A 72,089-nucleotide genomic window follows, 5' to 3' on the forward strand; every position below is an offset into this window, starting at 1 on the left:
TTCGATTCAAATGTGTTTGTTAGATAACATGCATATAGGGTACATTTCGATTCAAATATGTTTGTTAGATAATATGCCTATAGGATCTGCTTTAGTTTAAATAAGTTCTGCTTGCTTTACCTTTTTTACATAATTATAAGCCATGCCTATAGGGTCGGAAATCAGCTTAATTGTAGAAATCATGCCTATAGGATCTAAAATCAGTTTATAGAAATCATGCCTATAGGATCTAAAAAAATCAATTTTAGTTAGATCTAAAATCAGTTTAACTTTGACTCGTGCCTGTAAGTTCTGAATCAGATTAACTAACATATTCGTTCCTTTACACCACGTTAAATAATATTACTAAAAAGCATGCTTATAGGATCCAAATTACCCGTTTAAAATTGTTTACTGATTTACTGCATTCCTGATTAATGATTAGATACCATGCTCATAAGATATCACTATTATACGCCTAAGCAAGCCTATAGGGCGACTAAAATTCTACAAACTGTAAAACTATATTCTCTTGTCTGTGACTGATCATATTCAACAGGTTTCAAATCAGTAGGCAAGTTGAATAGGTCTTTGACATTTTGGTCCAAACTTAATATTGCATATTCTCTGCTCACCTAGATATCTTGTTCTAAAGTTTCCTCTTGAATATCTGAAAACTGTTGTTTGAGACGTGCACTTACTTGTTCTATTTGTGGAGGTAAAATGTGAGCCTTTAATTGTTCCCTCTTTAATGTAGTCCTAATTGTTTTGGTTGATGCCTAGATTTTCTCTTTTAAGTACCTTAGGATGTTCTAGAACTACCTAACTCAGAGGTCCTAAATACCTCCAGGGCCATAAGGAAGGGACGGGTAGTGCACACATAGGATATCTTTCAAAGTTGCTAGAACGCTTTAGGCTATGACCAAGGGGAGGGAATTGGGCAGTAAGGATATGATGAATATGCGCTAATGTCACGTGTAGCCCCTCATTGAGGAGTGATTATCAGACATTGTGTGGATATGATCCTGTAGGCTAATCAACCTAGGACCCCTCTTTCCCAACTCCCGTTGTTTAAATGAATTTACTTTTCTTTACATATGTGCAAATTGTTCAAACCTTTTCCCTTGTTTTCATTACTTGAATCATACATGTACTTAGAATGTCAAAACATGCCTTTATTTGCAAGTATGTGTTAAAACTGTTTATTTGTTAAATTGACTAATTTACATAGTTTAAGTTCGACTGGGACCTACCGTTGTGAACCGCGAGGAGTGCCTAACACCTTCCCCTCAAGGTTATTTCGAGCCCTTACCCTAATATCTGGTAATGCAAACTAGTTACATGAGTTAATCGCTCTAGGTGCCCTAACACACCATAATCTGTTAGGTGGCGACTCTCCAAATACCCAAATTCCTAAAAGAAAACGAGTCATTTACCCATGAACGTCGAAATTCGGACTCCCGCGAGGTAAAAGGGGGTGCGACACGCCTCACTACCTAATTGTGGTGTGAGTTTGGGCGAGATAAGCAGGTACCTGAATCTTTGCTGAGATATTATAAAGTGTTATGTCATATGATCTTCTAGATCACTTGCCTCCTTATTATGATCATTTTGATCATTTGCTCATCTTATTTATCAAGAATTTTATTTGAAATCGATTTATCTATACGCTTTAAGCGTACCATAGATGTTTTACTTCTAGGACTTATTCTAATAGGAACATTTGTAGTGAGAATATAGTTACTTTCTTTGGGTCAGCAAATTCGTTTGGAATGCTTTGCAATATATTGCAAATAAATTATCTTTTTATGAACTTCAAGTTCATACTATCTTATTCGAGGAACTAGATGTACAAATGATAATTCATTTCACGTAACCTTTTGTCAATTGTTTATTCTGTCTCCCCCTCATGTTAGAAAAACTAACTTGCTTCCTCAATTTTGGAAATTTACCTTTGTGCGTTATGGTTTTAATCAAAATATACACCTCACATCAATAATAATAAGATGGAACTATTTGGTTCTTGACCCTGGACCACTTGTAAGGAAAAAATATAATATACTTTCGTATATAACCTATATCAAACTGATATAGATAACTTTGTTCTCATAAGTAATAGTTTAGCTATTAAGTGGAGGCACTCAATAAATTATTTTGCTAAATCAACTGTGGTGTAAACTAACTTATCAAGATGAACTATCTTTAGAAGAAAATCTAAAAATGATGCTCTAAATTAAATTATTGAGCAAGTTACCACGCAAACACCGGGTTGTTGGTTAATAATAATCACACATGTAATCATCTCACATGGCAGGTGAATGACCCCATATTCACTTTTGATATTTCCAGCATTGATGAGATTCAATCCCAATTTTAGTTGGTCTATTAATTAATGAAAACAAGTAACATAAGTGTTACATCTCGTACCTTAGCATCAGGATGTGCCTTAGTAAATCCACATGAGTTTGAAGGGGTTATGTCTGTTAGGAAGTTATAGAGGGTTTAAAACATTATTATTATGAGACTTGTAAGTTTACAACCTTGATACTGTTAGATATTATGTTAGTGTGGTATTTTCTTTTAAGTAAAGTATTTTAGTAAAAGTTTTATAAGCATAATTTTCGATAGTTACCATTATTACTATTTTCGAATATGATAAATTATATACATAATATAAGAAAGTTTATGGAATTTTCGTTATTGTAAAGATAGAAATTATTTTCTCACAAGAAAAGAAGGTTATCTTTTTTTTTTACCATTTTAAGAATTAAGCGTACGGGAATTTTTAGTCTTCATATGAGATTAGAAAAATTATAAGTTGAGAAAATATATGTATTTTTACATGGATGTTTTAATAAAATAATAGTGTAAGTATTTATTTTATGTGGTACCATATGACCATGACAGTAGGATGTATAAAGTGCATTAAAAATAAGTATATTTTTAAGTAATTTAAAATAATTCTTAATTATACGGGTAATTGATTAATTATCAGGTAATAAGACATTACCTAATTACCAAATAAATAGATAAAAATTAAACTTTTTCCACCCATGCCACATGGAAGCAAGCCACTAAACTAAACAAAATGACTCATAGTCCCTTTTAATGAGGTGTCCATCTTTGGGTTTCTGGACCGAGTAAAATGGAAGGCCTTTTATGTTCTTTGTTGCTAATTACATAAATATAAAGAGGCTGACACCAAATTTTGGTTCTAAAGCGTCCATCTGCCATGCTTTTATTTGATGCAGTTGCATTGTACCTTAGATTCACTTGGTTCCTAACTTTAGCTCTAGTCTGATTCACAGATAAGACTAGTTCAAGGTTATATTATCGATAGCGTGGCGAGAAATGCGTTTTACCTTCTAGCCATTATTTGTGAACCAAATTATTTTTGAGAGCTAGGAAAAGAATACTTAGTTTATGTTGAGGATCCAAAGGATGTAGAATTTCAAGAGACAATTTCAACGAAAATCATTTGCACATTAGCAACTTAAAATTTTGCGGCTCTAAAGGAGTACGGTGTAATCTTTTTCAAGAATATCATACGGATATTTCCCTACTCCAGGTATGTTAAGGCTATCCTCCTTTCTTTTTGCATGATCCATACGTTACAAACGAAACGAGAAAATGCACAGCTTCCATAAATGACTCTATTCATAAAAGTATTAGAGATGCATATGTTCTTGAATTCCCTTGTGTCCTATTATTTTATCATATGTTCATGGGTCTCAGAAAATACGTAAGTTCATAAAGTTTATTTCATGATATTAAACAGAGGCATAATGGTCTTATGACACTCCAAAAAATTTTGTTGGCGTACTTCTCATGCATTGCATTCATTTACATATGCATTTACCCATGACTCAGACGACGTTATATACGCGTATGTATGTATGTATGTATATATATATATATATGTGTGTGTGTGTGTGTGTGTGTGTATATGTATGTATATACATGTATGTATGTATGTATGTATGTATGTATGTATGTATATGAGATATGGGAAAAGGTTACGGCGTTATATATCGCATCACCACCTGATCAGCTGGTATACGTTGATGATTTGCCCACAGTGGCCGATATGATGTGATGGGATACCCTCAGAGGCTTGATAATGTTATGTACGTACAGACTTATGCATTACATGACATTTATATGCATGACATTGTAAATATTTTATGATTTACAGAGCTATCCAAACTTACAGGTTGAGTCATTTACTCCATATTTCTTCCATGTTCTTTATATACTAATTTATATGCCTTACATACTCGGTACATTATTCGTACTGATGTTCTTTTGTTGAGGACGCTGCATTCATGCCTGCAGGTATAGATAATCAGTTTGACGAGCCCTCATAGTAGACGAGATTGGCATTCAGCGAAGGATTGGTAAGACTCCACCTCATTCGGAGTGCAGCTGAGTCTATGAGTCATTGTGTCAGAATTTTGCTACAGACTTATGGGTAGGCCGGTACCCTGTCCCATTTTATGTCAAATAATCTTAAAGGCTTTGTAGACAAAGGTTCATTTTGTACAGTATGTCAGAGGCCTTGCCGGCCCATATGTATTCATGTTTTAAGAACGATAGTATATTAATACAGTGTTGCTCACTTATAGTTATGCATTATGAGTTGTGGTCATGTTGGCCCATGATAGTTACAAAAGGAATGAGTTCAGCTAACTAGACCTATGTATGTTCTAGTTTTGGTCGAACGATCATGAGTTACAGAGTGATTCGCTCAGGCCAGCACAGCACCGGGTGCCAGCCATGCCTCCCAAGGTTTGGGATGTGAAAAACTAGTATCAAAGCGGGTCGTGTCCTAGGGAGTCTAAAAAGTCGTGCCTAGTAGAGTCTCACTTATGGGTGTGTTGCGCGCCACATTTATAATTGAGAGGTTATAGGGCATTTAGGAAATGTTACCCTTCTTTTGTTTCCAAATCGTGCCATAGAGCTAAGTCGTAAGAAGTCAGTATAAAGCTTCCACCGAATTTTTTATGCACCAGAGGTGCGATCTATCATAATAGAGCTTTAAGGCATAATGTGAAAGGGAGGTTATGAATGAAATAGAAGATATGATGCGAGATTGAAAAGTAAGTAAGGTAAAGGTGAATAAGATACGAGATACTCAAGTACAAAAGGTTGTGAATAGTTGCGACTTCAGATATAGTTTGGGGTTTAGTTTAAGTTACAAAGGAGACCCTAGTAAAAATTTTGTAAATCTGTAATAGTTAACATTCGAGGACGAATGTTTCTAAAGGGGAAAAGGATGTTACATCACGTACCTTAGCATTAGGATGTGCCTTAGTAAATCCACATGAGTTCGAAGGGGTTATGTCTATTAGGAGGTTATAGAGGGTTTAAGACATTATTATTATGAGACGCTGTAAGTTTACCACCTTGATACCGTTAGATATTATGTTAGTGTGGTATTTTCTTTTAAGTAAAGTATTTTAGTAAAAGTTTTATAAGCATAATTTTGGATAGTTACTATTATTACTATTTTCGAATATGATAAATTATACACATAATATAAGAAAGTTGATAAAATTTTCTTTATTGTAAAGATAGAAATTATTTTCTCACAAGAAAAGAAGGTTATCTTCTTTTCTTTTTTTACCATTTTAAGAATTAAGTGTACGGGAATTTTTACTCTTCATATGAGATTAGGAAAATTATAAGTTGAGAAAATATATGTGTTTTTATGTCATAACCCAAAATCCACTAAGGGTCGTGATGGCGCCGGACACACTGTCAGGCAAGCCAATACCAAGAAGTTAATTAAATTCCCATTTTAGTATTTGTTGAAATCGTTTTCTTTATACATTAAACAATAAATAATAAAAATCACAGAAATAAACATGAAGTCTTTAACAAACTTAATATTGAATAATCCCATAATCATCCCAGAACCAGGTGTCACAAGTGCACGAGCTATCTCTAGGAAACCATGTAATACAATAACCGTCCGGAATACAAATTGGACAGAAAGTAAATACAGTAATCTGAAAGAGACTATGCTGGCCGCGGGTTGCCTCGAGAAGTGCAGCTCACCTAAGTCCCTGTATCAACCATGCTGTTATGCCCACTAAGCCACTAGAGATACATGTGCATGTGCAACAAAAATGCACAACAAGTGTAGCAGGATTACAAAAACATGTACTCAGTAAATATCCCATATAATCTCGAAGAAATAGAGACGAGAGGTCAACTTCGACACTTACTAGTGGTCCAATAATAATATACCAATAATAAGGTAAGTCAAAAATTTCCATAAATGTGGTTGTAATTCAATAACACGAAGCAAGTAATCAATTCTTTTATTAATAGGAAATTTCCAAGTTCATTTTCATCATTTATGCATGTATCTCAAGCCAGGGAGTTAATATCATTATTTATAAATTTGCAAACCAAATAATACAAACATGTGCAAATCATGTTGAGGTCGTACCACTCGATCCAACAAATATTTAAACTGTGCACTACCAAAGAGTCATATGATATGAACCATAGATGCATCTATTCAATCTACTAAGGCGTTCGGCCCATTCCAGAATAGATAAACACATTCAAGCAGTCATTCAAGAATTCATCAAGGAGCAATTATTCAAGAAAAGGCAATTTTCCTTTTTAAAAATCAAGAAAGGATGTCCAGTCATTTAGAAATTCATTTATACGTTTGATATGTTTTAAGCATTTTAAAATGTCAACAAGATAGCAAATATTACAAGTAAAGCATGCTTTTGGGCCCTAGACTATCCGGACTTAAGCATAATAGTAGCTACGCACGGACTCTCGTCACCTCGTCCTTACGTAGCCCCCACAGATAGAAACACATAACCAATTAATTCACCTATGGGGACAATTCCCTCTTACAAGGTTAGAAAGGAGACCCACCTCACTCTGAAGCCTATATCCCAACTCAAGAATGCACTTAAGACTCCAAATCGGAGCCAAACGATCCAAAACTATTCAAACGAGGTAAGAACTAGTTAATACATGCTCAAAAGTCCATATTATAATTATTAAACCAATTTCCTAACTCTAAATGCAAGGTTCCTAAAATTCATCCCCAGGACCACGTGCCCGGATTCCGAATGTTTTTGAAGAAAGTTGTTACCCATAACCTAAGGATCACAAATATATGATTTCTACTAAATTCCATAACAAATTCCGTGGTTAAATCCCATTTTTGTCAAAACCCTAGGTTCTTACCTAAACCCTTAATTTTTCTTAATTTTTACATGTTAATCTACCCATAATCTATGTATTTAAACTCACGTTGTGTTGAAATTACTTACCTCAAAGTGCTAGGTGGAAACCCTCTTCCAAAAGCTCCAAAAATCGTCTAAGACCAAGTGGGAAATGAAGGAAATGGGCTAAGTCTCGAGATAAAAAGCCTTGGGTTCCAGCTGCAGATGTCGTATTTGAGACATCCAGCTCGCAAATGCGATGGTTGCATTTGCGACAAATGCATCGCAAATGCGAAGCCAAGCCATCCCTACCCAGGTCGCATTTGCGACCAGATTCTTCACAAATGCGAAGGTGACAGCCTCGCAAAAGCGACCCTTAGTTCGCAAATGTGAACTTTTCCCATAGCAGCCTAGGCTCGCAAATGCGAGCTCCATCTCGCAAATGCGATGGTCGCACTTGCGACCAAAACATCGCTAATGCGGTCATACCAGTACCAGCAATCCCACTTCTTAGCAAATCAATCCGAAGCTATCCTGAATCTCACCCGAACCCTGGGGCTCCAAATCAAACACTCGCACAAGTCTAAAAACATAACACGGACTTGCTCGAGGCCTCAAATCACATAAAACAACGCTAAAACCACAAATCACACCCCAACTTAAACTTGATGATCTTGAGAAATTCCAATTTCTACTTTCGATGTTTAAACCTATCAAATCACGTCCGATTGACCTCAAATTTTGCACACAAGTCATATTCGACATTACGGACCTATTCCAACTTTCGGAATCCAACCCCGATATCAAAAAGTCCACTTTCGGTCAAACTCCTCAAAACCTTCAAATTTCCAACTTTAGCCAAAGGACTCCAAAATGACCCACGGACTTCTGAATTCACTTCCGATCGCGCTCCTACCATAGGGAGCTATTCCTAGACTCGAAATTCCAAACGGACATCGATAAAACTGAAATATGCTTCAACCCAAACTTATGAATTCTTCCAAAAATGCTAACTTCCACAATAGGTGCCGAAACATTCTCGGGTCTTCCATCACCTGATCCAGACATACGCCTGTAACGACCCAATCAGTCGTTTTGAGCTCCGGTGCGTCATTCAGCAGTTTGAGGCCATGAGCAGCTTCATCTCAGGTATATTGACTTATATGTATGGTCAGAATTAAAATTCAGGAAGTTTGGAGTCAAATCTAAATGGAAATTCTCATTTTGAAAGCTTAAAATTGAATAAATGAACTAGGATTAAAATTTTGAGTAAACGACCTCGGAATTGGGATCCGAAGGTTCTAGCAGGTTCGTATGATGATTTCAGACTTGGGCGTATGCCCGGATCAGGTTTTGGATAACCCGGGAGCGTTTTGGCGCCTATTGTGAAAGATAGCATTTTAGAAGAAATTGCATCAGTTTGGCTTAAAATGCATTTCAGTGTTATTGATGTCCGTTTGGAATTTCGAGACTGGGAGTAGCTCTGTATGGTGATTCTAGATTTGGGAGCGCGATCGGAAGTGAATTCGGAGGTCCGTACGTCATTTTGGAGCCGTTTGGCTAAATATAGAAATTTGAAGGTTTTTGAGAAAATTCGATTGGAAGTGGAAATTTTGATATCGGGGTCGGAATGTGATTCCTAAAGTTGGGGCAAGTCCGTAATGTCGAATGTGACTTGTGTGCAAAATTTGAAGTCATTCCTGAATGATTTTGGTAAGGTTTGAGACACTTAGTCTCTTTTAAGGAAGCTTAAGTTGGAAAAGTCAACCGGATATTGACTTATGTGTTAGATCACTCGAACTGCAAATTTGATGGTTCGGATAGCTTTGTTAGGTGATTTGGGACATAGGAGTGTGTCCGAAATATTTTTGTGATGACCGGTGTAGAATTAAGCTTGAATCGGCAAAGTTAGTATTTTGGCGAATTCCGGTTGATAGGTAAGATTTTGATCCGAGCCTCGGAATGGAATTCTGAGAGTTGTTGTAGCTTTGTTATGTCATTTTTGACTTGTATGAAAAATTTGAGATCATTCAGACTAGTTTTGACGTGTTTCGACATCGGATGTGAAAATTAGAAGTTTCAAAGTTCATAGGCTTGAATCCGAGGTGAATTTAGTATTTTTGCGTTGTTTTTGGTGATTCGAAGAAACAACTAAGTTTGTGTCATATTATGGTACTTGTTAGTATACTTTGTTGGGATCCCATGACGCTCGGACAAATTTTAGAAGAGTTTTTGGAAGATTTTTGCCGTTTTGAGCATAAATGTAATGATCTAAAAGTTCATTTTTAGTTCTAGAGATCCAAATTTGATTCTGAGACTTCTAGAATTTTGATAATGAATTATAGGACTGATCTAGAAAGTTTGGTCTAATTTCATCAAGTCGCGATTTGGTTTTTGACGCGAAACATGAGTAATTATTTAACGAGCGAAATGGATATCGCACTGGGCAAATGAGCTCCGAATTGAGTTTCGATTGAAGGGTTGTGTTCGTATTATTATTTGTGACTCATAGGAACAAGAATCGTCTAATTCCTAGTTCGTATGAAGGAGTTAGAGCCTTTTTAGTAAAATTAAAGAGTGTTGGTGCATCAGGTGTGGTGTGACACTTTTAGCGACCAGATTAGCACTTTAGCGACCAGATTTGGGTCTTTAGTAACCAGATTTGCTTATTAAAAGCTGCTGCATTTCTGCTCGTTTTTTACCTATTTTCTTGCGAAATAACACGGTTTGGGGCGATTTTTGAGTAAGAAATCATGAGAAATCTTGAGGTAAGTCACTTGTGATTATTTCTACTCCATAATATTGAATTATCATCGAATAATCCAACTAGATTACATGTTTTAGAGGTGTAAATTGAGGATTTTGGACCTACGGATTTGAAAATAAGATTTGAAGATTTGAGGGGTCATTTGAACTCCGATTTTGGTAAATTTTATATGTACGGACTGGTGGCGAGACGAGGAATCCGGTGATGTGATTTTCGTAATTTTTCAAGAAGTGAGCTCGGGGCTCGGGTTTTGCCAACTTCGTGATTTTTAGCGTTTTTCGTGTATTTTCGATTGGGTATTATTCCCTTAGCATATTGTGATGTATTCGCTCTGATTTTGGTTAGATTCGACGCGCGTGGAGGCCGATTTGAGGGGCAAAGGCGTCACAAGCTATAGATTTCACCGGTTTGAGGTGAGTAATGATTTTAAATGATGCACTGAGGGTTTGAAACCCCGGATTGCACAACATACTGCTATGTTGAAATGAGACACGCGTTGTATGACGAGCGCGGGGTCATTTACTATTGGGGATTGTGACTTGGTCCATCCCAGTTGATATTTTTACCGCGTAATTAATAAAGATTTATTGTTTTTCACTATGATTGGGGCTTATTGCCATATTTGAGCTTCGTGCTAATTATCTGAAATCTTTTGTGAATTTACATCACTATTTTCCTCACGAATTGAAATATTATTTGAACTCAGTCCAATTGAATTATATTATTTTGTGAACTCAGCTACATTTATACTCAACTCGAGATTTAATGATATTTATAATGCTGTTGAGCTGAGCACTATTGTTTTACTGATGCCCAATAGGCTTATGATTATATTCTGGACTGATTGAGGCCGAGGGCCAAATGTAAGGATATGTTGAGTGATGTGAGGAGGCTTTCAGGCCTCGAGTGTTATGTGAGGAGGCTTTCAGGCCTCGAGTGTGATGTGTGAAGGCTTTCAGGCCTATTGATATTGCGCTTGGGCTGTAGGAGCCCCTCCGGAGTCTGTACACACCCCCAGTGAGCGCAGGGTACCCAGGTGAGTTGGGAGTGGGCCCGAGAGGCCGTTGCTTGTGTGTGGTGAGTTGGGAGTGAGCCCGAGGGGCTGATGTTGTGTGCTGGTGAGTTGGGAGTGAGCCCGAGGGGCTGATACTATACCGAGATTTACATATTGAGCCCGAGGGGCAAGCTTTTGATTTATCCTTACTGTGGAAATTATTTGTCTTTACTGTTTTAAAAGAAGAATTATCTGATACTCACTGTTTTACTGTATAACTGATTTTACTGTTTGGGATAGCGCTATATTGTGCCGTTATGAGATTTCATGTTTTCAGTCGTTATTTATTTTTATTACTCACTGGGTTGGAGTACTCACATTACTCCCTGCACCATGTGTGCAGATACAGGCAGAGCTGAGTTCGCTCCTGAGCGTTGATTCTTTCCAGGCCAGGCGGTGACAAAGAGTAACGAGGTAGTTGTTGACGTCCGCAGCCCCATTTTCTCCCTTATCTTTGTTATTTATGATAATTCCGGACTTTGTAAAATATTATTAAACTCTGTAGTAGCTCATGACTTATGACACCCCGATTTCGGGCTGAGTTGGGATGGTATTCCTTGTTCTATCACGTTTATTTCACATTTAAGATTATATTGCCAATGATTTAGACTTATTCATGCTAAGTAATTATAAAGAGATGTACTGTTTTGTTGATTGACTGGCCTTGTCCTCACGAGAGGCGCCAACACGACCGGGTTGGGATTTTGGGTCGTGACAAGTTGGTATCAGAGCCTAGGTTACTAGGTCTCGCGAGTCATGAGCTGGTTTAGTAGAGTCTCGCGGATCGGTACGGAGACGTATGTACTTATCCTCGAGAGGCTGCAGAACATTTAGGAAAAACTTCATATTCTTGAATTCTTAATCGTGCCTCCTTGATTCAGCTTGAAAAAGTAACTTTTACAGTTCCTTCCACATATTCGTATGCGCGAACGAATGCTCAGTATTAGATGTGCCTTGATGGCTTGTAATTCCCCGATCGATGGGCGAGGTGTAATCTCTGTGAGTTTGATGTTAGGCCAGTCGGGAGGACTTGAGGCCGGATCATTGCCTATGGCTTGAGCACCGGGGTGCTGATTATGTGAGCAAGTGTTTTGAACTTATATGTTCGGTATTGTCCCTATTATTGGGAATGATGGATGGATAGCTATGTGATGAGTATGTTACAACTGCGAGATGTATCTATATGACTTGGAAGCGACGATGGAGACCTGTTGGATGATAGGTGGACTATTAAGTGTTTGATTTTTCATTGTGATGCTTTGTCAAGTTGTGGATGTGTTGTTAGGATGATTTTGGTGATTCTCTGGCAGGTGGATAGGCCCAATTACAAAGGAAACTCTGTCGAAATTTTTGAAAAATTTGGGACTTAGTAAAAAAAATTTGTCGCCTAAAGAGTGGGCTTAACTGTTGTGTGAGTGAATGCAAAAATTGCAAAAGAGTTAACCATGGTATTACGGCAGCAATAGTGTATATGTGTTGTGATCTATGGCTTCGAGCCAAGTTGGGGAGTTTGCTATTGATTAGATAATTGTGCGGTCATGTGCTATGTTGGTTCCGGTTCGAGGCATGCTGGCGAATCAGCTCTGGTTATGGAAATTGGTCCGAAGATGGCACGAGTGAGGGAAAACTTGGACAAAGGCTACATGGTGCTTTATAGATGTTATGTCTTAAGTTGTCGTTGGTAAAGAATGCTCGGTGCATGGAGCAGGAAGATGTTTGGTTGTACTGGAATGAGGTCATACCATGCGGTGTCAGAGTGCTAATGAGGCACGTGTGGTTATGTTCCTTGGATCAGGTGAATTGCATTTTGAATAAGAGTAAATGACTTGAGAGAATGGTTCTAATTTGTTCGAAAGTCGTGTAATAGTGGCTTTGAGCTAAGTGGGAGAGTCCCACCGCTTACGATTGGGTTGCATAGTTAATTACCTGCGTGAATTCTGGTTATTAGCGTATTGATGGGTTATTGCGGCTACGGAAAAGGACCATGAGTGGTAATTTGAGTAAATGAATTATTGAACGCATGTTATGGTTAGCCTTATTGGCTCATGTACAGACTTGAGGGAAGATTCATGATTTATGCCTCGTATAGGTGCAGGCTTCGAGGGAAGTGATCCCGCTGGGTGCTTCATAGAGAGGGTATTCATATGTTATAAAATTCAGTGGAGTGGTTGCATTCGGGGCCAAGTCGGAGCGGGTGGCTCTCAGTAACGGTCCTCATGAATTCAAAGGGCAAAGTGTGGTGCCTAATGATGTCGACATTATAGATACAGATAAGAATCAAGCTTTGTAGCAGCTTATGAGAAGGTGCCCAAAATGTTCTATAATATTTTGACTTGCGGTGTAGCATTTGGGAGATATGAAATGGTTCGTGGGATTTGAGACAGCATGGTCTCGTGATTCAAGGTCACTCCGGAGGAGTGCAGATGGAGTATGTTATGTGTTGAATGGAGAAGTATTATTTCCAAGGCAATTAAGGGTAAATTGGAAGGAGGTAGGTTGATTAGCCATAGTTGAATTGGCATATTGGTGTCAGTGATCAGTTCCTTCAGCGTGAGCAAGTTATGCAAGTGATTTGTGGCGGTACGTGTGAGGCTTGTCGGCCACCGTAATTGATTTTGATCAGAAGCATTCTTCTGTTATGGCTTGTTATGTGGAGGCAAATCCCGGAAGGGTTATGGTGGCTTGGACCACTACTTAGATATTGGCATATTCGACGGTTATGAGAATTCGCCTGTATGTTGCTATAGTTCTCCCGAAGTAAGTTAAATGGAAAGTCTTATGTGATGAAATATTAGCCTATAGGCGGTTCCAGAGTTGTGATGGAAATCATGTCTATCGTATATCGACACGTGAGGTGCAGTGAGTGGTATGGAATTTGAAGTAAGGACCAAGGTAGCAGTTTGGTCAATGACTGTGATGTCACAAGCTCGAATGAGCAGGAAAGGAGTTCCAGTGTTTTGAGTAAGATGGGTATTGATGTCAGTATCACCTGAAACCGGTGTTCTGTGAGAAAGGCTTTGCATCCTGGTTAGGGATTAGCGTTAGTGCAGCCGGTGGTTTGAATGTGCGAACCCATTAATTATTTCGGAAGATGGTGGGAGCTTGTCCCACAGGAAGATTGTATAAGTGTGACATGTAGTCACTTGATTAATTAGAAATTTAAACCAAGTATGAGGATTTTGGAAATATCATCCATTTGAGAATTTATGCCTGGAGGGCACTCTGCTTATTGGGTTATAGACCTGTGAAATATTATTGGCCTAACTTGGCACGTTCAGGATCGACTTGAGGTCGGGGGATAGATTTAAATGTGGAAGTGAGCCTTACGTCAGGCCAGTTGTGTTTATTTCAGCAATGCGCTCTTTATGGAAGGATAGTCGCGGTCTTATTTCGTGGTCAGATAATTCATGTAAATATATATTGCGATGTATGAGTTGTGAGACGGCTTGGTAAATTCCTTATGTGTTGAGGTTCCGCTCAGCGGTGATGTTATATGAGCAGGATGGCTCTTGAGACTTAGATCATGTATCGCACCTCAGTTGTTCTTGAGTTGTAGCCAATAACGCTATATGTTTCCTTGGGAATGGTATTATGCACCTTAGTGTGTTTATGACCGATATTTGGTATTTGGATGTGGTGAGCTATTCAGCTCGAGGTGTATCTCCTTATGTGAGTTCTATATGTGGATCGGGTGGCACGCCGCCATGGGTATGTTGTTTGGATCGGGTAGCGCGCCGCAACAGTGTGATGTTCAGTTCAGTGCCCATATTTGCTTTTATGTGTTCTGTTTCCCTGTTTTCTGAAGAAGTCCATGTTAGTGTGCGAGTTGAGTAGTTCCTCCCAGAGTTCGCCTTCCTTTTGTATCGCGTTCGAATTGGTAGCCCACTAGCACATTGTGGCGTCTTGTGGGATTTTTTATTATGTCCGAGGTGACTTATTGCCTGAGTAGTTCGTACTGGGTGAGACGAGGTTACTAGATTTGGGGTCAGTGCAAACTGATTATATGAAGTATATTATAGAGCAAAGATCATTCTTTGGTTTGAGACAAGGTAATAGAACTTGTCAGGAGTATAGATCCAATGAATTGTTGATTCAACAGTTGATTATGAATTTCGGCACATCTCTTCATTCGTATTGGTGTTGTAAAAACTAGAGCAAGACCTATGTAGGTCATGAGATGCAATGGGAGCATCAGATTTGTGGAATTTCGACTATTATGTTTAAAGAATGTTATTGTGGTCCTATGAGTAAAGTGATGCAAAGTGTGAATTCAGCAAAGTTATGCAGCCATGTTTGGGTACAGCGTGTGGAGATTGATATGGTGGTCGTATGATGGAAACAGGCTTGGCAGGAAATTCAGGATGTTGGAATTGGACCTAATGGCTTATTTGCTTGAATAAGGGAGTATATCTACAGAGTTATCGAGCTAATGTGCTCAACTGAGTGGTGGTAGCACGGGAAGGTGCATGAGGTGTTAAACAAGTGATTTCAGACTACTTCAGTGTAGTTCTCAGCACGTTCGAGGACGAACGTATGTTTAAGTGGGGGAGATTGTAACGACCCGATCGGTCGTTTTGAGCTCTGACCCGTCATTCAGCAGTTTGAGGCCATGAGCATCTTCATCTCAGGTATATTGACTTGTGTGTATGGTCAGAATTAAAATTCAGGAAGTTTGGAGTAAAATCTAAATGGAAATTCTCATTTTGAAAGCTTAAAATTGAAGAAATGAACTAGGATTGGAATTTTGAGTAAACGACCTCGGAATTGGGATCCGAAGGTTCCAACAGGTTCGTATGATGATTTCGGACTTGGGAGTATGCCCGTATCGGGTTTTGGATAACCCGGGAGCGTTTTGGCGCCTATTGTGGAAGATAACATTTTAGAAGAAATTGCATCAGTTTGGCTTAAAATGCATTTCAGTGTTATTGATGTCCATTTGGAATACCGAGACTGGCAGTAGCTCCGTATGGTGATTATGGATTTGGGAGCGCGATCGGAAGTGAATTCGGAGGTCCGTAGGTCATTTTGGAGTCGTTTGGCTAAATATAGAAATTTGAAGGTTTTTGAGAAAATTCGACTGGAAGTGGAAATTTTGATATCGGGGTCGGAATGCGATCCAAAAGTTGGGGCAAGTCCGTAATGTCGAATGTTACTTGTGTGCAAAATTTGAAGTCATTCCTGAATGATTTTGGTAAGGTTTGAGACACTTAGTCTCTTTTAAGGAAGCTTAAGTTGGAAAAGTCAACCAGATATTTACTTATGTGTTAGAGCGCTCGAAATGCGAATTTTATGGTTCGAATAGCTTTGTTTGGTGATTTGAGACTTAGGAGTGTGTCCGGAATATTTTTGTGATGACCGGTGTAGAATTAAGCTTGAATCGGCAAAGTTAGTATTTTGGCGAATTGCGGTTGATAGGTAAGATTTTGATCCGAGGCTTAGAATAGAATTCCGAGAGTTTCTGTAGCTTCGTTATGTCATTTTGGACTTGTCTGCAAAATTTGAGATCATTCGGACTAGTTTTGACGTGTTTCGGCATCGGATGTGAAAATTAGAAGTTTCAAAGTTCATAGGCTTGAATCCGAGGTGAATTTTGTATTTTTGCGTTGTTTTTGGTGATTCGAAGAAGCAACTAAGTTTGTGTCATATTATGGGACTTGTTAGTATACTTTGTTGGGATCCCATGAGGCTCGGACAAATTTTGGAAGAGTTTTTGGAAGATTTTTGCCGTTTTGAGCATAAATGTAATGATCTAAAGGTTCATTTTTAGTTCTAGAGATCCAAATTTGATTCTGAGACTTCCAGAATTTTGATAATGAATTATAGGACTGATTTGGAAATTTTGGTCTAATTTAATCAAGTCACGATTGGGTTTTTGACGCAAACATGAGTAATTGTTTAACGAGCGAAATGGATATCGCACTGGGCAAATGAGCTCCGAATTGAGTTTTGATTGAAGGGTTGTGTTCGTATTATTATTTGTGACTCATAGGAACAAGAATCGTCTAATTCCGAGTTCGTATGAAGGAGTTAGAGCCTTTTTAGTGAAATTAAAGAGTGCTGGTGCATCAGGTCTGGTGTGGCACTTTTAGCGACCAGATTAGCACCTTTAGTGACCAGATTTGGGTCTTTAGCGACTAGATTTGCTTATTAAAAGCTGCTGCATTTCTGCTCGTTTTTTTACCTATTTTCTTGCGAAATAACACGGTTTGGGGCAATTTTTGAGCAAGAAATCATGAGAAATCTTGAGGTAAGTCACTTGTGATTATTTCTACTCCATAATATTGAATTATCATCGAATAATCTGACTAGATTACATGTTTTTGAGGTGTAAATTGGGGATTTTGGACCTAGGGATTTGAAAATAAGATTTGAAGATTTGAGGGGTCATTTGAACTCCGATTTTGGTAAATTTTATATCTACGGACTGGTGGCGAGACGAGGAATCCGGTGATGTGACTTTCGTAATTTTTCGAGAAGTGAGCTCGGGGCTCGGGTTTTGCCAACTTCGTGATTTTTAGCATTTTTCGAGTATTTTCGATTGAGTATTGTTCCCTTATCATATTGTGATGTATTCGCTCTGATTTTGGTTAGATTCGACGCGCGTGGAGGCCGATTTGAGGGGCAAAGGCGTCACAAGCTATAGATTTCACCGGTTTGAGGTGAGTAATGATTTTAAATGATGCACTGAGGGTTTGAAACCCCGGATTGCACAACATACTGCTATGTTGAAATGAGACACGCGTTGTATGACGAGCGCGGGGTCATTTACTATTGGGGATTGTGACTTGGTCCATCCCAGTTGATATTTTTACTGCGTAATTGATAAAGATTTATTGTTTTTCACTATGATTGGGGTTTATTGCCATATTTGGGCTTCGTGCCAATTATCTGAAATCTTTTGTGAATTTACATCACTATTTTCCTCACGAATTGAAATATTATTTGAACTCAGTCCAATTGAATTATATTATTTTGTGAACTCAGCTACATTTATACTCAACTCGAGATTTAATGATATTTATAATGCTGTTGAGCTGAGCACTATTGTTTTACTGATGCCCAAGAGGCTTATGATTATTTTCTGGATTGATTGAGGCTGAGGGTCATACGTGAGGATATGTTGAGTGATGTGAGGAGGCTTTCAGGCCTCAAGTGTTATGTGAGGAGGCTTTCAGGCCTCGAGTGTGATGTGTGAAGCCTTTCAGGCCTATTGATATTGTGCTTGGGTTGTAGGAGCCACTCCGGAGTCTGTACACACCCTCAGTGAGCGCAGGGTACCCAGGTGAGTTGGGAGTGGGACCGAGATGTCGTTGCTTGTGTGTGGTGAGTTGGGAGTGAGCCCGAGGGGCTGATGTTGTGTGTGGTGAGTTGGGAGTGAGCCCGAGGGGCTGATGTTGTGTGCTGGTGAGTTGGGAGTGAGCCCGAGGGGCTGATACTATACTGAGATTTACATATTGAGCCCGAGGGGCAAGCTTTTGATTTATCCTTACTGTGGAAATTATTTGTCTTTACTGTTTTAAAAGAAGAATTATCTGATACTCACTATTTTACTGTATAACTGATTTTACTGCTTGGGATAGCGCTATATTGTGCCGTTATGAGATTTCATGTTTTCAGTCGTTATTTATTTTTATTACTCACTAGGTCGGAGTACTCACATTACTCCATGCACCATGTGTGCAGATACAGGCAGAGCTGAGTTCGCTCCTGAGCGCTGATTCTTTCCGGGCCAGGCGGTGACTAGGAGTAACGAGGTAGTTGTTGACGTCCGCAGCCCCATTTTCTCCCTTATCTTTGTTATTTATGATAATTCCAGACTTTGTAAAATATTAGTAAACTCTGTAGTAGCTCATGACTTGTGACACCCCGATTTCGGGCTGAGTTGGGATGGTTTTCCTTGTTCTATCACGTTTATTTCGCATTTAAGATTATATTGCCCATGATTTAGACTTATTCCTGCTAAGTAATTATAAAGAGATGTACTGTTTTGTTGATTGGCTGGCCTTGTCCTCACGAGAGGCGCCATCACAATCGGGTTGGGATTTTGGGTCATGACAATGTCTCCCCCTCGATCCCGTCCATCAGAGTTTTAGTTACCATGGCCAGCCTAGTATGGATCATATCCCCTTAGATTGGGAATACCAGCATGCCCAAGAAAAACATAATAAACACGAAGACCCTACGATGAATCCAACCTGAAGAAATGATTGAGAACTCATCATAAAAAATATAAGAGTTGTTGTGACTGTATCTTTCATAAAGGAACTCAAAAGGTATGTAGGAGTTCTTTAGGCATTTCAAGTTGTCATTCTTCTTCAGCCCCATCATTTTCAGAAATTCCCTAGCAGTGCGATTTTCAGGTGCTAACAGATTAGGGCTATCCCAAGGCAACCAACAAATCCTCTTATTTCTTCTAGGAGGGGAGTCATTTCTATGTTCTCAAAATGGAAAACAGCCCGTTCCTTGTCCCAAAACATAGTTGCAACCTCGATCAGCATTTTGTTGGGCTGAAGGTCCAACAGAGAAGGCAAGTTTCCTAAGACTCATTTCATATGGTTTTGGTCACATGAAGGAAGATCCCTCCACCAATCTAGCAAAAGTGAGGGTATGCTACCGACCATACCAAATCTGGGGACTTTGTGCCTTATTTTCTGCAAACAAAGAGAGTTAGGCCCTTTTCCTCTCCAGGTTCATCTATTTATACAGTAATGATTAGCATATTGGCACTTATTTCTCCAAATTAATGCACATAATCGTGGTTATGTCTGTTGGGATTATGGAAAACCCGATGGACTTTTGGACAAGGCTTGTCTTAAAGGGTTATTATGTGGACAACATATTAACGCGGCTAGGTTTGACCATGATGCATGTGCAATTAACCAGAATAAGGTTGCTATAAAGGTCTAGACTGAGACCCTCAAGCGCACAACTCGAGGGAGAAAGGCATGGAACTGCCGAACGCACCCCTGATCGACTAGTTTTACTGCAAATACGCATTTCCGCATTTAAATGGTGATATATAGGAAGAGCGCAAACACTTATCAAGCGTTGCTATAGGATTAATTACGCACAAGTGGAGTATGATGTTGAGGGAAAGGTGTTAGGCACCCCTCGCGGTCCACAACGGTGGGTCCCGACCAAACATAAACTATGTGAATTAATCATTTTAACAAATAAACAGTTTTAACACATACTTGCAAATAAAGGCATGTTTTGACGTTCTAGGTACATGTATGATTCAAGTAATGAAAACAAGAAATATTTTTGAACAATTTGCACATATGTAAAGAAAAGTAAATTCATTTAAACAACAGGAGTTGGGAAAGAGGGGTCTTAGGTTGGTTAGCCTACATGATCATACCCACACAATGTCTGGTAATCACTCCTCAATGAGGGGCTACACGTGACATTAGCGCGTAGTCATCATATCCTTACTACCCAATTCCCTCCCCTTGGTTATAGCCTAAAGCGTTCTAGCAACCTTGAAAGATATCATATGCGTGCACTACCCGTCCCTTCCTTGTGGCCCTGGAGGTATTTAGGACCTCTAATTTAGGTAGTTCTAGACCATCCTAAGGTAATTAAAGGAGAAAATCTAGGCGTCAACCAAAACAATTAGGATTGAATTAAAGAGGGAACAATTAAAGGCTCACATTTTACCTCCACAAATAGAACAAGTAAGTGCACGTCTCAAACAACAGTTTTCAGATATTTAAGAGGAACTCTAGAACAGGATATCTAGGTGAGTAGAGAATATGCAATATTAAGTTTGGACCAAAGTGTCAAAGACCTATTCAGCTTGCCTACTAATTTTAAACCTTTTGAATATGAGCAGTCACAGATAACAGAACATAGTTTTACAGTTTGCAGGATTTTAGTCGCCCTATTGGCTTGCCTAGTCGTATAATAGTGATATCCTATGAGCATGGTATCTAATCATTAATCAGGAATGCAGTAAATCAGTAAACAATTTTAAACAGGTAATTTGGATCCTATAGGCATGCTTTCTAGTAATATTATTTAACGCAGTGTAAATGATCGAGTAGGTGAGTTAATCTGATTCAGAACTTACAGGCGTGAGTCAAAGTTAAACTGATTTTTAGATCTAACTAAAACTAATTTTTTTAGATCCTATAGACATGATTTCTACAATTAAGCTGATTTCAGATCCTATAGGCATGGCTACTAATTATGTAAAAAAAGTAAAGCAATCAGAACTTATTTAAACCAAAGCAGATCTTATAGGCATACTATCTAACAAACATATTTGAATCGAAATGGACCCTATAGGCATGTTATCTAACAAATACATTTGAATAGAAATGGACCCTATAGGCATGTTATCTACCCAACTTTACCCACAGTATACAACTACTCTCCCTTTTCAGTAGTCACCCTAATATTTGTTTACAATTAATTATTACAGACCAATGATTGAATAAAAATTACATAAATAGAATAGAAATTAAGCTATAGGGAGCCTGAAGTAAGCCCAAAGTGATTTCCAAGCCTCTAGTAGTCTCAAATGCCTAAAGTTCCATGGCCAATTTCATGTCTATGTGTGTTAGAGTTCCCTAAGGACCTCAAGGATCCCGGACAGTGCTCACACCTAGACCTTTCCCAAATAATAACTGATTTATGTGCAGTGTGGAAGTGTCAGCCCTGATATGCCAGAGTTCAGAGAAATCTCAAGGGTCTCTAAGTAGTACACATACCAGAGGGGCAAGGCTTAATGAATCTAGGAGTAAGTGAAATTGCATAATAGTTTGAAAAATTTAATAGACAGTATAAAGAAAGGTCTTAGGAGTGAAAAGAATTTCTGAAAACCAGTACTGATTTAGTGATAAAATAGTTTGAGGAATGTACGATAAACAATCTTCAGTCAGAACACAAGTCATAGAACAAACAGGCTTCAGGAAGTACTTTGGCAAACAACTTTCATACAAGGAAAGAGGGGTTGAGAATACAGAGAATACTCCTTAATGGAGCACATAAACAACAGGATGCATAGAGTTCTTAAGGGGTTCTACAGAACTAGTAGGTTAGATAGAATGCAGGTCATGCACCAAATATCACAGTAGAAACATGTTGAGGACATCTAAACAACACAGCTAGAGTCACTCTAGGGAGATTAACTAACTTAGCAGGAGTGAGGCAGAACTGGCAAGGACTTAAATGGGCATGCTAGGCAAGTATTAACAAGTGAAGACATGCTAATTACACAAAAGCAGAGTTTAGACATGCTAGATAAACATGCTAGTTACATATGTAGACATGTTAAACAAGATAGCAAACAAGCAAGTAAAGTGGAATCATGCTAATCATAGATTTGAATAGGAAGTATTTGGCATGATGGGTAAGCAGTAAACAGAAGCAAGAAGGGACTCATGCCATATGAACTAAGGTAGTAAATAAACACATAGGTTTAGATTCTTAAAATTAATCAGAAGCATACCTAGTTAATGAAAGAAAACACAAGACGTGAGAAAGGTATTGTGCAATTTCCAGCCTTGGCTTGTAGTCGGCTAGAATAACAGAGATCACAAGTAGCAGAGAGAGTAGAGAGAGCCTTTTTAGAGTGTAAAAGTGGTAGTTTTTGAACTATTGTTCGTGTTTTGAAGTGAGAGTAGGTAAGGGCATATATAGTAATCAATATATACAGAATCAATTATGTAGCAATTAGGAAAATTTACAGAATCAGTCACACACATGAAATCAGTAAAGTTTTCCCCTTAATCAAGGGATAATCAATCATCGGTAAAAGCAGGATAGATATTTAAGGAAAGAAATCAAGTAGGACTTAGGTACAGAGTAGGTAATTAGGGGTGAATGAACAGGAGTTCAATTAAGGAAATAATTAGTAAGAATCAGCAAGTAACATCATTGATTCAAATAAGGCAAGAGAAAATTAATTAAGGCAAGAAGTTCAATCAAACTGAGTGAAGAAGTAAGAATCAAAGGTTTTGTTAAGGAAAAGAGTTCAAATCAAATCAAAAATAAGAACTTCAGAATAATCAAGGGTTTAATTAAGAAGAAAAACACGTAAAGAGTCAGCAAGTATCGCAGAAAAAATAAGGCAAGAAAGGGATAGTCAGGATTCGACACATAAATTTTAACGAAACAAATCGATAAATCAAGAAACAATACTGATCTAAGGAGAAAAATATAAGTTTACCATGAACAACCAAAATGAATATAGACATATAAAATCAGTAGAAAAGTCGAACCAAGAACCTTAGTAGAGGCATATCAGGATAAAAATCACAAGACATCTAATTAGGATAAAGAAAATTCACAGGAACCAAAACATAAGACAAAGTCGGTACACAAGTAATTCAGAAGCCAAACAAAATGTTGAAAAAATTAGGGGTTTTAACAGAAACTAGTTAGGGTTAAAGTAACATATACGAAATATGTTAAAACGCATAAGAAATAGAAGATTAAACGTTAAAATCATCAAACGTTTTGGATAAAGAAATTTTTGGGAAACCCTAGTTTAGAAAAAATGGAAAATCATTCGTAAAAATTAGACGGTTCTTATAAAACTCATGTGAAATAGGTCCAAACCATCTCAAATCTGTACAGATCTAAGAAGTTAGAAGGAAGAAATTAGGGTTTCGAGAAGAACAACACATAGATAAAGAAGTAGGCTTTAAAAATCCAAAGATCTAAGGCGACATAGGAAGATCTTACTCGAAATCGAACCGGAACAGCTTGAAATGGGCGAGAAATGGCCATAGATGCGAGTGGACTGACCCTGGTCCCTCGAGGACCTTAGGGATGGCAATACCAACATAAGGGAGGTCATTAGAGGCCTGATGGTGGTGGGAAAATACCATGAATGACAGCAGATGAACGGCGATGAGGGTGAGCTAGGGTTAGGACTTGAGAGCTTTTGAGAGAAGAGAGGATCAGATGTAGGCGTGAGAGGAGGGGAAATGAGAGGCTTGGGGGGTCATTAGGTTTAATTTTGGTAAGGGTGAATCTGGACCGTTGATCAAAATGATCAACGGCTAGGATTTGGCCGGGTATTAGGCCTGGGGTTTCTGGGCTGGTTTATAAGGGATTAAAATTGGTTTGGCAATTAGGCTAAATTTGAAAATAGGGGTCATTTGTTAAATACCTTATTTAATGGAAGAACAATTTTAAAAATAACTAATATGCTGTAAAAAATAATTTTTGCGCCTGGAAATATTTTAAAAATAATTACTTAATATTTTAAAAATATAAAAGGCTATTTTGCGGTCAAATAATGTAATAATGCATGCATAGGATATAGTTGCAAAGTAATTACAATTGCATTAAAATACAAATGTGATTATTTATGCAATAAATGAAACGTGGTACAAATGCAAATAATAGAATTAAGCCACAAAAATTATTATAAAACTATTTGTGATGAAATTTAGTGATTATTTTATAAAAATAAATGCTGGAAGAAATTAGTTAAAATATTTAAAAATGCAGAAATTGTATGAAAAATATAGATTGATGCCCAGGCATAGTTTTGAAATCTTATGGAAAAAATTGGGTATCAACAAGGCGGTCGAAGTAATAATAAATCCCAACACATGTCGGGGTTGATTCCTCAGGGAGTTAGATATGAGATTAGGTATATAACTAGAGCAAATGTATGATGTGCCTTAGATTGCACATCCACATATTCATTGGTTGCTTCTATTTCTACTTTTAGCTAATGATTGCAACTAATAAACTAGAAGACAATGTTTTTGATTTGGTTGTTTTTGAAATGATAAAGGAATCTAGGGTCATGACGTCCACCTAGGTGGCTACCTAACGGATTGTAAACTATAGGGCAAGTTTACTTAATCGGGATCATGGTATAGCAATCACACGCTATTGCTCACTCTATACCTCTCGGTAGTTTGAGTGATTTTGCCCAATTTCGCTTTCTCAATCCCAAATGGGTATTACACAAATCAAGTGATGTATGCTCAAGTCGAGTCTTACTATCTCTAGGTTTGACCCTTTAATTAGGGCTATCAATTTCTTGAGTTTACCCTAATTCCTTGTTAGCCAAGTTTTCCTAAACCTATTCTCTCTTTATCAAGCAAAGACTAGGTCAAATAGGCATGAATCAATGTTTGCAACCATTAATTCTAGAATTTAAGCATAAACAAGGCTAAATATCACTAACCCAATCACAAACAAGCCTTAAAATTAAATACCCATTAAGTACCCACACTAGGGTTGAGCCACAACCCTAGCTAAAGATTTAGCTACTCATGAAAAATGAAGAAATACAAGAAGAAATTAAGATAGATTGCATAATAATTGATTAAACAAAGAAAATCTAATGTTAAGAAGTCAATCTAGTACAAAATTACTCAAAGAAGTAAAGAAAACGGCTCAGGTGTACCTCCACAAAGCTAAACTTAACCTAAAAATGACAAAAAGTTCTATTTATACTAAGCTGAAAATATCTGACAAAAATGCCCCTAAGAAGGTTGTGCGGCCGCATAATTCTGGTGTGGTCCGCATAATGGGCCTCTATGACCGCACAATTATCGTGCGATCCGCATTCTTGGGAATTTGGGCTTGGAACTTCAGGCTTATGCGGTCCGCATAAAAGGGGTGCGGCTGCACTTAGGATTATGCGGCCACACAAAAGTGATGCGGTCCACACTCCTTTACTTTCCAACTCTCTGAATCTTCAATCCTGCGGACCGCATAATAATAGATGCGGTCCGCACTGCTAGTTCTTTTGCCCTGTTTTGGTTCTTGTTCACTTTAGACTCCTTTATGAGTTAATTTTTGACTTCTTTGGCTCGTTTCCTAATATTCCTGCAAGTAAGCATATTTGTTAGTTTCTGGGAATATCTTTAAGCATTTTTGAGCAAAAACGCAACTAAAAGAGAGCAAATAAGAGCTCAAAATCCCTACTTATCACCTGCATATATGAATGGAGAGATCTATATGATAATGTCTTTATGAAAAAAGGAGGTTGGAACCGATATAAAATATTCGTCGACTACATTTATGATAATGCTGAATATATATATAAGGATAAGTCTGGAGAAATAATTCAAGTAGAATTGATTTCATATGAAAGACATGTAGTTTTGCATATTTTGTTCGAACACTTGAAAATATAAAGTCAACGTTATGTGCAATCACTTTCATATATCTTATATGTCTGGCATGACATAAAAACTTGATATTCATTTAAAGTCCATTTATATGGCATATGTATCTTGCTATAACTATAAGCATGATAATGTGATAACGAGAATACCTCTATGAAGATATTGAAAAGGCCGCTCCACGACATTATATATCTATCAAGAATGATGATTTCAAGGTGCAACCTATTCATTCAAGTTAATATAGCTGATTTATTTATCAAATCCCTACCAACGATGTTTTGAAGATGGTGCACAAGATTGGAATGCGAAGGCTCAAGGATGTGAATTGATGCTCTCATCAAGGGAGTTAATACGTGTTGTACTCTTTTTTCCTTATAAGGTTTTGTCCCACTAGGTTTTCATTGCAAGGTTTTTAACGAGGCAACCAAAAGGCGTATTGTTAGATGTGTACTTTTTTTCCTTCATTAGAATTTTTTTCCACTAGGTTTTATTTTAGTTAAGATTTTAACGAGACATATTATCTGTTGAATAGACATTCAAGGGGGAGTGTTATAAATAAAATTGTATTTAAGATGCATATCTATATTTTAGAGATATTTTAGGGTTTATTACTTTGTGGCTAAGTCATTTTCCCCTATAAATAGAGGTGTTCTATTCTAGTATAAATAATTCCAAATCAATAAGAATTCTCTCTTCCTACTTTTCTCTGCAATACTACTGTTCTTCTTTTATTGTTTTATAACGAAAACAAATAACGAAAACAAATAAGTCATCATTATTTCAGACCCATGCAAAAAAATTAGATTCACCAAAATCTTTGGGAGATCACCATTGCTAAAAGCCATGCAAAATTATTAGCAAATATAGTGGATGATTTGATTGAGATAATGGCTCTTTGCTTCCATATCTCTTGTGATCTGACATATGTTGTTTTAATTATTTAATACGATATAAGCTAGATTTAAAGATTTGAGAATCTTTATGTTATACAAATCTAAGTTTTCTTAATCTCATTTAAGCCCATTGCACATAATAATTAGTTGATTAAAGGGACATCAATCTAATAATGCCCAACATATATATGACATTGTTCTGTCCCACAATTATTGTATTAATCCATTAGTTGCAAGGTGGGTCTTGCATCAGAAAAAGATGGGTACATTAATCAAGTTGTGCTAAAAAGATTAAAATACTTTATGAGATGGACGGAGTAATATAAAATATAGCAAAAAGGGCTATTTTACTATCAGCATTCAAAATGCCTATACGAATTTAATTTATTAGTTCGTAATGTAATCGAGAAAAAAATATAAAAAGGGCTCTTGGATATGAAACACAATCAGTTATAGAAGATTGCTTTCCTTTATTCAAGATTACAAATTAATATTTGTACATAGAATTAGACAATGGATTTAACCAAATAGGATTTCATATGTACTAGAGATAAGATGCATTCTCTTTTTATTAGTGACACTTGTGAATGTATAACACCAGAAAAGACAAAAGGTATAGTGCTATTTATATATCATTAAAAGAAGCAATTCCAATTTTGCAAGCCTCACTCACTTTTGCTATGATTTCAACCTATGTACTCGGATTCTTTGAAAATATCATTAGGTACATGTCGGGTCCTATCAAAAGTAGTGTATTTTTTGGAGGATCCGACACGAATGCGACATTATTTGGGAAGGTCCGCACAACGTAAATTTCAACATTAACAAAATCTTTCTCTTCCAACCATGACAAAAAAACAGAAACCCTTATCTAGCCATGGCAAAAATCAAGTGAAATATGTACTTCTTGTGATAACACAGCACCAACAGATGGAAAGTTTGTTTCTATCATCTCTTCCACAAAAACCTTAAGAAGAATCTGAATTTGTTTTTCACAGAAATAATTCTGCAAAAGAGAAAAATACAAAGGGTGAGACTATTGGATGGAAATATAGTTTAATTTCTCCATAACAACATCCTTTATAATATCACTTTATTATAAAGGTCAAATTTTCTTTGGAATCAATTTTTTCATATTATAATATAATAGTACATGTTTTTTATAACAGCACTTCACTCATATGATCGATCGTTTCAAAGGTAATCATACCTCATCTTTTTAAGAACCGGCTAAGAGGCCAATCAAATCTCTAGTACAATGACTGCAACACCAAAATGAACATAATTAACATATAAAAATTTGTTGGCCACAGAAAAACAAAATGCTTTCAAGTGAAAAATGGTATATTCATCAAGATTTAACTTCTATGTAGTGACAAATAACAGCCCATAAAAGTGAAATCAGTGACGTAAAACTAAGGTAAGTTGCCTGCTATAGCAGTTTAAAATACACAATAACGTAAAATTTCTTTATACATTAAGTCAAAATCCATTCATTAATGCACATGTGAAGTTTTTGAAAACTTACAATCAGAATCTGATTTGTCCCATTTATTTCCATTCTTCACAGTCTCAGATGTTTCATCTTCACTATCACTCTCAAGCTCACATCTATTGTCTAAGTATCTCTTTCTTGTGGTACTCCTTGGACTTGTTGCTTGAGGATATATCTTTTTGTGTAATATGGCCCTCAAAATCTGAAAATAAAGGATTACTTAAACAAGCTGGAAAAAAATTGCAAAATACATCTATAAAACACTAGTAGATGCACATAAAAAATACAGTTCGGTGTACTAAGTATGCACGGGGTCCGGAGAAGGGTCGGACCACAAGGGTTTATTGTATGCAGGCATTTCTGCAAGAGTCTATTTCCACGGCTTGAACCCGTGAGCCGTGACCTCTTGGTCACATGACAGTAACTTTACCAGTTACGCCAAAGCTCCCTTCTAGATGCACATAACTTAAAAAATAAAAATTAATATAGAAAGCTATCATTTTTTTGAAACAAAGTAAAAGAGAGAGAGAGCGACATATAAAATAAAAGAGAGGGAGTATATTATTTGCATAGAAATGCAAGAGTGTGCAAACCTTTTCCATTCTTGATTTCTCAAACTTTGACTGTGGAAGTACTGGATCTCTCAAATGATAAGGGGGAGGGAGTGTGAATCCATCACTGCAGAGAAATGTCTTCTTGAGAAGATAAGACACAGATTTTCTGCTAATACCATTGTTTGTGTTTTCCAGTTGAGCAGATTCTTGTCCTCTACCACAAACAAGACTGTTACTCCGCTTGAAATTGCTCTCTTTATTTTCTGAATTTTCAGCTTCTAATTTCTGGAGACAGTCAAAGAATTTGTCAAGATCTTTATTTGATCCCTTGGCTGAAGGGGGAATTAGATGTTTTAGTTCTTTGTTAAGCTGCCCAACTTCTTCAGCTGTAAGTTTTTCATCTGGTTGATCCAAACTACCAGTAATTTTTGGAATACTGTTTTTGCCAAATGTCCCAATAGCAAGCAGTTCATTAGGCCAGTCACTGAATTCTTCTTTGCATGGTTGATGCACCTTTTGATCTATTAATTTTAAGGAGAAATCATATGAGTACAAAGCGGTAGCCGGATGTACGAAATATTCTGTGTTTACGTGGAGTTCGGAGAAGGGTAGCCAGCCTACCATGACACAAAGTTTAGTGGCTGATTTTACAGCTCGAACCAGTAAACCGTAGGTCACATAGAGCAGCCTACCCTGACACAAAGTTCAGTGCCTACCAGTGAACTACATAGGTCACACAGAGCAGCCTATCCTGACATAACGTTCAGTGGCTGATTCCACAGCTCGAACCAATGAACCGTAGATCACACAGAGCAGCCTACCGTAACACAAAGTTCACGTGGCCAATTCACCGCTCGAACCAGTGAAATGTAGGTCACATAGAGACAACTTTATTATTGCTCTGCGGCTCTGCTTCTGAACAAAGCAAATAAAATATAAAATCAAGAAAACTTACGAGCGACTGCTACTGGGTTCGGCTTCGAGGTGCTTTGCTTTCCATTAATCTTGTTTTGAATCCAATTAAAGATCTATTATCAGCATATAAAGCAAAAAGTTACCATCTAAAGAATGAAATGATCATTCTTCAAATATATGCAAAAATGAGAAGCCTGTCCAACTTACCTTCATCTTGAAGAAAAGATAGACTTGAGATTTGAGAACCCTTTAATCTAACTACAGAGGTAGAAATATGATCAAGGTGGGCTTGAGAATTGTGTTTAAGCACAAGTCTGTTAAGCCAAAGGAAGTTGAGCTTCTGGCCTTTTTAAATAGAGGTGGAGTTATCAGCATTCCAAATTATATATATATAATTCGAGCAAAAAAGTTATAAGTTTAATTGAACACCGTATATTTCTACAGCTATTAAGCTAAGCAGTGCTAGTATTGGTTCAAGTTCCCATGCAGCCGCATATTTTAGTGTCCTTTACATGTGTCATTTTCCATTTCGACCATCGTCCAATTTGAAATCTCTCAGGCACTATTGTTAATGTAAATACTGCTTATAAAAGAGCTTTAAGATTATCAAGTTGGAGGGGTCTGCGGCCGGAGGATTCAGAATTTTAAGAGAATGAGTACTCAGGGGTGAATTTAAAATTTATATTTAATTAATTTAATTTTAGTTTTTTATTATGACCCATAATATTTTTAAAACTATTGGTTTAAAATTATATTTTTCTAAAATTTTTAATAATTTTCATATATATATCTATATTCCGTATCGAAAATAAGATCGTTTAGAGTAGGATTTGAACTGTCAATTTTACTTGTAGAGGTGCACCCAATAATAATTGCATCGTTGAACATGGGTTCACACACATATATTTAAGTAATTTTGAAGAAATATAACATTGCTATTCATGGTTTAGGGAGAGGAGTATGGGTTCACGTGAACCCATATTCCTTAACTTGGATACGTCTCTGGGTCTGCCCAAATAAAAAAAAGGATAGCTCGATACACAAAGCATCTTGTATTCATGTAAGTTCGGAGAAGAACCGTACCCCAAAAGGATCTATCCGAATAGCATATTATAATTAGTTCTACCCATTCTGTCTATTGCCAAAAAATATTTTTATAAAAGAATATGTCACGGTTCAGTCCCTAATGCTACTCTGCAATTTAGTTGGCTCCTCTATCCCAAAACGTAGTGTCACAATATTTGGACATGTAAATCTCAAGTCTCAAAATGGTACTAGATGTCCGAATATTTTGCATCCTATTCATGTAGTACACAAGCATTCACCATAGCAAGTAAATCAGTTCAAAGAAATTAAATATAAGAATAGCTTCAGGAACTAAATTTGATAGGGTAGTTGGCTTTAGGTTGTAGTTATAATGTCTAAGACGAAAAAAATTGGATTTAATTTAAGTGTGTTGCTTCAAGATAAATCCATACTTTTCTCTATACTAGCCTGTGGCGGAGCCACCTTTATTTAAGTGGTGTTACGCGACACCTCTTTGTCGAAAAATTACAGTATGCAGCTTTGTTAGATCTAAGTTAATTTCAGTAATGCAAAATAACAAATTATTCCTTATGTGCATGAACGATTTCTGAGAAATAGAATGGAGGCATAAATGAATCAAAACGAAAAAGAAGAAAGGAGCGAAAAATCAATCAAGGGAGCTGGCAAAACCAATCAACAAGGATATTATAGGAAGAATCTCAATCAAAGGAGGTCAAGGGCACGAAATCATCCGCTAAATATTCTTCCACATAAAGACGTCAATCGAAGCATCAATCAAGGAATTTGACAACGGGAATATTCTCTCATTAAAGGAAGAAATAAATCAAGCCCATGAGTCAAGGCAAATCAACAGAAGAATTAATCTTGGAAAGAATTCATCTACGATTCCTTCTGAGAATAACTCCCATAAGTTTGCAATCTCTCAAAAAGACGTACAAGACGTGAAGACCTCACGAAGTATAAATACCTACTACACCAGCCTTGAAAAGACATACTTTGATCAAACCAATTTCAATCTTATTGTTCTACTTCAAACAAACACCGTAGTCTGCTTTAGATTTCTTGTGAAACAAAGAAGAGAAGAGAGAGAGAGAGAGAAAAGAACACTGATGAGGCATTTATCAATAATAGAGAGAAGCACAAAGTGGCAAAAGTTGTTGGTGTATAACAACATCAACCCATCTGTATTAAGCTACTTCGTAGTTGAAAAAGATCACTCTTACAACCCAAGGGGATTGGACGTAGGATTCACTCTGAATCCGAACTAGTATAAAATATTCTGCGTCATTTACTTTCTGCAATTTAGTTTCTATATTCTGATTTTGAAAAGTCCAGTCGACTAAAACGCAAATTAGTCGACTACCTCGAAAAAGAAAAGAAAAATTACAACCCCCCCCCCCCCTTGCACTTTCAAGCTGATAATTTTTTTTCGGAAAAGGGTTAAAAATGCCCCTAAACTATTATAAAAGGTTTAAAAATACCCTTCATCCACCTATTGGGCTAAAAATACCCCTCCATCTACCTTTTTGGTTCACTTATGCCCTTTGACTTTTAGGTCAATGCTGAATTAAAAATAATTATTATTTAAATTCCACGTGGAAACTTCTTATTGGTTGAAATTAAAACAAATAACGTATTAGAAGATTAACCCATATCTAACAATTTTTTCGGATTAACCCGCCCCAAATATTGACCCGACCCGAATAAAAAGTTCAACTAAAAAAAAGACGTGTCACTTAACTCTGAGTTATCTATACCCTTATTGTCATACCTTGGAACAAAAATACTCCTATTTTGGATGGAGTGTCACGTGACAGCACCAGATTAAAATGACTCATTTCTTTTTTTTTTTTACTCGACCCGTTTTTAAAAAAAAACCACAACCCGTCTCTTATTTTCATTTTTCAGTTTTTTTTTTAAATTTCGTTTTTAAAAAACGAAAATATTTTTTTCAGTTTTTACAAAAAAAAAATCAGTTTATACAAATTTATTTTTCCAGTTTTTACAAAAAAAAAATGCTTTGAAAAAACCGCAAAGAAAAATAGTTTTCAAAAAACGAAAATATTTTGTTAAAAACAATTTTTTCCCCTATTTTTACAAAAAAAAAAATTGTTTTTACAAAAAAAATTCCAGTTTTTACAAAAAAAAAAATGCTTTAAAAAGCAGAAAAAAATGATTTTTTTTTGTAAAAACTAATTTTTTTTTGTAAAAATTGAAAAAAAATAAAAGAAGACTTTACTAAATTAATGGACTACTGGTGCCTTAGTTTAAAAAAAAACAAAAATATTTTGCAAAATATTTTTTTTAAGTTCTACAAAAGAATAATAATTATTTTTAATTTAGCATTGACCTAACTGTCAAAGGGCATAAGTGAATCCAAAAAGTGGATTGAGGGGTATTTTTAGCCCAATAAGTAAATGAAGTGTATTTTTAAACCTTTTTCAATAGTTTAGGGATATTTTTAATCATTTTTCGTTTCCTTTTATATATATATAATATATGTTGAATCATCCTGACTTTTTCATGTGTTCATTTATTTATATTATAATACCCTTACTGAAAATTTTACCTCCGCCAATGAACTACAAGTGTAGTTAGTATAAGACAGGATTGTGTCGTGTCTACAAGTAGATTTCACGTGTGTCAAATTCAGCATTTTTCTGTTTGTCCCAAGATGGATAATAATCTATAGAATTCTAGAAAGGAAAAAGTGATTCATGGGCAAAAATAAAGTAGACATGCCTGTACAGTGTTTGGAAATTGAAAGCACATAAAACCAACATAAAAGTAGTATGGGGAGAAATTAGGTTTAGTTGAAAAATGCAGGCCATGTCCTCGTGGGGATGTCCCTCACTAACCGAACACCCTGGTTTTTTCCAGAATTTTTTCATCACCTAAACAATTTGACTTGACATGCAGAGACACGATAGGGATGACACATACTCTAATATTATCAATAGTTCCTAAAATATTTTTTCGAAACCTCATTCGTTCAAAAAGATTATCTTAATTTGACTTGTCACAAATTTAAATAAAATTGGGATGACTTTTAAAATATGTAATCTTAAATAAACTATAGCATTTGTATAACCGTAAAACTTTTGAATTTGTGGTTTAAAACATGTCATAGCATTTGTGCGGCTATAAATGCTTCCTATGAAAGAAATATTGAAAAATGTCAATCTTTTTTAAATAAATTGATAAGAAAATAGTATCAATCTTTTTGAAATAGAAGGAGCACAAGCAAATGATGCTACTAGTGCTAGAGTAGTTTAGAATTGAGATGAACAAAATATTGATTGCTCAAACTTTTGATTGGAATGTCACCTTGCAACAACAACAACGACGATCAAGTGAAATCCCACAAGTGGGATCGGGGGAGGATAGTGTGTACGCAGACCTTATCCCTATTCTGAAGGAGTAGAGAGGCTATTTCCGAAAGACCCTCGGCTCAAGAAGACGGAAAAGACGAGAAGAGAAGGGGAGGGACAATATATTAGTACCATCAAACAAAAACCAAAGAAATAATAACAGCATCATAAGAACTAGAAAATAGTTTAAATGCAATAACAAAACTAGAAAAAAGCCCCAATGCTATGAAAAAACGGAAGGATGGTGTGAACCAGAGATGGAGTCAAGATTTAAAGTTTATGGGTTCGCGATTCTAGTTCTTTTAAGTTATTAGGTTCTAAAAAAAATTGTACATATTCCATGAATTTCACAAGACAAATACATAGTCTATACATAAGCTAATGGGTTCGGTCGAACCCGTAAATAGAGGGCTAGCTCCGCCCCTAGTGTGAACACAACATTGACCACTAGCAGACTAAGGCCAAATCGAACTAGCCTCACCTCCGGACTCAACTACGTCCTAACCTACAACCCTAATGCACGACCTCCACACCTTCCTATCAAGGGCCATGTCCTCAGAAATCTGCAGCAACGCCATTTTCTGTCTGATCATCTCTCCCTAATACTTCTTAGGTCGCTCTTTACCTCTTCTCGTACCCGCCAAGGCCAAACTCTCGTACCTCCTCACCAGAGCATCATGGCTCCTCCTCCACACGTACCCGAACCATCTGAGCCTCGCTTCCCACATCTTATCATCCATAAGAGCCACACCCACCTTCTCCTAAATAACTTCATTCCTAATCTTATCCATCCTAGTATGCCCGTACATCCACCTCAACATACTCATTTCTGCAACTTTCATCTTCTAGATATGAGAGTTCTTAACCGGCCAACACTCTGCCCCATACAACATGTCTGTCTAACCATACCTCTATAGAACTTACCTTTGAGTAACGGTGGCACTTTCTTGTCACATAGGACTCCTGATGCTACCCTCCATTTTATCCACCCCACCCCTATATGGTGTGTGACATCCTCGTCGATCTCTCCGTCCCCCTGGATAATCGACCCCAGGTACTTAAAACTACTTCTCTTAGAGATGACCTGTGATCCAAGCGTCACGTCCATACCCACTTCCCCCCACTCGACGCTAAACTTGCACTCCAGATACTCTGTCTTAGTCCTGCTCTACTTGAAATCCTTAGACTCAAGGTATGTCTTCAAACCTCTAGCATGTCGTTAACACCGCCTCACGTCTCATCAATTAGAACTATGTCGTCAGCGAATAACATACACCATGACACCTTCCCTTGAATATAGTGTCTCAGTGCGTCCATCACCAATGCAAATAAGAACAGGCTGAGTGCGAGTGCAGATCCCTAGTGTAACCCCATAACAATCGAAAAATGCTTCGAGTCGCCCCCCACTGTCCTCACCCGAGTCTTATCCCCATTATACATGTCTTTGATCGCCTTAATGTAGGCAACCGGTACACCTTTAGCCTCCAGGCATCTCCAAAGTACCTCTTTAGGGACCTTGTCATATGCTTTCTCCAGGTCAATAAACACCATGTGTAAATCCTTATTCCTATCCCTATACTGCTCCACCAACCTCCTAATAATGTAGATCGTTCCGTAGTCAAACGATCGGGCATCAATAAAAAGTCATCATAACATTAGTTGTTACAAACTTTTATGGTATGACTGAGTAACTTGATACCCTTATAGTTGTTACAACACTAGATGTCACCTTTGTTCTTGTACAACGGTACCTCCGTACTCCACCTTCACTCATCTGGCATCCTCTTCGTCCTCAAAATAACATTAAACAGCCTAGTCAGCCACTCCAGGCCTGCTCTATCCATGCACCTAATTCAACCGGAATTTTATCTGGCCCAGTCATTCTGCCCCTACTCATCTTACGCATAGCCCCCACGACCTCCTCGACCTTAATGCGCCTATAATACCAAAGTCTCGGAGACTATCTGAATTCCTTAGATCACCTAGCACAATATCCTTGTCCCCCTCTTTATTCAGAAGTCCATGAAAATAGGTCTGTCATCTCTGCTTAATGTGAGCCTCCCCCATCAGCTCTCTACCGTCTTGTCTTTGATGTACCTCACTTGGTCCAGGTCCCTAGCCTTCCTCTCTCTCGCCTTAGCCAGCCGAAATAACTTCGTATCCTTGCCTTTTTCCTCAAATTCTTCGTACAGACGACCAAACGCAACAGTTTTAGCCTCCGTAACCGCCAACTTCGCCTCTTTCCTGGTTACCTTATATCTCTCTCTGTTCGCTCTCCTCTCATCCTTGTTTATGCTCCCTACTAACTTCAGGTACGCTGCCGTCTTCGTTTCCACTTTGTCTTGAACCACTCCATTCCACCACCAGTCGCCTTTGTGCCTGCCTGAGACACCCTTCGAGACCTCTAACATCTCTCTCGCTGCCTCCCTTACACAATTTGCCGTCATTGATCACATAGCACTCGCGTCCCCACTATTCCTCTAGGCTCCCATAATCGATAACCTCGCCTCCAGCTCCTAAGCTTTATCCTTTGTTAAGGCTCCCACCTGATCCTTGGTCTACCACGAGCAGACCTCTTCTTCCTCCTTATTATGATACCGATGTCCATAACCAAAAGCATATGCTGCATCGCGAGGGTCTCACCTGGGATAACCTTGCAATCCTCGCACAACCCCCTATCACACATCCTGAGGAGGAAATAATCAATCTGAGTCTTCACCGCCATACTTTGGAAAGTCACCAGATGCTCCTCCCTCTTCAAAAGGTCACATTGCAAATGTTCGAGAAATACACCGCTCATGTGCATCCCTGATTCTTTTTCATGAGCTTAACACGTAAAAATTCTTTTTGATAATAGGTGACAGTGAGACTTATAAAGTTTAGTACTTGTATCTGCTCTTATACCAATACCATATTAATATGTGTGATCATTTCATCTAAAAATTTAAGTTGTTAGAAAAAATACACTATTATTTACTTAAACACACTTCAATACAAATCTTATTAAGATCTCTATATGGTTTTACTGCTTCATACCAGAGGTTATCTGCAGAACTAGTCTATAAGACTATAACATAAAGTTTTGGAGAACATCATATAGATTATCAAGAAGTTCATCAGATGACAAATAGCTCTCTAGACAAGCCTTTTCCGGATCAAGGAAACTGACATCGATAGCTCTTCATATGTATAATCCTGCACATATTTCCAAACACCATTTCTTGACTTTTACCTCTTCTACCATTCCTATATATTACTATCGTACCGTTGTTGGGCTAAACCAGTCCATAAATACTCTTAATGTTATGATATTATACTTATATATATTTTTTGTAGTTTCTTAATTTAATTAGCTCTTAATATAAAACTTTGTTCACAATCGACATCCTTAATTACCCTTCCATCTTTTATCTTCCACTTCCTTTCCCTTCATCAATTCTAGCATAATTTTGTCAAAAATCTCACAAAGGATTGCCAATTTTTACTAGGGACTCCCAAGAAAGTCGCCCTAACACGTGAAGTTGTCCATACCACATGGGTCATTGCCATTTTTACAGACTTATCCAGGGACTTTCCAACTTTTCGTGCTATTTGAAACTCAACCCTACGTGTCAAAAAACACATTTGATGAATTTTGATCGTAACATTGTCCAAACAACACGTGTGAAATGTCAGAGGAGTCATTTGTTACAGATCAAGAGACGCTCTTTTCTATGTTTAGGTTCCATGGCATTAATACAAATAAAATCATTGGCATATATTACCATTCATCACTTTTTATAATCTCAGTTTAAAATGTGACAACTTGCTTACTTTTCCTCTTATTCCTTTCATGCAAATGTTTCTCGCTTAACTTAATCCGTATCCTTACTCCAATGAACAGCTCATTCTACTATAAGATTTCAGATTAAATCATTATATAATTTAATACTATTGATAGTGTAATGATTTTTTATAATATATATATATATATATATATATATATATATATATATATATATATATATATATATATATATATATATATATATATATATATATATATATATATATATATATATATATATATATATATATATATGTGTGTGTGTGTGTGTGTGTGTGTGTGTGTGTGTGTGTGTGTGTGTGTGTGTGTGTGTGTGTGTGTGTGTGTGTGTGTGTGTGTGTGTTAATATTGTGTAAATATATTTTGCACCGTTAGTATATGGAACTGAATTAATTGGAGATTAGATTAAAAGATCATCACCTAAACTAGAGACTAATGACGTTGCATAAATATGCTTAAAGCTCCAATCATTCTGCGGCAAATGTTACTTATGGCTTGTTCAATTTGTGGTCCTATGTCTGCATTTAATTAACAAAGTTAAAATAAGTCTTAGTTTTCTAGCTATTTACGTAACAAACCATGTATAGTTTGTGGTCCATGAACATTCTCGTGCAATGCTGAAATAACACATATATAATCCTCAAATCAAATGTGGTTAAATTAGCATATTTAGAAGTAATCAAACAAGAATAATAGATTTTTCAAGTCATATATATCACATAATTACAAGTATCGAAGAGTTTGAAGTTAGTAATTACCATCTACATACAAAAAAATTAAAAATATTTTTTTTAAAATATAAATTATGCACAAATTAATGATCAGTAAAGATAGTTTGCTTCAGATAGTTTGCTTCAGAATGGCATATCGAGTTTTCCGAAGATAATCTCTATATCCACACATCCTAGATCTTACTGAAACTTTGTTGACTTAGTCAATAGTCAGAGAAATAGGGTCGAGGAATTTATTAATTTTTACCCTATTTACTTAAAGGATAATTACAATTAACAATTCATAAAAAAGGTTTTTAGCCTGGAACTACAACGGATGAAATACACTTGATAGAGTAAAATTTAGTTTTAACATCATGTATATAAGTTAAGAGTTCAAGTTTATAATTTGACAATATAAAATATATTTGTATTATTATCTAGTTATTTTTGTTGTTGTTACTATTTATTGCTACTTCTTTCTTTTCATTTTTTCTTGAGTCGGGTGTCTTTCGAAAATAGTTTATCTACCTTCAAGATAAGGGTAAAGTTTGTGTACATACTATCCTTTCCGGACCCCAGTTGTAGGATTATACTAGATTTGTTGTTGTTGTTGTTGTTGTTGTTGTACTATCTAGTGGTGCTATCGGAAATAACCTTCTCTATCTTCATAAGGTACCTCAGACCCGATTTGTGAGATTACACAGGGTCTTCTGTTATTGTTGTTGTTGTTAAGTCGCACATAATATAATCATGGGTAAATTTACCTAATAAAAATGGTGACTAACCTACTATTACTGACTAAACTACTTTGATCGTGTAAATCTTTATACAGTCAATCCATAAGTTAAACAGACGGATTATCTACTATATCACTATCTGTATATATAAGACTATACCCACGTTAGTGAATTTTTTGGTGATTTTAGTCAAATGGCAAAGAAGTAGGGTCTCCAGTATGGTGAACAAACTTTAAACATGAGAGAATGTTCATAACGTAATTTTAGCATAGGAAGCTGCGTAGGGTTTCTTCACTGTACGACAGCTATTAGTCTAGGAATTAGAAGGGATTCATCACTCTATATGGAAACCCTACACAGGACTTTCCCAAAAAGGAAAGTTTCACAACTCAGTCATACATCGGTGAGTAGACGCTTTCAATAGTGAGACAATTTAGGATTTCAAGAAGAGTTGTCTTCCAATCAATATTAATGTTAGACCTCAGTAATCCATTGGTTGTAATTTAATTGCTCGGTATTATAATATAGTCCTTGGAATGAAAACCAAGTAAGAAAGCTTGCCTACCTTTATTTAAGGATTTTGTTGGTATGTATCTTCATAGAAATAAATTAGCTAAATGGCTGCTATTTATGATTTACAAATTTTTTAATTTAATTTTTTCGGACACAAATATCTTGAAATTAAGATTTTAAGTTTAAATTTTCATAACAAAATAACTACGGATTAATTCCTAAATAGTGGCCCTAAAAATGGTTGTTTGTGTACTTGAAATTATTGGATTTTATAATGTGCTCATTTCCAAATGACTCAAATGCGGAAGGAGTCATTTAAATGCATAGTTATTCTTAACCTAAACCCACAACCACTAATTTGAAGTTTGTCCTTTTCTTAAAATTAGACAAGTGGTATAAAGTTCGATAATGGTCACTGGTCTGAACTTTGAAGTTTAAGGGGCAGTCCGGTGCACTTAGCTTTCACTATATACGGAGTCCGGAGAAGGGACTCCAGAGTTCAGACCACTAATCTGATAGTAAAAAGCAACTTTTATACAAATAGCCGGTCGGATTTACTGTTTACTTTTCCTAGCCGATATAAATATAATATACATTGATTATATATGATTATATACATATTACACATCAATAATACATATTTATACCTCCGCCGGCTATTTTTAGTTTAACCGATTTGATGTTGGACTTTGTAGGTTAATTCTTCTTTTAACAAAGTAGTGACCAACTTTTCAATATGAGGCCACAAAAGTGACCACCTAATGCAAATAACACATCATTAACAGCTAAAAGGCGTAAAAATAGCATGGGCTAGCCAGTTTTTAGATTGGTCATTCAAAAATAGCCAGCATTTGCAAAGTCATTGAAAAATGGCCACTATTTTATTGCAACACGGAAAATATACTGAAAATTGGTACACCTGTGTATGAACTTCCAGCATATTATGTTGGAGCTCCAACACGCGGAAAGTTTCAGCATAATATACTAGAGATTGGAGCACCTGTGTATAAACTTCCAGCATATTATGCTGGACCAGTATATTATACTGGAACTATAGTATATTATGCTGGAAGTCCAGTATATTATGCTAAAGCTCCAGTATAATATATTGGAGTTCCAGTATATTATACTGGAGTATTTTTCAAATTTTGAACATTATTTTTGTTTCGATTTATCTTTATATAAAAAGTAGCTAAATTTTTATTACTCTTGAAACTGTGGCTATTTTTGAATGACCACTTATAAATCTGGCTATTTTTGAATTTCTCCCCTAAAAGGCCCATGAAGAAAACTGCTAAAAGGCCCAAGATCGTCAAGAGAGAAATTGCTGCTGCCCAATTCAAATGAGGAAATATAAGATCTCTAGGCCCAATATATTAATGGGATATTTATACAAATAGTCGGTCATATTTATTGCTTACTTTTTCTAGTCATATATATATATACATAAATTATGCATATATTATACTTTTACGAGCTATTTTTAATTTAATTGGTTGGACGAACGACTATTTTGGTTAATTCTTCTATATTGTTCTCTATTTATTAGCCCCAGTGGCCCATTTGGCTTTTCCTAGACGAGTCACCTCCCACATTGTAAAACTAACTGCAACGTGTCCAACGTTGAAGTAAACAAACAAAAAATGGTTATGTAGCCGCTCCTTGTAAAGTTGATGTACATATCCTTAAAAAAACAAACACAGTCTAATACTGTACTATGTAGTTTAATTTCTGGCTGCCATAATTTAGAAGAAATGTTGGATTCTTAATTTGGATATCTATACTGAAATTTACAAGACGGATCTCTTGCTAAAGCAGAAACTCTCATTTTACAGGCATGATTATGAATCTTGGGATCTTTCTCTTTTTCTTTTTTTATATGTAGTGTCTATAAGTGTGTTGTGTTTATTTCTGGCGTTTGTTATAAGAATTTGTTGATCAGTTGCATGCAAAGAAGTAGTACGTAGTAAGTAGTTATTAATTGCATGTTTCTCCATTTTCATATCTGGTTTCTTCTTCGGATGTAAGTTATATATACTGATAATCTAATAATTGTTTTTATACCATCAACTGTACTTTCACATGTTATAACAGGTTATTTACTATTTATTCTAGGTTATCAATTAGAACGGGAGCCTTGGCATAATTCGTAAAGTTACCTCCATGTGATCTAGAGGTCACGGGTTCGAGCCGTGAAAATAGCCTCTGCAGATGCAGGGTAAGGCTGCGTACAATAGACCCTTGTGTCCGGCCCTTCCCTAGACCCGCGCATAGCGGGAGCTTAGTTCTTTACCTTATTATTGCAAAGCTTCAATTAGGCTTTCCAAGTATAGAACTTTATATTGGTCTTCCCATTTATATGGGGGTAAACTGAAAGCTGGTCTGACATCTGAATTTTGAAATTTATAGTTATATATAATTAGTAGTACCAGTTTAGTCTTCTGTTAACGTTGTAAATGTGGATTAATTCATGGCGAAAAGTAGGAATATCACCCTTTAGGATATATGTAATGTATTTCAAGATGCACTTGTCAAAAGTTCATTGCTCACAAGGGCGAAGCTAGGGACGAAGCTACATGTCATAAAGGGTGGTCAATTGACCTCCCTTTGTTGAAAACTTACATTGTGTATATAGGTAAAATATTAGGTTTTAGAGGTATATAACATATACTGAACATCTTTTGTCGGGGAATTTTTTTCACTTCTTTCAAGTTTGAACACTCTTGAGGAAATTACATAGTTCGAAAGGGTTCAAATGAATCCCTTTATCAGAATTTATAATTGCAATCAGGATAAAAACAGTTCTTTTTTGTATGTATGTAAATTGTTGAATTCTGTCGACATAAGGAAAGCTTCTAGTGTGGTGGTATAGTTGGCTAAAAAAGTTGCTTTAGGTTGCAAGTCTGAATCTCATTAAGGCATTTTTGCATTTCCTTTTGTCTCCCCTGGTTAGAATTTTGCCTCCACCTCATTGTCCCTACAAGATGTTCACATGGACTATTGAGCTTGTTTACGATCAGCTGTGTCTCGCATTTCTTCAACCTCTGCCTCCTGCTTCGGGTAAAATTAATAGAGTGTCATGTAAGGACAGAGAAAGGGCTGGAAAACAGGGGAAAAGAAGTGAAAGTAATAGGGTCTTATGTAGAGGCGGACGGACTCAGGATTCGGCGGTAGCGGGGGCACCATGACGTTCAATAAAAATTTATCACTGCCCTTAAAGATTGGTACGGGGTCTATGCTAATATCTGACTATTTTTTAAGGCATATTACAAGTATACATGGAGCTTTTGGTTGAAGTTTCCGCGCGCCGGTGACCCTCTATGTATAGTGTGCATCCGCCTCTGGTCTCGTACGTTTAATGAACTTGTGGGATTACAGTGGGTTTGTTTTTGTTGTTATTGTTGAAAGGCAAACCTTTGACTGGATTCTAGCATTCTACTTTCTAGTAGCTAATATTTGATCATCAACTAATAACAAGATTACCAGACTTTCCTGAAGTGATTTTTTCCCTCTGAGCATATCCTTGATTAGGCTTTAACAATTTCAAGCTAATTGCGGTGTTGTTTTCAGGTTTGGTTCGTAGTTGTTAAAAGTTTTAGAGAGCATTGACAATTGAGATCATGTGGCATGGCATCATTTTACATCTCTCTCTACGTGAACATGTATAGAGATCTCCACGAACCTGCTCTCGTAATTGCTGGATGCTTTGTCTTGGTAGCATTAATCCTATCCCTGTTGTCAATTTTTCAGCATCTCAGATACTATACCAATCCAGCGGTGAGTACTAAATTTAGGAGTATACATGGAGAATTAATTCTTATTTCCTAGAATCGGCAGATCTAAATTCTTTGCTTATCAGGAACAAAAATGGATCGTGGGGGTACTTTTCATGGTTCCTGTCTATGCAACTGAATCAGTAAGAAAATAATCAATGAAATGCACTCTGATTTCCGAATTTCTAATTGAGATACGTATCAAGGAAATGCACACTATGTTTCTATGCTATATACATGTTTAAACTGATTGATTAAAGCAATTGAGTAAAGTAATGTTCCTTTCATTATTCAAACTTAAAGTTGTCGGAAAGTTTCTAATCAGTAACTTCAAATTCCCATGAAAATTAAACGAATTGGTTTCTTCATCTTTTCCAGATTTTATCCTTGTGGAACCAAAAATTGTCCCTTGCCTGCGACATATTGAGGAACTGTTACGAAGCATTTGCACTCTATTCTTTTGGAAGTTACTTGATCGCTTGCCTTGGTAAGCATGATCTCTATTTTCACAGGTGTTGCTAAAACACTACAATTAGCTCAAGAACTTCTACCTGTCTTTTGAATGACAGTGAACCAAGATCTGATATGTTTGATATTTTTCTATGGTGATCGTCACTTGCTAGTTGCTACCTTCGACGACAAAGAGTATCTCTTACTAGCATGTTAATGGACTATGTTTAATTTTGTGGGGTCTACTTGTTATACATGCATGTCTACAAAATCCTTAAAAAAATTTAGAATATAGCTTGATTTACTGGAAAATGGATGTGTGGCAGGGGGTGAGCAGGAGGTCGTTGAACTGCTCGAAGATGAAAGGAGGAAACAAATCAGTCAGTCATTGCTAGGAGGAGAGGGGAAAGCTGTGACACAAAAAAGAACGTTGTATAACTTCATTTTCCACCCATGTGTCATGGGGAAGAACTTGTTTACCATAGAAAAATTTGGTCTTGTACAATATGTATGTCAAAAGAGAACAAAGTTTCCATAAGTACGTTGATGTACTCATTATCTTCACACTAATACTGTTGTATTCCACAGATGATTTTGAAGACAACCTGTGCGTTCCTAGCTCTCATTTTGGAGATCTTTGGTGTATATGGCGATGGAGAGTTCAAGTGGCACTATGGGTACATCATTTCTCCATTTAGCTTATTGTATAAAATTGTAATGTATGAGAAAAAATTAGACATATTAAGCACAACATATAGCTGTGTAATTAAATACCATTAGCGTCATTACTACATTATTGTAGCAGCGATTTTTTCTGGTAGCTATATTTTGAGCTGTTTTTCGACTCAGATTCGTCACTCGTCTGCTTATTGCTTCTTGCAGATACCCTTATATCACTGTGGTACTAAACTTCAGCCAAATGTGGGCACTGTTTTGTCTCGTCCAATTTTATAATGCGACTCACCATAAACTCCAGTCAATAAAACCTCTAGCAAAATTTATTAGTTTCAAGGCCATTGTTTTCGCAACATGGTGGCAAGGGGTGGGGATCGCCTTGTTATGTTATTTAAGGGTGCTTCCGAAGGAAGGGAAGTTCCAGACCGGGTTGCAAGATTTTCTCATCTGCATAGAGGCAAGTATTCTCTGTTTTTTATTCCATCGAATTGTTTTTTAGTTCTATCTAACAAATGTTACGTATCGCCCTAAGACCTTCCTGAGATATGGATAAGGCATCTCATTTCCTTCTTGCTATTTAACTAACTCTCATTTCTACTCTTTCAAAAAAAAAAAAAAAAACACTCTCATTTCTACAGATGGCTATTGCTGCTATTGCGCATGTTTTTGTCTTCTCCGCGAAACCTTATCATTTCGTTCCAACATCCGTGTATGAAGAGATTACTGCCCAAAAAGCAGAAACAACTTTAAAATCAGAAGATAGAGAGAAACCAGCTGTTGTTGAAAAGATAGAAGCTAAGGTTGAGCTTCCTGGGACAAGCGTCACCGAAAGCGTTCAGGACATTGTCGTTGAAGGAGGTCAAAAAGTAAGACCTTTTCGGCACTTACATTATGTTGTATTTGAACGACGCTTGATCATTTATTCTTGAAGTAGTATATCTAATTGCAACATTTGCTGAACCAATAAAACAGGTTGTGAAGGATGTAGTTTTGACCATAAACCAGGCGATGGAACCGGTAGAGAAAGGTATGACAAAGATCCAAGAAACTTTCCACCAAATATCAGTCAGTGACGAGAAAGAAGAAAAACAAGAGACAGAAATTAAGATTGAGGAACACGAACAGAATTTAACAGGAGATGACAGATCTTATTCTCAGGTGCTTATATCGCGAGATGAAAGGCGTAAAACTTGAACTGGTATAGTGTATATCTTGAGACAAAGGGAGTTGAAAGACAAATGATTGTCATTGAGGTATTCAAATCATGTTCTTAGCAGGTAGGGGTGGCAAAATGGTTCAAAGAAAACAGTTAACCACTCATATTATCCATTAAAAAATGGGTTGGATAATGAACTATTTAAAAACGGATCAAATATGGATAAGAACCATATTATCCATTTTGAAAATGGATAACCAATAGATAACCAATGGGTCTAACTTTTACATTTGTAAAGTCTCAAATTGGGGGTTCCTCAAGTTAGGGAGACTAGAAATTCTCCCAAAAGTGATCATATGTAAGAAGTCATGGATAATATGGTTATCCATATTATTCGCCGGTTAACCCGTTTTTTATCCGTATTAAATATGGGTCGGGTCGGATAATTTATCCCGTTTTTTCATTTTTCAACCCGAACCATATCCGACCCGACTCACCCGTTTGCCACTCCTATTAGTAGGATATGATAATCTTCTTGCTTATCAGGACTTCTTTTAGTTGATTGATTTTTTTTTCTTCTTGTTATTGGTAATACATGGATTTCCTTCCTTTAGGGGACCCTTTATATAGACTGCACCTGTTTGTCCCTGAGATGCAATTCCTTTTAAGTTGTACGACTTCTATAATGAGTCGCCTGTAATTACTTTCCGGTGATTTTCTTCTGTAAAAACATTTTATATCATCGGCGGAAAAAAGTAAAACTTCATCTGCTGTCAAATACTAACACAGAAACACTGCATAGAGTTCGAGGGTAACTGCGTTATTGAACCCTCTAAGCACTCAAGCTTGCTTAAGAGGGTGTTTGGATTGGCTTAAAAGCTGATCAAACCAACGTAAAAGCACGTGGGAAGAACCACCTCCGAGGGTGTATTTCGATTAAACATGTGCAGAAAATATTTTATGTGGTGTCCCGGTATCTTGTTTTATTTTTGCTGATCATGTCTAATTCAATCGTATTTCTTCTCAGATGAACAAACTTGTTCGTATTCAACATCATTACAGTATAGCAATTGGCAAAACTTCTGTCCAATTGCTTAGATAAATAAATATATAACTATTCACAAAGATCTGTAAAACACTAAATGACTATACTGACAGAATGCTCATGAACATGTAAACTAAATACAATCGTATAAATCTGTCATATTTGACAAAATATACAACGAGATTGCTGGGGAAACTCTCATCCATCATTTACAGAGCAGCATAATTCACAGCAAGCGAAGCAACCTAAGCATGCCAAGGAACCCAGAAACTGCGTCAGCACAATTGCACACTGATCGTTCATCTTTGAACACGTTCGAATACAGCACATGCAACAGCATATGTCACACATCTTTCCGCAGCAGTTAGATGCTGCCTTTGCTAAAATCTCTGCCGTTTCGGGTTTTGTCTCAGAGGCTCCAGGAGGAATATTTTCAACTGTAGCGCTGTAGTTACCAAAACCAACAGCAAGATTCTCTAGCAGTATTTTCTTCTCCAATTTAGGTTCTTCAATATTCTTAGCAGCAGTGGAGACCTGCTTCATTCAACTTTGGTTAAAGAAAGAATACGACAGGGTGCTAATCTTGCAAATCACATACACTATTCCAAATTCTTATATCTATTATGGCAAACTCATTGTTACACAGTATATGGCACAACTCAGGTCGTTTCTGTAATTCGGTGTTGGTGTGACTACAATTAAATCCCTGCCAAACACATATTAAATGTGCCAAATAAAATAAGATTATAGCCATTTGAACTAGTTTTTCGACTCCATGCAGCCTCTGCCAACAGAGTAACTGGAATTCACTGGCCAAAAATATAGAGATGATCATGTTTTATCGTTATGTATTTCCAGATACTCAAAGTTAGAATTGAGTACACGGAACTGAGCTTTAGATCTAGTATATTTTTTTATTGGAACTGTTAGATCTAGTATAAACACTAAATTCCTTCTGATCAGTAAGTTCCCTACCTTCCGCTTGGAGGTTGACTCAGTGACTACTTTGCCTCTATCGGTCTCCATCAATATCATGCGTGTATATTCAGAAATTACTGCATGTTGTATACTCGTTTGTGCTATCTGCCAAGATAGGAGAAGAAGGATTAGTCTGTAGGAACTCCAAAAAGACTAAGCCAAGACTACACAGGCAAAAATATCAGATCAAAACAATCGAACTACGCGTTCCAGTTAATAGTAGGAGGTAGCAACCTTCTGTTCAAGGTCCTTATTTTCAGTCAACCAGGCCTGAGCAGTAATCAGTTCAACCTGTTGCCTCGCCAACACCTGCACATTCAACATACAAAGCAATTGAATCAATGTATCCTCTTAAATCCAGTATAGAGGAGTTCAGTAGGCAGCGGAAAAGCCAGAAAAAATTCTCAGCAGCCAAATTAAGGAAATTCTCGACCTCCACACCCTTGATAGGAAGGTGTGGAGGTCGAGAATTAGGATAGACGGTTAGTACCTAGTAGGTAGTTGAGTGTATTCCTTTTTTATGCCAGTAGTATTAATAGTATTTCTAGTACTTCCATATTCTCGTCAAAGGTTCATGAATGCTCAAGTGACATTTAGATAATTTTTTTCTTTGTATATGCTCTTCTCATGGGAGAAAATATGTAGATTCACGAGGTAAAAGTCTTACTGTTTGTGCTTCATATATATCTAAAGACGTGTTAGTTGTTACCTTATCAAGAGGTATGTCCTTTGACTGTACAGCTTTCAGATCCACAGAGAAGTTACTCAAGTCTGCAAGGACTCCTTTAGCTTTAAGCATCTCGGGGAATACTCCACGGTATCTGCCTGACAACACCAATGGACCCTCAGATGAAAGGTCTGGAGTTGAAGTGGGAAGCACCTATTGAAAAATTTAAGTGGAGTTTCCTTAGGAAGCATGTGTTCATATAGGAGGATCAGCAAACTTCAACTACGTACCATTAAGCATGTAGATAATACTAAAGTTTTCTCCGTATTACATGTAGTATGGTATCCATTTCTTCAAAAGTTATTTGTAGGCCTTTTGTAACTGATTAGATTTGTTATTAGGTAAATATTTAAAATTATCATAATTGTGATCCATCCAAGAACTATTACTAAAAAACATAATATATGCTCATACGCGCACCTCAAATTCTTCAAGACCGTCAAGGTTCTCAAAGGAAATATTCGCAAGAATGACGGATGATGCCCTGGAGAAGAGCTGCTCCATACGAACTTCAATAGAATCTGTGCAAGACCACCAAACATAAGGGAGAAGGCAATTAGTTTCAGGTCACAACTGCATACAATTTGTCACAAGAAAGCAGGAAATCTATGCTAGATCGTCTCAAGTTATAAGTATGAACAATAACATTATATCAGGTCCCAGGAAGGAAAAAAAGGAAGCTAAAACTGCACAGAGTTGTCATCATGGTCGCACAAATAGGAACTGGCACAATCATTCTCTAGGAAAATCACTTTGAGTGGACTGAGATAAAAAGTGTATGTCATCCTTGTGGTCATGATAGGTTACCGCATTATCTCCACCCTAGCGTCTTAGTTCGACTTGTCACAATTGCCCATATAAGATCGTTTGACATTAAGCGGAGCATATAAAGGGACCACTGCTAAGATTTTATACCTTTAGACAATGGAAAAAATGATCTAGAAGTTGTAAAAGCGGCTCCTATTCAGCATGTACAAATCAAAAAGTAATTTATCTTGAAGAAAATCACACGAATTATATTCATTGAATAAAAAAATAATAAGTATGATGCTATCTTTCAATCATGCTATCTTTCAATCATGTTGCAAGAGCTTTCATTTGGGAAAAAGATTTAACAAGAAAAATGCTGCAGAATAATCAACTTACCAACATCATAAGCAGCGGCATAGTGGCCATGACTCATCATTGCAAGCATGCGCAAAAAACAGTGGTTACAGAACAACCCTGAAATTATTCATGTTAAGATTGGTTATTAAAGAGCATAAATCTACTGCACCAAGGACAGATGAATCAATTCAGATGCCTGGTACATAGGTGAAAACTGAAAAGATGTAAACTCCCTAAGACTCATGATTTAGGTGTCTAATGTGATGCATTTTGCAGTAACCATATCCTTAAAGCATTCACAACCTACAAAACCAAGTTTTTACCAAGCTTGGTCGCATCTAAAAAATGTGACGAAATTAAAAATATTATTTTCGTGATTATTATTTTCGTGATTATATATCCCTTAAAGCATTCACAACCTACAAAACAAAGTTTTTACCAAGCTTGGTCGCATCTAAAAAATGTGACGAAATCAAAAATATTATTTTCGTGATTAGCAAGATTTTTGTGCATATATTTGGGCTAAGATAGAAAACAGAGAACGTCATGCATCTCCTCTATGCTTCTTCCATTTACATACCTATGCCTAATGTATAAAGCCGCGGGCATATCATTTGGTTTTGCATCAGATGACTCTTCAGAACATCACAGATGTGTCTTTCATCTTCAACAGCTCCGTCAGTGACCAAGAAAATAACAGGAATGTGTTGCTGGCTATAGGAAAACATCTCCATGGCCTGATAAAGGTAAAAGTATTATCTTGGATTTGTCAGACAAATGCAGGAACAATAAAGTTCTATCATTTCAGTAGTACTATCAATAATGAACTCAAAATTCTAGAAACAGTAAGCTGTGAAAAAGAATATATAGCTTCAATATGCCATAGACTTGCAGGAAATCCAGCCAACTAGTACGGCATGCAAGGTTGCAATAAGCGTAAGTGATGCTTCTTATTAGAGATTGACCACATGTTTTTTCTCTTAAAAAAAAAGATTATTAGTTTCTCCTTTCAAAAAGCTCATTACCAAATGATATCCAATTAACAACTAGGCCCTTAGGGTCCTAAGATATTTAAGGGATGAAGTTCAATATCATAAAATATGCATCTCACACATTCGAAGGGGGATGGTAAATTGCAAATATTTATAAGTAGAGGCCAGATTTTTCCAGGCTTACAACAAATCCGTCAGACCTCACAAGCAAGAAATACTGGATGACACCCAAAAGGTATGGAGATTAATTTAATTGCAGAAGCATGGCACTGAAGATTCATATAGACAGCCCCAACTTGTCTGGACTGAAATGGAGTTGTTGTTGTATAGGCTTGAATAGAATGATACCTAAATTGCACCCCTTAGGGCCCTGAGATACTTAAATGATATCCAATTAACAACTAGGCCCTTAGGGTCCTAAGATATTTAAGGGATGAAGCTCAATATCATAAAATATGCATCTCACACATTCGAAGGGGGATGGTAAATTGCAAATATTTATAAGTAGAGGCCAGATTTGTCCAGGCTTACAACAAATCCGTCAGACCTCACAAGCAAGAAATACTGGATGACACCCAAAAGGTATGGAGATTAATTTGATTGCAGAAGCATGGCACTGAAGATTCATATAGACAACCCCAAACTTGTCTGGACTGAAATGTAGTTGTTGTTGTATAGGCTTGAATAGAATGATACCTAAATTGCACCCCTTGCCGAGTATCTAGCTGAAGATGCAGTCACAGATGCACATGAGGCAACTAAAGCGACCACACAAACCAACAAACTCGCCATTGGAAATGATACACCAAAGGGTGTGGGGGCCAGTGGCCGATGAAGTTGGTGAAAACCAGATAGAAACATAGAGGGTAAGAGTTACCCGTTACATGTGCTAGTGAAAGTTAGCAGGTACCCGTTAGAATAGTCGAGGTGCGCACAAGCATACCCGACACCACTATTATTAAAGAAAAGAATTTGGAAATGATATATATGACAGACTCCACGTCCTAGTCCATGTAAAAGTTTGGAGCACCATAAGCATTTCATTAACATGTAAGTTTATAGCAATTATTATTAGATTTTAAAACAAAAAAAAATTCTCTCTAGATATTTCTGTTCATAAATATAACCTTCTTGCTTATATAACACTGTTATCTTTTCTTTTTCCATTCTTCATGCTTTTCATCAAAAGAAGAAGATTGACACTACCTCAGAAGACAGGATGATTAATTAGTTACAAAAATGTGACATGCAACTATAATAGATGAAAAAACAATATGACCTGAGAGAGCTATCCAAAAAATGGGTATAACCTGAGTCAACGGATTCAAAATATTTGTTCCACCACCAGCAACAAAATTCGTGCCAATCCACTGAGTTGCATTTTCAATAGCCTTCTTGGTTGCCAATTCCAGTGATGAAGAAAATAGGTACTTTTCATTGTTGAAAGCTATTATATTAAACAGATCTTGAGAATCAAGCTTTGACAAGGCCGTACAGAGCGCTTGTTTGGTATCCTCGATTGGTTTTCCCTTCATGCTCCCACTTATATCAACAACAAATACCACTTCCTTTCTGAAGACCTATCGAAAATTTCAAGTGACAATGACAACATTTCCTTTAGTAAGTAACAGAAGGGCATTGACACTTCCACATATATTACAGCCCTGCTTAAGCAATAAGAGGGATTTTGAAAACATATAATGGAAAAACAAGTCGAGATAGTCATACAAGTTTTCCTACTTCCAGGTGTAGACGTTATTGATTGATCTTTCCTTCACAAAATATGGAAAATAACAAATGTTAACACTTGTTAATTCTTATTTTTCCAACTTCTAAAGTTAAATGCTCGTCAAGTAATCTCCTTAACTAATCTGGTGACTCGGGCATGAATATGCATGATCATGGACCAATAACTGTAAATATCTTTTAGCTCGACCTCACAGTCAAACTATGTTTTAGAAAGAGAATTTAATTTGTGACCTGGAAGAGCAACCAGCAATCTGACGTAAAGATGGAACATCCTAGGATTCAATGAATGCTGAGTGTAGAAGAATAACAAACATATTTTCATTGGTTACCTTCAAAACTTTTTATAAGTTACTTTTGGAGAGAAACTTGTAAATGCAAAGGTCAACAAAAGAAAAGGAGTACCGACCTTCCTACACTGCTGGTCTCCCGGAAAAAGAGAGCAGCAAAACATCTCTCTCTGGTCGGTGTCAAGTAGTGGGGGCGATTGCAAAAGTACACTGCCAGAAATATGAGTCGACGAAACCTGAAAACAGAGTGATGATGGATGAAACAGATTCTCACAGACCAAATTATAAACAGATTTATCGAAAACTTCACTTTAAATTGCTGGAGCTGAAAAATAGCAACATAGTATCCTAGTGGCTAATTGTTTGCCCTTACTTTCCAGGAATTTAGAACTAATCACAAGCTCTATGTTATATAACAATCACGAAAAATTCATGTAGGGCCTACCGTGTAAGAAAAAACAAAGTTACAACTTGACCAATTAAGGACTTCAGATTCGTAGAAGAAGCCCAACTTTCCTGCTTGACGTTGTCGCTCCTAAAAAACAAAACAGAACAACCCTGATGTCACAGTTGTTCATCAACCACTAAATTATAAGTCAGTTGAATATATAACAAGCAGCACCTTCAGAGGGTGACTAGTGGTCTTGCACATAACTTCTGCTCCAGGACCAGAGTTAATATTAAGCTGTATCTTTTCTTTTTTAGAGATCTTCTTTCCAGCTGGAGTGACAAAGTCTGGAAAACTAAATGGTACGTCCAAGGTTAGCTGGCCATTGCTATACAATAACTTCTGAGACCATCTAATCGTGACAGATATATTGGTTCCACCATCCACCTGAAGAGGTAAGTTCATCATTAAAATGAACAATAATGAAGAAGATAGCAGGTTATGTAGGAGTAGGACACTGAGAGAAACTTACCTGTGGTATTGTAAGGGTAAAAATTTGGGGCGTCAGAAAGCATCCATCTTCAATTTTGGCTAGCTTTTCTGTTCCGCTTTCGTCATCCACGGCAACTATTTTAGTGCAGTAAGTTTTCCTGGGTAACTCAACCTCGACACCTAGAATTGAACCCTGTTAGCCAAATAATTTATCACTTGAGAACAAAAAATCAGCAGTGTTTCACTTTTGTGAAACAAAAAACATAAGGTGAGGATTCAGAATCTAACATAAGAAGCAAAATATATTTTTCGATAACGAATAAGAAGTAAAATATTTAATGAGACAACAGTTAATGGGATCAATATGATGCTGACAACTTATATAATGAGACTACAGTTGATCAGATCTGTGTCCTGCTGACAACTTCCATGTCATCAAGCACCAATCAATCATCAACTGCTCCTTTTTCCAAAATTAGTCGGATCAGCTATATGAATCCTCTATGTCCATTCGGCTCTACTCATGTCCGTTTCATTCCAGTACAAATAACGACTTTCAAGGCAAGGTAGGAGCTCTCTAACACTAGAGATTCTCTAAATCTCATGCTTATTCTTACACATATTTACAACTTAATTTCTACCTGACAAACACCGGGCCTAACGTAAGTGTTACAAAGCAAAACCTTAATTCTGACTAGTGTGTGTCGCCTCTTTGCTTCATGTCATAAAAGCATCAAACTGACTAAGTAATGTTCATATCTCCTCGCAACAAAAGGATGAAAAGGCAGAAAGGGTCTCGTTCAACCCAAAAAAGGAACACATGAGGAGAAAGAACAAACAACATATAAGTACAACCTTAACAAAAATCTGAAGCTACTTTTAAAAATTATTAGAAAAAGAAAAGAAACTATCTTATCAGGATCATCAGCATCATTAGAGGGTAACATTACAAATCCCATCGTTTGTAAGGAAATAAATTATTCACAAAGAATGGAGCATATTACCACCAGCTTCTGCAATCTGTAATCTTTGTCTTACTAAGAGAGAATACTTGAAAGATACCTTTTTTTTAATAACCGTGGTGTCCGGCCAGCTTACGCGCAACAGTGTCACTTGAAAGATATTCTTAAGCAGTTAAAAGCTCATAAAAGTCTAATTAGACAAGAATTCCTATTATCCATGTTACCATTATATATTTTATCACATTCATTCAACAAAGAGAAACTTTATACTCCCTAGTTAACTCAGACGAAAAGGTACTGAAAATGAATGAGAGAACATATCTCTTAGGGGGCAAAAAGGAGGGAAAAACATAGGAGTAGTTGAATAACCTGTTCACCCATGGGAATGGCGATACGACAGTCGCAGCTACGGCTACCCATGACGCAATGCACACGCCATGATCCAGTGACAGTAATGAACGCCATATTATCCAAATAACAATCAGCTTCAAGTGAAATTCCGTTCATTTGAAGAGGAATCAAAGCAGGAGGATCGCACCTGCCGTGCACGTGAGGCTGGTAGCTCGGGATATCCGGGTTATCAACTATAGCAGGATCATTAATCACGGCGTACAGCATAGGAGATTCCGGCAGGTATGACTGTGACGCCTTCTCCATCGCCGTCATCGGCTTCGGCGGCGCCACCGCCCTATCCTTCCCGAAATATATCCTTTTCGATAGATGTACACCGTCTTCAACTGCTTTCACAAATTCCTCCGCCATTGAATGCGTGAATGTAAGTTCCGGCAGCGGAGAAGGGCAAAATAGGAATTTTATAGTTCCGGAGTAGCGATAAAGTGGGAAATAAGTAGATCGGAAAGATAATTTCTCCGACGGTGATCGACCGTCGATGAGGGTAGATTTGTCTTTTTAGTATAAATAAACAGTATTGAAGAAAGCGAAGCACGTTAACGTATCACTTTACCTGTTTTATACGCACGAAAAAGGAGACGCCATTTTCGTTTTCTTCCTAATACAGTTTTTTTTTTTTTTTTTTGTGAATAAATGATAAAAATAGTAATGCCGGCCCGTTACAAGGCTCCAGGCTGGAGTTTTACTTTGTATTAAGACCTCGTTGGCCCACAATGTTACCGTTGGGCGTTGGCTTATTCTTCTTCAGATATTTTTCACATAATTAATAGGGAGTTCATTTAAGAAAATGCCAAAATAATTTATAACAACAACAATAACAAACGGCAAATCATACAAGTGAGGTCTGAAGAGGGTAAAGTGTACGCAAATCTTACCCCTAATTTATAATTGTGGAGAGGCTATTTTCGAAAGACTCTCGGCTCAAGAGAAGTGAAAATAAAGTAATATACAAACAGTAGCAACAACAAGGTAAATAGACATGGACACAAATGGAAATACGTGCAATAACAGAGATCTAAGAATACGACATTGTAAGAATAGAATAAATCTTGCTGGAAATAATGACGCCACACCGGTTTATAACATTCTTTTAAAATCAAACTCTTAAACCCTCTATATACTATGAAAAGTTAGAACAAATGTTAGCTTGAATAACATTTCCATTTTACTAGGAAGTTAAATTATACTATATTTTATTATATATATTTCTTAGTTCAATTTTAGTTTACTTACTAGTGTTCAACTTTAAATTATTTTAACTTTCGTTAGTTAGATAACTGTTCATTTGGGTATGAGTTTCATTATATAAGAGGATTAATTTTCTTTTAAAAAAAATAAGTGAACTTATTATATTTGTATATATTTTTTATAGTATAAGGGGTGCAAATATTTGATTTTCAAGTAGAAGTGCAATTAGTTATGTTGCATGGAGTTTAGTATAATCTATGCTTAAGAAAAAAATAAATTAGGTAGAGAAGGAGCAATTGAGCAAGTTAATATTTTAACCATTAGCCTATTTGGCATGATCTAATTTTTTTTCATTTTCTACTTTGTCCCTCTCCATTATTACTACTACTAGTTATACGGTCCTCCAAAAATAAATAATTAACAAGAGAAAAATATTATTTAAGATACCATTTTGAGGCACATATACTAGTGTCACGTGACTAAAAAAATTTAAGCCCTTTTAGTTAAACCAATTTAATGAATAGACAAGGGGTGAATTCTAGTTAAAAATAATAAATTCCAGATCCAAAATTGAACAACTTGGACTGTATGGGACCGTGTCCAAGTCAACACACGCCGAGTTAATGCTCAATGACTAGTAGTAGTAAATATGAGGATGAAAACATGTAATAAATGTGATAAATCTATCTATCTATACTATATTAAAAGCACGAAGGCCCTTAGCGAAATATCGTTCGTCTTTTTTGCCCTTTAAAAATAGATTTCACACTAGATAAAATAGTAATTTAATTATTTTCCTAAATTAATTAATTTTTACCCAAGTCAAATCTCATACTCCTAATAATTGTCTAACAAAGTAGAAACAAGTTATATAAAAAAAATTTGCTTTTGCGGGGCTCATTCATTAATTAATTAACACTTCTAAATTTTATACAAGAAAATTATTTGATTCCTATGGAAGTCAAGATCTCTTGCTCTTAATAGTGGACTGACGAAGTAGAAACAAGTTATATATAAAAAATATGTTTTTGCAAGACTCACTGTTTTGATGATTTTTTGTCGAGTTGCATTAGTTTATAACGATATATGCTATTTTGCATTGCAAATTCTACGAGTGAACCCAATGCTAGAAATTTATTCATATGCTATGATCCATGTGGTATTCATAATATATGAACTAGGAATTACTTTTGCTTAACAAATTGGGTACTAAATCTGTTACTTGCATATTTGTGTTATCGATTTATGAGAATTTTTTTTCTTCCAATTGATCTATGTCTTTTACTTGCTTGTGGCTGCAAACGCAGGTCTTTCAATTGCTTGACAAACCTACGGTAGAATTCACACACCCAAGGTCAAGATAAGTACTTACAAATTAAATTTACTTGATTTTCAATCTATTTTGTAGTTTTGTTTTGTTTATTGGTACCAAAGAAGAATTATAATTTGCGGGATATGATTTTAGATCTATTTAGATTTCTGATCTATGTATTTTTCAGTTTTAATTCTGGACTTTGTATGTATGTTTGTAGTTAATTTCTCTTGCTTAGAGACATTTCTTTAGATTGAGTCTCAACACTTCCATATTCGTGGTTGTGACGTTTCTTCAGATACGATTCTCACTAAGTTATTTTTATGTTTACCTTTTTCAGACATTGCTATCCTGTTTTTTTAGAATCTCTAATTAATGGAGAAATTTTATCTCTGCCAAGTGCCAAATTATGAGATTGCTTAGACTAATAAGAACTTTGTTTGTTAAGTAAATTAGAATTCTTACATGTAAATGTCATATGGGATACAATCTATTGTGAAAGTGACTGAGTTAAAACAAAATTCAGGAAACTGTTAGAAGAATAAAGAAATATATAAAATAGTAAAGAATCAGAAATATTCTGAGTCCACAATTTTCTTGTGCGTCCTTAAGGAATTTTAACCCCCTCACACGTTGCCAAGGTAATGGATTAAATCCTCCCAGGATAAAACGGAATAAACCTTCCTGCAACAGTGGCAATACAAACTGCAGGATACCAACGAACTCAAAGAACGGAGCAAAATCACACTTACGAATTTGAGAGAGAGAGACTGCGAATTAGGATGCAGTATATTCAGAAAGAAAAAAGTTCTAGAGTCTTTTTCGTATATGGAAGATGCAACCTTGCCTCAGAATTTATAAGCAAATATCAGAAGAGGTGTCTGGAAAGGTGCCTTTTCAGAAAATACGCGGCAGGCCGCGATCGCGGCCAGAGAGCTTCTCTGAATCTGACTGCCGCGATTCTACCGCGGTTTCAGCAGTGATTTGGCATTTAATTAATTATTAAATAATTAAATAAATTTTGTCCAAAAAATAATCTTATCGATCATTTGACAAATCCGAATCCGAAGCCGAAGCCGAAGCCGAAGCCGAAGCCGAAGCCGAAGCCGAAGCCGAAGCCGAAGCCGAAGCCGAAGCCGAAGCCGAAGCCGAGCCGAGCGAGCGACGACGACGGCGCGAGGGTTCATTCTCTTCAACTCCTTTTAAGAGCTTTAAGAAGTGAATCTATATATAAGCACATAAATGTGATTGTCCCTCACCAATGAGGGACAAAGTGCAAGACAAAAGTTCACTTCTTCAAATTTTCATTTTCCCTCCATTTTGTTTCCCTCCATTTCCAATTCACACTTCTTCTCTTTTAAAGCCCAATGGCTTAAAGTCCAACAATCCCCCACATGAATGGGAATGGCTGTATCAAGAAAGATCATAGATGAAAGCTATGTGATTTTGCAAGTAAGGATTAATTGCATCTGGATAAGTAGGTTTCCCTTTGAACTTTCCGTAGTGAACATATGTCGGATATACTCGGTCAATCGGTAGATTTGATATCTTTGAACCGTCGAAACTTTTAGTGTATACCTAGACAGCCATATGTCACACAACCAACCCTTAACCGTCTTTTGGTTCTCATTGTTGTGTTCGTTTTAGCCATGAACACCGCCTGGTTTCATAAGTACGTAGAGAATTGGCCTTACAGAATTCTCATTGAAGCGGCTTCTTCTTCTCACTTACATAGGTGATTCCTAAACGTGTAATCCTTTAGATTAACATTATTTGATAAATACCTCATCAAACTTAGGTAATCATTAAAGAACGTGTAAAGTTCTTCCTTGTTACTGAACATTGTCTTCATCACGAGAATGGACCAAAGATTTTGTTTTGACAATGTTGAACCGGTCAATCACAACTTTGTTTGAGCTCCTTTAACCTAGATCTCGGAACATCCAAAATTTTAGGTAGAGTTACCGCCATGTTGACTTGTCCTCGGCCATAGTCCCATTCCCTTTAGATGATTTCTCAACTCCCTCTCTAGTTAAGCCTTTTGTAAGTGGATCCGCAACATTATCCTTTGATCTTGCATAATCAATAGTGATAATTCCACTAGAAAGTAGTTGTCTAACGGTATTATGTCTTCGTCGTATATGACGAGACTTTCCGTTATACATAACGCTCCCTGCCCGTCCTATTGCAGCCTCACTATCGCAATGTATGCAAATAGGAGCCAAAGGTTTTGGCCAGAACGGAATGTCTTCTAAAAAATTCCGAAGCCATTCAGCTTCTTCACCGGCTTTATCCAATGCTATAAACTCTGATTCCATTGTAGAGCGAGCGATACATGTCTGTTTGGAAGACTTCCAAGATACTGCTCCTCCACCAACAGTAAACACGTATCCACTTGTGGACTTTGTTTCTGATGAGCCGGTTATCCAATTAGCATCACTATATCCTTCAATAACCGCAGGATATTTATTGTAGTGCAAAGCGTAGTCTTGGGTATACTCCAAATATCCCAGAAACTCGTTTCATAGCCACCCAGTGATGCTTGTTGGGATTACTTGTGAATCGACTAAGTTTACTTATTGCACAAGCTATATCGGGTCGTGTACAGTTCATGATGTACATTAGACTTCCCAACACACGAGCATACTCCAATTGAGACGTACTTTCGCCTTTATTCTTCATAAGATGATGGTTTAAGTCAATTGGAGTCCTTGCACTTCTAAATTCCAAGTGTTTGAATTTTTCAAGTACCATTTTCACGTAATGTGATTGAGACAAAGCTAGACCTTGAGGAGTCCTCTGGATTTTAATTCCTAGAATTACATCGGCAACTCCTAAGTCTTTCATATCAAACTTACTAGCAAGCATACACTTAGTAGCTTGAATGTCGGCAATGTCTTTGCTCATTATTAGCATATCATCAACATATAAGCAAACAATGACTACATGATTTTGAACGTTCTTAATGTAAACACACTTATCACATTCATTAATCTTAAAACCATTTGACAACATTGTTTGGTCAAATTTCGCATGCCATTGTTTGGGTGTTTGTTTTAATCCATAAAGAGACTTAACAAGTCTACACACCTTCTTTTCTTTTCCCGGAACCACAAACCCTTCAGGTTGGTTCATGTAAATTTCTTCCTCAAGATCACCATTTAAGAAGGTTGTTTTTACATCCATTTGATGGATTTGAAGATCATACAAGGCGGCTAACGCTATTAGCATCCGAATAGATGTAATTCTTGTTACCGGCGAGTATGTGTCAAAATAGTCAAGACCTTCTCGTTGTCTAAATCCTTTGACAACAAGTCTTGCCTTGTATTTGTCAATAGTACCATCGTCTTTCATTTTCTTCTTGAAAATCCATTTAGAACCCAACGTTTTGTTACCCGGAGGAAGATCAACCAATTCCCAGGTATGGTTGCTCAATATAGATTCTATTTCACTATTAACAGCTTCTTTCCAATATTGTGCTTCTGAGGAAGACATTGCTTCCTTGAAGGTACGAGGCTCATTTTCTAACAGAAAAGCCAGAAAATCTGAACCAAATGAAGTAGATATCCTTTGACGTTTACTTCTTCTTGGATTTTCTTCATTAGGCATACCATCTGTTATTTCCTCCCGAGGTCGTTTTGACTTTTGGCAGGTCACTTCACTTTCCTTTTTATACAGATAAATAGTTTCAAAGAATTCAACATTATCTGATTCTATTATCGTATTAATGTGAATCTCAGAATTTTCTGATTTATGAACCAGAAAACGATATGCCTTGCTATTGGTTACATATCCAATAAACACACAATCAACCGTTTTTGGACCTATCTTAACTCTTTTAGGTTTAGGAACTTGTACCTTAGCTAAACACCCCCACACTTTGAAGTATTTCAAGCTAGGCTTCCTTCCTTTCCACTTTTCATAAGGAATGGACTGTGTTTTACTATGAGGTACACGATTGATTATCCGGTTAGCTGTAAGTATAGCTTCCCCCCACAAGTTCGGTGGTAAGCCAGAACTTATTAGCAATGCATTCATCATCTCCTTCAATGTTTGATTCTTCCTCTCCGCAATTCCATTAGATTGTGGAGAGTAAGGGGCAGTTGTTTGGTGAATAATGCCATTTTCCAAACAAATTTCTTCAAAAGGAGATTCATATTCGCCACCCCTATCACTTCTTATCATTTTGATCTTTTTGTTTAGTTGCGTTTCAACTTCACTCTTGTATTGCTTGAAAGCATTAATTGCCTCATCTTTACTATTAAGTAAATAAACATAGCAGTATCTCGTGCTATCGTCAATAAAAGTAATAAAATACTTTTTTCCACCGCGTGATAGTGTTGACTTCATGTCGCAAATATCTGTGTGAATTAAGTCTAAAGGACTTGAATTCCTTTCAACGGACTTATAAGGATGCTTAGCATACTTTGATTCCACACATATTTGACATTTGGAATTAATGCAATCAAATTTTGGCAATACTTCTAGATTTATCATCTTCCGCAATGTTTTGAAGTTTACGTGACCTAAACGCGAATGCCATAAAGTGTTTGACTCAAGTAAGTAAGAAGAAACATTCACTTTATTGATAGGAACTGCTATTAAATTTAGCTTAAAAAGGCCCTCATTTAGGTAACATTTTCCTACATATACATCGTTCTTACTAAGTACAACACTATTAGAAACAAAAATACATTTGAATCCATTCTTGACAAGAAGTGAGGTAGACACAAGATTCTTGCGAATTTCTGGAACATGGAGGACTTGATTTAGAGTCACTATTTTTCCCGACGTCATCTTCAACGCAATCTTGCCAACTCCCTCAATTTTGGCCGTAGATGAATTTCCCATGAAGATTGTCTCGTCTGGTCCTGCGGGGGCATAAGAAGAAAATAACTCCTTGTTAGCACAAACATGGCGGGTGGCTCCAGAATCTATCCACCATTCATTTGGATTTCCTACCAAATTGCATTCAGACAACATGGCACATAAGTCCTCCATTTCATCTTCAACCATGTTAGCTTGATTCTTTTTCTTCTTATCATTCTTTGGCGCACGACAATCCACGACTTTATGCCCAGATCTTCCACAGTTGTGGCAATTACCCTTGAACTTTTTCCTGCTTGGGTAATTCTTTGGTCCGGAAGCCTTCTTCCTCTTCTTATTTTGTGGCGCCTCCTCAACAACGTTTGCCCCCATTATTGTCGAGTTTCCACGTGACTTCTTTTCAGCATTTTTGTTGTCTTCTTCTATCCTCAGACGAACAATCAAGTCTTCTAGTGTCATCTCCTTCAATAACAAATTCATAACAAATTCATAATTAATAACAAATTCATTTATTGAAAGGCCTCATTTATGACCATACCTTCAATAACAAATTCATAATTAATAATAAGATAAATCTTATTAATAAAATTATTGACTCGGGTCATACCTTCAGCAAGGAGGTCATGCACAATGACTTGTAATTCTTGGACTTGAGTTATGACGGACCTAGTGTCAATCATCTTGAAATCCAAAAACCTTGCAGCCACGAATTTCTTAAGTCCGGCATCCTCAGTCTTGTACTTCTTCTCTAGTGCATTCCATAATGCTTTTGAAGTTTCCATGACACTATAGACATTGTACAAGCCATCTTCCAAACAACTCAATATGTAGTTTTTGCACAAGAAATCAGAATGTTTCCATGCTTCAGTTACAACAAGTTGTTCATCATCCGGAGTATTTTCAGCCATGACCGGAGGATCCTCCTTGATGAAACGTTGCAAACTCAACGTAGTAAGATAGAAGAGCATCTTCATTTGCCAGCATTTGAAGTCAATCCCGGAAAACTTTTCGGGTTTTTCTGCCGGTGCCATAGCATGAGCAGGAGTAGAACGGCTTGTAACAGCAGCAACCGTTCCCGCAACACTTCCATTAGTTTGGTTTTCATTCGTCATATTTCTGTAAAGTTGAAAACAATACAGAACTTGTTAATCAGTGAAGTTTTTGATATCTTCAAACTGAATACCAAACTAACCATACAACACGTAACAATGGTGAAGTTTTTATATACTTCAAACCCGTACGTTTATTATTCCGGCAAAGTTTTTATGTACTTTAAACCGGACATAAACAATTATAGGAGTAGAAAGCAACAAGGCTTTAGTCTCCAACAAAGTATAAAGAAAATAATTTAATAATCAACACAGAAACATTAGTAAAATTAGAATTCCTTAAGCTTGTGAAAGTGACTGAGTTAAAACAAAATTCAGGAAACTGTTAGAAAAATAAAGAAATATATAAAATAGTAAAGAATCAGAAATATTTCGAGTCCACAATTTTCTTGTGCGTCCTTAAGGAATTTTAACCCCCTCACACGTTGCCAAGGTAATGGATTAAATCCTCCCAGGATAAAACAGAATAAACCTTCCTGCAACAGTGGCAATACAAACTGCAGGATACCAACGAACTCAAAGAACGGAGCAAAATCACACTTACGAATTTGAGAGAGAGAGACTGCGAATTAGGATGCAGTATATTCAGAAAGAAAAAAGTTCTAGAGTCTTTTTCGTATATGGAAGATGCAGCCTTGCCTCAGAATTTATAAGTAAATATCAGAAGAGGTGTCTGGAAAGGTGCCTTTTCAGAAAATACGCGGCATGCCGCGGTTCTGCCGCGATCGCGGCCAGAGAGCTTCTCTGAATCTGACTGCCGCAATTCTACCGCGGTCGCGGCAGAACCGCGGCCAGTGAGGCCCTCTGAACGTTCAGCAGTGATTTGGCATTTAATTAATTATTAAATAATTAAATAAATTTTGTCCAAAAATAGTCTTATCGATCGACAAATCCAAATCCAAATCCAAAGCCAAAGTCGAAGCCGAGCCGAGCGAGCGACGACGACGGCGCGAGGGTTCATTCTCTTCAACTCCTTTTAAGAGCTTTAAGAAGTGAATCTATATATAAGCACATAAATGTGATTGTCCCTCACCAATGATGGACAAAGTTCAAGACAAAAGTTCACTTCTTCAAATTTTCATTTTCCCTCCATTTTATTTCCCTCCATTTCCAATTCACACTTCTTCTCTTTTAAAGCCCAATGGCTTAAAGTCCAACATCTATATCGCCCACGAATTGTCTACATTCATCCCTTTCCGGGGCAAATTTTGTTGTGTCTTTTTTTCAAATTTAATTTTTATTGTACTATTTGATTTTAACGGTAGACACATCACTATGAAGAAGGCGAATTAAACCTCTTTCTTTAAATAGCATAATTCCTTCTAACTTTTAAATGTCTATAAAATATTGTTGGAGTATATATTTTTCCACGTATAAAGAAGTATGTTTGTTGATGAATGATAAATTTTTGTCCGATTTGTTGCATAATACATTCGAACTAGTCTCTTTAAAATTTTAAAGAAGAAATTAACAGAGGCACAAAAAGATTTAAAGCACATAAAGCATATATACATATCAAAAACAGAAAAGAAAAAAAAAAGCTCAATATGATCAATAAATATCATGATTGCACAAATGAAGAATAGAAGAAGTTTACCACTCACGACGGCTGTGTCACGACCCAAAATCCACTAAGGGTCGTGATGGCGCCAGACACCGCTGTCAGGCAAGCCAACCATAAATACTTAATTAAATTCTCGTTTAAATAATTGTGAAAACTATAATTTTCCTTCAATTTAGCTAGTAAAAGATAATCTTTACAAAATAAATAAAAGAATATTTAGAAGTTAATACAGAATACCCCATAATCATCCCAGAACCCGGTGTCACAAGTGCATGAGCAGTTTCTAGGAAATAATGTAATACAACAACTGTCCGGAATACAAATTGGACAGAAAAGAAAATACAATACAATACTCTAAAGGAAACTCTGCTGGCTGTGGGTCGTCTCGAGAGGTGCAGCTCACCTAAGTCTCCGTATCAACCATGCCGTTGCGCTCAACTAGGCCACTAGACATACATGTGCCTATGCAACAAAAATGCACAGCAAGTGTAGTATGAGTACAAAAACAACGTGTACCCAGTAAGTATCTCGTCTAACCTCGAAGAAGTAGAAACGAGAGGTCGACTTCGACACTTACTATTGGTCCAATAATAATATATTAATAATGCGAATAATCATGAATTTATTAAAAACGACAGTAAACTCAAATAAGTCAAGAAACAAGTAAGCATTCCTTTTTATATTTAGAAGTCTCCAAATTCATAATCCATTATTTATCAATTTATCTCAGATCAGGGAGGCAATATCAATTTGTAAATCTCAAGAAAGCATTACAAGCATGGGCAAATCATGCCGAGGTTATACGGCCCAATCCAACAAATATTTAAACTGTGCACTGCCAGAGGGTCGAATGACGCGAACCATAGATGCATCTATTACCCCGCTCGCGAATCATACGTGTGACGTGGTCAAATATAAATAATAGAGTTACCCCGGTCGCGAATCATACGTACGACGCAGGTACTCATAGATACACACATTCAAACAGTCAATTAAGAATTCATCAAGAAACATTTATCCAAGGAAAAGTCAATTCTCTTTTAATGATTTAAGAAAATGAGGTTTAACCCTTTTTAGAAATTCTTTTACTAATTCGATATGATTTAGGCAATTTTAGTTGTTAATAAGATTATAAATATTTCAGGTATAGCATGTTTTTGGGTCCTAGACTACCCGGACTTAAACATAATAGTAGCTACGCACGGACTCTCGTCACCTCGTGCGTACGTAGCCTCCACAAGTAAGAGCACATAACTAATTATTTAACCTATGAGGACCATTCCCTCTTACAAGGTTAGAGAGTAGACTTACCTCGCTCCGAAGTTCCATAACCGGCATTCCACGCCCTTCCGAAGACTCAAATTGATGCATAACGTTCCAAAACTAGCCAATAATTATGTAAACACATTAATACATATTCAATTACACATAATAATCCAATTTATAGCAATCCCTCACCCCAATCGAAAAGGTGACAAAAATGCCCTCGGGCCCACGTACCCGAATTTCGAAATTTTTCGAAGATGAAGTTTACCCACAACCTCACGAACTCAAATATATAATTGGCTCTCAATTTCATATCCAAAATCATGGTCAAAATTCAAGAATACAAATTTCCTAGGTTTTCTTCAAAATCCCAAAATTTCTACTAATTTACATGATTTTCCATGTTAAAATCTAGATATAATCCAAGTAATTAGCTTGCAATAGGTGGGAATCACTTACCTTGACATTGATGATGAAAATGGAGCTCCAAAATCGCTCCTAGGTCGGCTCCCATGGAGGAAATGAGATGAAATGAGCCAAACCCATTTCTTTACACTTATACACTGCCCAGACGACTCTTCTTCGCGTTCGCGAGACCCCCATCGCGTTTGCGAAGAAGAAAATTCCCAAAAATCATTTTCCAAACTCTTCTCAGATAACCTCTAGTATAATGGCCATAACTTCTTGTAAAAAATTCCAAATTATAAATAGTTTAATGTTTTGAAAACTAGAAACCAAGATCTACAATTTTCATGCTTTGGTCATCTCCCAATTTCTTATAGATTTTGAGATATAAGCTGCCAAAGTCAGCCTTGTGCAATACAAATTTCTTCTTCATCTTCCAGGACAGCCTGTAGTGTACCATCCATAACTTTTTGTACACAAATTCAAATGGCAAATGATTTACTTTTCTGAAAACTAAGCACAAAGAGCTACAACTTCAATTTTTGGATCATCTCCAAATTCCTTATAGATTGCGAGATATGAGCCTCCGAAGTCAGACCTGTGCAATAGAGAGTCCCTGAAGCCAAATCCTTCTTGGCGAACGCGAGAGGATACTCGCGAACGCGAAGAACAATACCAGACACTAGCATCAGCTTTTGCAAAACAACCCGAAATGATCTGAAACCATCCCGAAACATACCCGAGGTCCCGTCCAATCACACAAACCAGTCCCATAACATAATATGGACCTGTTCGAGGCCTCAAATCATATCAAACAATATCGAAATCATGAATCGCACCCCAATTCAAGCTTAATGAACTTTACAACTTCAAACTTCTACATTTGATGTCGAAACCTATCAAATTACGTCCGATTGATCTCAAATTTTGCACACAAGTCACATTCGACATTACGGACCTATTCCAACTTCCAGAGTTGGATTTCGACCCCGATATCAAAAATTTCACTTCTGGTCAAACTCCTCAAAAACCTTCAAATTTCTATCTTTAGCCAAATGACTCCAAAATGACCCACAGACCTCCGAATTCACTTCCGATCGCGCTCCCAACACCAGAATCACCACACGGAGCTATTCCCATACTCGGAATCCCAAACGGATATTGATAACACTGAAATTCACTTCAACCCAAACTTATGAAATTCTTCCAAAAATGCTAACTTCCACAATAGGTGCCGAAATATTCCCGAGTCTTCTAAAACCCGATCCGGACATACGCCCAAGTCCGAAATAATCATACGAACCTGCTGGAATATTCGAATCCGGATTCCGAGGTCGTTTACTCAAAAATCTAATCTTAGTCAATTCTTTCAACTTAAAGCTTCCGAAATGAGAATTCTCTTTCCAAATCAACTCCGAACTTCCCGAAATTCAATTTCGATCATGTGTACAAGTCATAATACCTTAAGTGAACCTGCTCATGACCTCAAACTGTTGAAGGATGCGCTAGAGCTCAAAACGATCGGTCGGGTCGTTACAGGCTGCCACGAACTACAAGAATGATTGGATAAAATAGTAAATTAAGCTACTCTCTGAATATTTATATTTTGAAATCAATTGAAATTTTACCTTATAAAGAATATTAATTTTCTTATTTGATAACTGAATTAAATGAAGAAAATTTTGTTCTTTTTTCCTTTCAAGCGCTTGGTGCTCGAAATCTTTCGCCGGCAACTTCTTGTAGTTTGCCACATTTTTTGTGGAGTTCAACTATTGTCTGTTCTCTCAAATTCTTATTACTTTACTAATTTTTCTTTTTTCTTTTTCTTTTTTATTATTGAAAAGTTTAATTCTATAAAAAATATTTTTATTTTCCTTCAAAATTACACTTATATTTAAAAATTTGGATGAGCTAATATAAGAATCAAAAAAGGCAAAAATTATTTTTTAAATGTTGAAAACAAATAGTTACTTTTTTAATTAATTAATTAGAATTCAATTCAATTGAACTACGCCATAAGTCCTAATTTTTAGGAGTTTAAAATTATTCAAGATTAAAATTTTTTATTATAATATATTTATAAATACGATAATAATTTATTTACGTATGACTTTCTTGATATTATTTAATATGTGAGGTGTTTGATATTAAAGATAATAAACATGAGTAATAACGTTGCATTCTCTAAAGCTACATGATATTTGGTTGGTTGCGATAATAAACAATATATAGAATTAATCTCTCAAAAAGTTATATATGTATTCTTACTTGTACTTAACATGCTTTTTTTAACAACAATAAATTTTATTATAGAATTTCTATCTTTCTTTTCAAACTTAAATAAAAGTCCGTACAATAAAAATTGAAGTTGAAAAGATAGAAGGCAAAGAACGTATCAATAAGACCAAAAAAAAGAAGGAAACAATGAAGACCTAATAACCTATAAAAAAAATAAAAATTGAAAAGTAAAATATTATTCTTTAAACAGTATAAGCGTTAACTCTTTTTGTTATGCCAAAATTACAATTTTGTATAAATACGAAGCAATTTGTGTTGATACAATATTTAATATTCAGTTTAAATTTTTTAATTGAAACTATTTTAATTCGATTAAAATACGATATTAATATTATTTATATGAGGAAAAATATATTATCAATAATATTTTATTATTGACGTGATAAACACGTACAACGCACGTACATTAAGACTAGTACTATATTAAAAACATGAAGTCCTTTAGCAAAATGTCATTTGCCTTTTTTACCCTTTTAAGTTAGAGTTTATACTGGATAAAATTGTAATTTAAATATTTCTTATTTTTATATATTAGATAGCTAAGATTTTGGTTATTAAACTTATTAGAAAACCCTATTATTTAAGATTACTAATCCCACCGGAACAAAAACGCTGTGGAATAAAATGAGCTTTATGGACGTCTAATTAACTCCAATTCCATCTCTTATGAAGTATGACGAGGTAATATGGGAATCTAATTGCTTTGCATAAAGGAGAAGAAGGAGATATTCATCTCATGAATTGCACATTGGTATCTTCTTTCTCTTTAATTTCGCTTTCATCTTTTAAATCCATGTTATATTTTTATTACTTTGATGCGTAATTTATGTTCAATTTTTCATGAATCTTATTTTTTTCAATATTCTCAAACTCATTATATCTTTGTTACTTTATTTCTATTTATGATGTTTATTTCACATATCAAGATTAATGTTATTTCTTTTTTCACATGTAATTAGTTATACGTAATCACTACTAGAAATCCAGTAAAAAGCGACCACAAAAAACGATCAAAGTTAGTCGCTTATAGGCCTAAAAGCGACCAAAAAGCGACCAAACATGCCTGGTCGCAATATTGCTGGTCCCTTTATTTTAGGGACCAAAATTGGTCGCTAATTAGCGACCAACTTTGGTCTCTAAGGTAAAACCAAATATTCCGGGTAAAGACTATAGCGATCAACTTTGGTTGCTTTATTATTTTAATAATATAATTTTGGCGACCAAAGTTGGTCTCTAAATGTAAAATACATTTTTTTTATTTATTATTAATCATAAAAAAACGACCAACTTTGGTCTTTAATCCAAATATTATATTTTAAAATCTGGAAAATAGAGACCAAGATTGGTCGCTTTTTTATTATTTTTTTTAAAAATAAGTGACCATAATTGGTCGCTAACTTCAAGAAATAATTTTTTTTTTAATTATAAGTGACCAACTTTGGTCGCTATATTTCCAGAAATTATTTTTTTAAAATGGAATAGCGACCAAAGTTGGTCGCTTTTGAGAAATTTGGGTTAAATAGCGACCAAACCTGGTCGCTATTACCCAGAAAATTATTTTTTTTAAGGGAAAAGCGACCAACTAGCGACCAAAGTTGGTCGCTTTTCTTGGTATATTTTTGGCAGAATCTGCCTGTTTTGGCAGCTACACCACCTGCTAGCTTACCAAAAATCCTAAACAGACATTTTATGCCAACAACAACAACAATATAAAGCAACAAAGTATAAAGTTCAATAGAACTAACACATTAAGCTAACAAAACTAAGTTAACGCTTATTACAAGCCCATTCAAAAATCGGTTCTATTGTCTAGTTCAAAGTATATAAAGTACTCAAAGAGTGTTCTTTCAGCACCTCGTCCGAAAGTTGGATTGCCTCGTCCGACTCATTAGGTGGCTGACTACGTATGAATTCCCCCACATCAGCTGTGAAGCAAACCTATAAGAAAAAAATATTTTGAATTAGTGTTTCAAAATTTATATAAAAGTAAATAGAAATACATAATGAAAAGTAAAAAACTTACATATATAGTCGAGGCTCGACCCTCGATCCACCTTTCTGGATCAGTCTCTTTCTTCTTCTTTATAATACGAGTCTCATTGAATAGCTCATCTTGCTTCATTGGCATCATAAAGCTGTCTGGTCAAATTTGGTCGCTAAATTTAAATCAGATTTATTTATATTTTATATAATATTTAAAATAATAATATAATTGTTAAACGTTAGAACTGAGTCCCAGATTAGCGACAAAAGTTGGTCTCTATTTTTGTAAGCGACCAACTTTGGTCGCTAAATTTGAATTATATTTTTTTATATTTTATAAATTTTTTTAAATAAAAATATAATTATTAAAATTTTATAATTGGGTCCCATTTTAGCGACCAAAGTTGGTCGCTATCTGCTTACCCCTTAATTAGCGACCAACTTTGGTCGCTAATTTTAAATTATATTTATTTATCTTTTATAATTTTTTAAAAATAATATTATAATTATTATAATTTTATAAGTGGGTCCCACTGTAGCGACCAACGTTGGTCGCTAATCTCAGTATACCTTTCATCAAGCAAGTCTGACCAGTTCGGTCAATATTTTGACGAATTTAGCGACCAAGTAGCGACCAACCTTGATCGCTAATGTATATCAAATAATTATTTTATTATTTTCGCCAATTTAGCGACCAACTTTGGTTGCTTTTCTTGACAGACCAACTTTGGTCGCTAAAGTTTGATCGCTTTTTCGGGAATTCTAGTAGTGAATA

The 72,089-nt window shown here is 36.3% G+C and overlaps 4 protein-coding genes across 6 annotated transcripts; 1 reads left to right on the plus strand and 3 right to left on the minus strand.

Annotated features, from left to right (window-relative positions):
• Positions 1 to 27,541: 27,541 nt before the first annotated feature.
• LOC107776539 (protein DEEPER ROOTING 1-like) lies at positions 27,542 to 30,318 on the minus strand. The gene is made up of 6 exons (XM_016596458.2): positions 30,171 to 30,318; positions 30,004 to 30,076; positions 29,088 to 29,569; positions 28,528 to 28,696; positions 28,210 to 28,261; positions 27,542 to 28,005 (listed from the first exon to the last, which is right to left on the minus strand). Exons 1-5 carry the CDS (start codon positions 30,174 to 30,176, stop codon positions 28,242 to 28,244), a joined length of 750 nt encoding a protein of 249 aa, XP_016451944.1. The 5' UTR covers positions 30,177 to 30,318; the 3' UTR covers positions 27,542 to 28,005; positions 28,210 to 28,241.
• A 6,129-nt stretch (positions 30,319 to 36,447) lies between these two features.
• Positions 36,448 to 36,828, minus strand: LOC142165511 (uncharacterized). The gene has a single exon (XM_075224049.1). The coding sequence runs from the start codon at positions 36,826 to 36,828 to the stop codon at positions 36,448 to 36,450; it is 381 nt and encodes a 126-aa protein (XP_075080150.1).
• A 5,019-nt stretch (positions 36,829 to 41,847) lies between these two features.
• On the plus strand, positions 41,848 to 46,995 carry LOC107776516 (protein LAZ1 homolog 2-like). Of its 3 annotated transcripts, XM_016596434.2 has the most exons (9): positions 41,848 to 42,005; positions 43,741 to 43,947; positions 44,030 to 44,086; positions 44,322 to 44,430; positions 44,720 to 44,901; positions 44,982 to 45,070; positions 45,276 to 45,525; positions 45,707 to 45,934; positions 46,041 to 46,995. In XM_016596434.2, the coding sequence occupies exons 2-9, from the start codon at positions 43,798 to 43,800 to the stop codon at positions 46,260 to 46,262; spliced, it is 1,287 nt and encodes a 428-aa protein (XP_016451920.1). In that variant the 5' UTR covers positions 41,848 to 42,005; positions 43,741 to 43,797; the 3' UTR covers positions 46,263 to 46,995. The 3 variants fall into 3 exon arrangements, with proteins under 3 accessions (XP_016451920.1, XP_075079608.1, XP_075079609.1); XM_075223507.1 differs by lacking the exon at positions 44,030 to 44,086; XM_075223508.1 differs by lacking the exons at positions 41,848 to 42,005; positions 44,030 to 44,086; positions 44,322 to 44,430.
• A 210-nt stretch (positions 46,996 to 47,205) lies between these two features.
• On the minus strand, positions 47,206 to 56,007 carry LOC107776530 (uncharacterized). Its single transcript, XM_016596450.2, has 13 exons — positions 55,321 to 56,007; positions 54,030 to 54,182; positions 53,732 to 53,944; positions 53,555 to 53,644; positions 53,229 to 53,345; positions 52,384 to 52,653; positions 50,662 to 50,818; positions 50,121 to 50,198; positions 49,395 to 49,495; positions 48,957 to 49,127; positions 48,482 to 48,556; positions 48,245 to 48,352; positions 47,206 to 47,803 (listed from the first exon to the last, which is right to left on the minus strand). The coding sequence occupies exons 1-13, from the start codon at positions 55,711 to 55,713 to the stop codon at positions 47,468 to 47,470; spliced, it is 2,262 nt and encodes a 753-aa protein (XP_016451936.1). The 5' UTR covers positions 55,714 to 56,007; the 3' UTR covers positions 47,206 to 47,467.
• Positions 56,008 to 72,089: the final 16,082 nt, after the last annotated feature.

Source organism: Nicotiana tabacum, chromosome 10 (assembly GCF_000715075.1).
Source record: "Nicotiana tabacum cultivar K326 chromosome 10, ASM71507v2, whole genome shotgun sequence".
In the NCBI taxonomy this organism is placed as follows: Eukaryota; Viridiplantae; Streptophyta; class Magnoliopsida; order Solanales; family Solanaceae; genus Nicotiana; species Nicotiana tabacum.

Bases quoted from the DNA above. Each gene is read 5' to 3' on its own strand.
- LOC107776539 (XM_016596458.2), bottom strand. The intron at 29,570-30,003 runs GTAAGTTTTCTT...TAAAATTAATAG, and splicing joins GAACCCAGTAGCAGTCGCTC to ATCAAAAGGTGCATCAACCA. The intron at 28,697-29,087 runs GTTTGCACACTC...CTTTATTTTCAG, and splicing joins AGAAATCAAGAATGGAAAAG to ATTTTGAGGGCCATATTACA.
- LOC107776530 (XM_016596450.2), bottom strand. From the start codon at position 55,713: ATGGCGGAGGAATTTGTGAAAGCAGTTGAAGACGGTGTACATCTATCG. The intron at 53,945-54,029 runs GTAAGTTTCTCT...TTACCTCTTCAG, and splicing joins TTACCCTTACAATACCACAG to GTGGATGGTGGAACCAATAT. The intron at 52,654-53,228 runs GTCGGTACTCCT...AATTTTCGATAG, and splicing joins GAGACCAGCAGTGTAGGAAG to GTCTTCAGAAAGGAAGTGGT.
- LOC142165511 (XM_075224049.1), bottom strand. From the start codon at position 36,828: ATGACGGCAAATTGTGTAAGGGAGGCAGCGAGAGAGATGTTAGAGGTC.
- LOC107776516 (XM_016596434.2), top strand. From the start codon at position 43,798: ATGGCATCATTTTACATCTCTCTCTACGTGAACATGTATAGAGATCTC. The intron at 45,071-45,275 runs GTACATCATTTC...TGCTTCTTGCAG, and splicing joins GAGTTCAAGTGGCACTATGG to ATACCCTTATATCACTGTGG. The intron at 45,526-45,706 runs GCAAGTATTCTC...TCATTTCTACAG, and splicing joins ATTTTCTCATCTGCATAGAG to ATGGCTATTGCTGCTATTGC.